This window comes from Gigantopelta aegis, unplaced genomic scaffold, assembly GCF_016097555.1.
Source record: "Gigantopelta aegis isolate Gae_Host unplaced genomic scaffold, Gae_host_genome ctg2280_pilon_pilon:::debris, whole genome shotgun sequence".
In the NCBI taxonomy this organism is placed as follows: Eukaryota; Metazoa; Mollusca; class Gastropoda; order Neomphalida; family Peltospiridae; genus Gigantopelta; species Gigantopelta aegis.
The window spans coordinates 981-73069 of record NW_024532891.1 but is presented as its reverse complement, the minus strand read 5'-3'; the positions used below and the strand labels follow the sequence as shown (position 1 = coordinate 73069).

The 72089-nt window shown below is 31.7% G+C and overlaps 2 protein-coding genes and 1 non-coding gene across 3 annotated transcripts; 2 read left to right on the top strand and 1 right to left on the bottom strand.

Annotated features, from left to right (window-relative positions):
- Nucleotides 1-58020: 58020 nt before the first annotated feature.
- Trnat-ugu lies at nucleotides 58021-58092 on the top strand. The gene has a single exon. It is a non-coding gene; the product is annotated as a tRNA-Thr (tRNA).
- A 319-nt stretch (nucleotides 58093-58411) lies between these two features.
- On the bottom strand, nucleotides 58412-60867 carry LOC121391392 (double-strand break repair protein MRE11-like). The gene is given in 11 exon segments (XM_041523045.1): nucleotides 58412-58520; nucleotides 58571-58637; nucleotides 58687-58756; nucleotides 58758-58806; nucleotides 59431-59473; nucleotides 59476-59574; nucleotides 59921-60032; nucleotides 60110-60212; nucleotides 60248-60405; nucleotides 60684-60784; nucleotides 60834-60867. Coding segments are annotated over 11 exon segments (945 nt in total).
- Nucleotides 60868-61088: 221 nt separating this feature from the next.
- LOC121391391 (E3 ubiquitin-protein ligase CBL-like) lies at nucleotides 61089-70066 on the top strand. The gene is given in 8 exon segments (XM_041523044.1): nucleotides 61089-61612; nucleotides 65950-66096; nucleotides 66308-66439; nucleotides 66488-66625; nucleotides 66719-66776; nucleotides 66778-66798; nucleotides 67911-68258; nucleotides 69926-70066. Coding segments are annotated over 8 exon segments (1509 nt in total).
- The last annotated feature ends 2023 nt before the right edge of the window (nucleotides 70067-72089 follow it).

Genomic DNA, 72089 nt, shown 5'->3' with positions numbered 1-72089 from the left:
AAAACAGCTTCCTGAATACTAGAAGCTTGTGATACTAGCGTTGTTGATTCAATTTTTTTTACAAAGAAAGGAGAGCTTATGGCTGATTTTAAAGCATAATGTTTTCTCAGTTCTGGAAAAAATCCTACTCTCTATTTTCCCATGACTCCTACATATAGAATGGCAATTTCCAGGAGGCATTTTGCAAACCCTGTTAATAATGTAATCTTTTAAGTCTAGCAGTGATATTCCTATGTATAGTTGACTACAACAATATAAACGTATTTAAATGCAATCTTTATGTGCATTAAATTTTCTTAGAAACATGGCTACAAGACTGACTAAGATGAACAAAATGGGACTGTATAGTAAGTGACTAATTGAAAATTTAATTTTGCATTTAAACTGTGAACATCACACTATTGTGGCTGTTTTAAAAGCCCATAATACATTGCATGAAAAATTGTAATATAACATATACCTGACCTATATGTAAACTATACATGTAGGTAATGTGTCCCTTTTTAAAACTATGTATAAATACATTGAAACTGAATTGCCATGCTTAATCCTTTTCATAGAATGTATAAATGTGTTACTATTACACTACTAACAACCTGGCAAAGTGAAATACCTATGTTGGCAACTAATATCATCCACCCTCCAGCATTCCTCAAATAATTGAATGGTAATGACATAAATTCAAGCAATAAATTGCTAATTAAAACGAGAAGGTCATTCACCATATTCCCTTAAGTAAAAGGTGCTTTAATGTAGTTTTTCTCCGTTGCTTTCATAATTGTTTGAAACTTACATTTAAACATTTGTATTATTTTCTCTATGAATAAACCCTCTTCTTGTTAGCATACCTAGAATTATTATAAGATCATTTCTGTTAGAACTACAGGACACAAGGAAGCTATATATCCTGGTTCACTACAAAAAACAGTATAGCATAATAACAAACCTACAGTGTGGTCATTAACTGTTTACGTTTCATTATGTCAACAGTACATTGCTGCTCTTATGATAGCACAGTTTAGTGGTAACTTTGTTTATAATGATGAATTTAAAAGACAAAATATCTATAAAACAAAAGTGGAAAAAGTTGACTAACTACTTGAACAAGCAAGCAGCCTTTGAGTTATCTGTTAGCAATGTAGTGAGTTGATTAATAAAAGTGCAGACATCTTTACATCTTTACCTACACTTAAATGGTGTGCATGGTTGATAGCACCCAGACAGTTCTATGACCAATTTTATATATATATTATTTATGGCACTAGTAATTGTTTATTATATATATTATTTTATGGCACTAGTAATTGTTTTTTACTATAGGATGACAGTCTAATTGAATGTACTAAGAAAGGTGACTTGTCAGGAGTACAATTTGCTCTCTCAAAAGGAGCTGATGTAAATTATATTGATTTGGTAAGTTAGTTTTATTATTATGACATTAACTTTACACAATTAATGGAAGCACTCCATCTAAACATATTAATTTTTTATTTAATACAATTTTGGACCAAAAAATAATTCAATTCTTTCAGTATTTGTTAACCCTATTTAATTTGTATCAACAAATTGATTGCTGTGACTTATGTTAAACTCAAGATATTTGATTAAGCTTATAGATCTCTTAACTGTCAAAAATAGTCATTTTTATTTAATTTCTTGTTTTGAAACTTTTAAAGGTATTCATGGTCCACATCAGGGTGGATTGGTTGGAATCTTCTCTACGAAATGCTTAAATGGTAGTTATGGTATTTTCTTGTGATGTTAGAGATAGTGAGCCAACTTGAAGCAATATAACTCCTTTGTATAGAAAAAAATTTGCAAAATAAGCTCCCATCAAGGTCTTTTGATATTTTTTGATTTGCAAGTACTTTCGTCATTAAAAAATCCTGACACAGATTGACAAACTTAACATTAAGTTTGTTGAAAGTGAATCTTGCTACTTGCACAAAAACATATTCCTGTGGTTTCAATAACTAATAAATATTAATAACCTTTATACTCTTGTGAGGTTAGAAAATTTGTCTTAGCATGTACTTGATATATAGTTAAATTCAATATCCTCTAACCTTAAAGCATTATTGTCACTTTGTCCTTTAGTTTTTAATATATAAAACCAAGTAACTGAAAGCAGTTTGGCTATCATACTTTACTAAACAAGAAAGAAAGATATATACTAGACAAGTTTGAGTTTATACATCCATGTTTTTGTACTCTTTCAAGTAACTGTATGAACTAAAATAGCATACATTTCATTTGATATATCACCAAAATTGAAGCATATTAATCATTGTTTTAATTTTGCATAGAGCACAGTATGATCATACTTTATTGATATGAGGCAAATAATATGCATTACAGAATTGTAATATTCATTATACTTTCTGGAAACCCAATGTGCATTGAAAGGATATAGAATCACCTACAATATGGTTGATGAATGTGATTTGATTCATAATCACTGGCGGATCTAGGGGGTGCCGGGGGTGCACAGGTGCCTCCTTTTTGTCTATAATAATATTCATAGTCAATCACCCTGTGGTTACATATTATTACTTTTAAGTATATTGATAGCAAATTGCAGCCACACCTTACAAGGTGTGCTATGAATAATAAATAGTTATGAATATTTATTAGGGTTAAAAATTTTGCCACACGCAATCAGTTCACCCCCCCTATTTTTACACTCTGCATCGCCCGTGATAATCATGTAAAATGTATGAAGTATGAAAGAAGCAATTTGAATTGGATTTGATTATATAAAGATGAAACAAAAACTATGTCAGAAGACTATATAATATAAGTACTGATTTAGTTCTAGAGACTTGACTCATGGATTATCATATTTCACTCTTCATTGTCTTCCATGCAGTAACTTATGAACCTAAGTATGTCTGTAGAATAAACAAAATAGAAATTGAAGTATTGATTGCCACTGTGAAATACATAATGTTTGTATATGGATTTATACAATAATGAAGGAACAGTAGCACAGAGTGACTTAAAGTGATTATATAACCTGTAAATTTAGTAAAAAGAACTGTGCCTTATAGGAAGAGGTTCCTACTTGGTTTTTTTCCAAGATTTTATAGATAGTTGCATCTTGTAAGTTTGTTAATATTAATTATTAATTTATTCTTTTGTCTCTTACATAAAAGTGGTACATTCTATTGTTTTAATTTTCTTAAGTTTTTTATTGTGATGGACTACAGTTATTGTTCAAACTTCATTTTTGTTTAAATCATTTCAATTCTATTAGAGCTGAGCCTTAACAAGATTATTTGTCTTGATATTAATATTAATTTTAATAATATTACAATATAATGAATTGGCTTTGGTCTTAGAAATTGTCATACTTTGAAAAAATGCTTAATAGTTTTCATGTTTGATTTAGAAGAAATCAAAGAATGTTATGTTATAATCTTATGGTCCAGCTGGAGTATTATTGAACAATGTACCAACTAAATATTCATCTGCTATTGATAGAGGCCATTTTGTATTAAAACTTTAATGAGGCAGTATTTAAAATTTATAATAAGTTGTACAAAATTGACTGATTTAAATGTTGGTATGACTATAGTGCTGGTATATTGGTCAGATCTACTTGGTATACTCAATGTTTGCTATTCCATACCTTAAAAGATTGGCTTTTAAATATCCAGATTGTTAATTACTTGTAAATAACAGATTGAGTGAGTCATATGGAAGTACAACCATGACAATAACTCAAGAGCTGCAAAACAAGTTGAAGTAGTAATGCCAATTTTCTTCCTTATTAGACCTTAATTGATAGATAATTAAAGATGACATGTTTTTATGACCTTTAAAACATCAGTCAGGTGAATATAGTGGTGAAGATCATGATGTGAAGAATGACTTGTTTAGCTTTGAAATGTCTTTTAAAATTCTTAATCATGGTCCCCTAAAAATAAACGTGTATTATACTTGTATGTACCTCCTATTGGGTATTAACTAATAATTGGATAGTATTTTAAGATTGTGGCAATGATCAGAACATGGTTACAGCCTTCTTCTTGACTGAAATTGGCTTCTCTGTGATGCTACAGATAGTGATAAGATATAGTTTTAAATTTAGATCTTGTTAATAAAGTTAGTGATTTTTACATATAACAAAAGTAAATTATAAGTAAAAATAAATTGAAGTTGATTTTCCTTAAGAAAGTTTTTAATGATGATGGTATTATAATTGAAGCGACAGTGTTGAGATTGAATTATAGTCTTCAAAAATATGTTAGCAGCAGAGAAGGGACACAAAGATGATGTTTTGATTTTAACACAGAAAAGATGCTAATTTAGATGTTGTTAACAGAGTAAGTGTTATATACATGCAACAAGCTCTATATAGGTAAAGATAAAAGGAATTTCTTTTTCCTTAAAAAAGTTGATAATTATGATAGTTTTGTAATTATTGTGATACTGTTAGACGAATTACAGTCAATAAAAATTAGCTAAATATGATAAATATTGGAAGGAGAAAGGATAGAAAGGACTCATCATAATATTAGGTAAAAAATGTAATTGTTTAACAATTTGTGCAGCAATTTATTTTCCTACTTATTTTAGCACAAGTTGATAGATAAAGATAAAAAATTCTCTTGAAATAAAGGTGTAATGCACTTGTATGTACCTCCTATTAAGATACTGACATGACAATAGTGATAACATGAGGAGCTATAAGTTATATTGTTGTTGGTTGCTTATTATTTGACTTAAAAAATTCAAAACATTATCATTAATGTGTGTAGTCATTTCCTACAATTATATTATGACAATTAAGTGGATAATTAAAAGACAAGATATTTGTATGAAATCTGCTGTTAGTGTAGTGTGTCAGTGGTCTAATTTGAGAGTTAACAGTTTGTTTGTTATTAAAATAGAGTGGATGGGCTGCCCTTCATTATGCAAGTCATGAAGGATATACAAACATTGTTGAAATCTTAGTCAACCATAATGCTGACATCAACTTTGTTACTAAGGTAATTCAACTCATTAGAGTGGGCATGTTTTACTGTAATCTTTAAGCTGCATGAATTAATTACAGTAACTTTAAAGAAGACATATACAGTATCATATACATTGCAGTGATATAAAATTAATACAGACAAAGAAACAAGAGTGAAGTAGTAAAGCCAGTATGGAGATTCCTACATAGTAGCCACACTAAAAATGCATTTGAACATATTACCATATATAAAGTGTACCATGCTGTAGTCTCCCAGACGATTTGATGATTTTTTCAAATGCAGATCCCCATAATTTTAATCCAATTCTTTATCTGCTGTCATAATAGTATATAATGATGTATTTTAAACAATTTTAGTAGAGAGTCAAAAAGCAGCTTTGTGTGTAAGCTAAAGGAGAAGTATGGTAATAGAAGTTCAATTTTTCTTCCTTGTTTTTCATTATGCTTACTATGACAAAGTGTCACAAGGAGTCCTAGACGTTAACAACAAAACATGTAACTTAACCAAGTGAAATACTATAAATGATAAAGATGTGATACATGAGACAAAAATAAGGATTAACTACATTGTGACATTTTCTTTCATTATTATTTTTTCTCTTTCCACATTTATGATACCATGATTACTTTTTATCTGAACGTGCCATTTACAATATAATAGGAGGTAAGTGTGATATAATGTAATATAAAGGATAAAATGTAATATAAATTCTAAGTGTATTCAAAGCAATGTTTTTATTTCATTAATTAATTGCTTTTTTCTTTCATATAAATAATGCTGTGATTACTTGTTATCTGAATGCATCATTTACAATAAAAAAGTCGGTAAGTGTGATATAATGTAATATAAATTCCAAATGTATTTTAAAGCTATGTTTTCATTTAATTTAATTTATTGTTTCCATAATAATAATGCTGTGATTACTTGTGATCTGAATGTGTTATTTACATTATAATAGTGGGTAAGTATGATATAATGTAATATAAATTCAAAGTGTATTTCAAAGCAATGTTTTCATTTGATTTTATTAAATGCTTTTTTTTCTTTTCATATTAATAATGCTGTGATTACTTGTGATCTGATTGTGTCATTTACAATACAATAGTGGGTAAGTGTGATATAATGTAATATAAATGATATAAATAATATAAATTCAAAGTGTATTTCAAAGCAATGTTTTCATTTCATTTAATTAGTTGCTTTTTTCTTTCTATTTTAATAATGCTCTGATTACCTGTAATCTAAATATGTCATTTACAATATAATAGTCGGTAACTGTGAGATAATGTAATATAAATTCAAAGTGTATTTTGAAGCAATGTTTTCATTTCATTTAATTAATTGCTTTTTTCTTTCCACTTTAATAATGCTGTTATTACCTGTAATCTGAATGTGTCATTTACAATATAATAGTCTGTAAGTGTGATATAATGTGATATAAATTCAAAGTGTATTTCAAAGCAATGTTTCATTAGATTTTATTAAATGCTTTATTTCTTTTCATATTAATAATGCTGTGATTACTTGTGATCTGAATGTGTCATTGACAATATAATAGTTGGTAAGTGTGTTATAATGTGATATAAATTCAAAGTGTATTTGAAGCAATGTTTTCATTTCATTTAATTAATTGCTTTTTTCTTTCCATTTTAATAATGCTGTGATTACTTGTTATCTGATTGTGTCATTTACAATACAATAGTGGTAAGTGTGATATAATGTAATATAAATGATATAAATAATATAAATTCAAAGTGTATTTCTATGCAATGTTTTCATTTCATTTAATTAGTTTTTTTTCTTTCTATTTTAATAATGCTCTGATTACCTGTAATCTAAATATGTCATTTACAATATAATAGTCGGTAACTGTGAGATAATGTAATATAAATTCAAAGTGTATTTCAAAGCAATGTTTTCATTAGATTTTATTAAATGCTTTTTTTTTTTTTATTAATAATGCTGTGATTACTTGTGATCTGAATGTGCCATTGACAATATAATAGTCGGTAAGTGTGATATAATGTAATATAAATTCAAAGTGTATTTTAAAGCAATATTTCATTTGATTTAATTAATTGCTTTTGTCTTTCTATATTAACAATGCTGTGATTACTTGTGATCTAAATGTGTCATTTACAATATAATAGTTGGTAAGTGTGATAAAATGTAATATAATTCAAAGTGTATTTCAAAACAATGTTTTCATTTCTTTAAATTATTTGCTTTTTTCATATTTATAATGCTGTGATTACTTGTGATCTGAATGTGTCATTGACAATATAATAGTCGGTAGTATGATATAATGTAATATAAATTCAAAGTGTATTTTAAAACAATATTTTCATTTGATTTAATTAATTGCTTTTTTTCTTTCTATATTAACAATGCTGTGATTACTTGTGATCTGAATGTGTCATTTACAATATATTAGAAGGTAAGTATGATATAATGTAATATAAATTCAAAGTGTATTTTAAAGCAATATTTTCATTTGATTTAATTAATTGCTTTTTTTCTTTCTATATTAACAATGCTGTGATTACTTGTGATCTGAATGTGTCATTTACAATATATTAGAAGGTAAGTGTGATATAATGTAATATAAATACAAAGTGTATTTTAAAGCAATGTATTCATTTCTTTAAATTATTTGCTTTTTTCTTTCCATATTAAAATGCTGTGGTTACCTGTATTGTAAATGTGTCATTTTCAATGTAATAGGATGTAAGTGTGGTATAATCTAATATAATTCTAAGTGTATTCCAATGAATGTTTTCATTTTATTTTCTAAATTGCTTTTGTCCTTCAATATTAATATGCTGTGATAATGTATGGTGATGTAATCCATATACAACAGTCTTAATATAGATTATATGCAACTGTTATAATGTGTTGTTTTGGTACACATTAATGATTATTACAATATATTTAGGAGGGATCTACTCCAGTCATATTAGCATCAAAGAAGAGACACAAAGATGTTGTTTTGATTTTAACACAGAAAGGAGCCAATTTAGATGTTGTTAACAGAGTAAGTGTTTATATACATGCAACAACACCAGTATAAGTAAAGATGAAATGAAATTTTTTTAAAAAGAAAGTTGATAATTATGATAGTATTTTGATAGTGTTGAATTGTTTGATTAATAATGTGCTGAATAAGATAATATTGGAAAGAGAAAAGGATAGAAAGCCCTCATCATAATATTATGGAAAAAGTGTAATTGCTTTACAATGTAAGCAGTGATCAATTTTCCTACTTGTTAGATGCTAATTGATAGATAAAGACAATATGTTTTTATGATTTTTAAATTATCAGTTCAGGTGTATACACAAGTATAATAGTGAGATCGTGAGTGAATTATGATTTGTATAGCTTTGAAATATATTTAAAAAATTCTGTATAAATAGAAGTGTAATGTATTTGCGTGTACCTTCTATCGATGTACTGACATGACAATAGTCGATAACATGAAGAGCTACAAGCTACATTATTGCCAGATGCTGTATTTATTGATTTCAAAAAAAATTCCAAAAATAGTTATCAGTAATGTATATAGTCATTTCTACATATTATAATTATCATGACAATTAAAGTGGATAATTAAAAGACATAATATATATTTTATGAAATCTGTGTTTTGTACAGTTAGTGTAGTTCGTTTGTAGTTTAATTTGAGAATTAATAGTTTCTTTGTTGACATAATAGAGTGGATGGGCTGCCCTTCATTATGCAAGTTATAAAGGATATACAAACATTGTTGAAATCTTAGTCAACATAATGCTGACATCAACTTTGTTACTAAGGTAATTCAACTCATTAGAGTGGGCATGTTTTACTGTAATCTTTAAGCTGCATGAATTAATTACAGTAACTTTTAAAGAAGACATATACAGTATCATATACATTGCAGTGATATAAAATTAATACAGACAAAAGAACAAGAGTGAAGTAGTAAAGCCAGTATGGAGATTCTACATAGTAGCCACACTAAAACATTTGAACATATTACCATATGTAAAGTGTACCAATGCTGTAGTCTCCCAGACGATTTGATGATTTTTTCAAATGCAGATCCCATAATTTTAATCCAATTCTTTATCTGCTGTCATAATAGTATATAATGATGTATTTTAAACAATTTTAGTAGAGAGTCAAAAGCAGCTTTGTGTGTAAGCTAAAGGAGAAGTTATGGGTAATAGAAGTTCAATTTTTCTTCCTTGCTTTTCATTATGTTTACTATGACAAAGTGTCACAAGGAGTCCTAGACGTTAACAACAAAATATGTAACTTAACCAAGTGAAATACTATAATGATAAAGAAGTGATACACGAGACAAAAATAAGGATTAACTACAGTGTGACATTTTCTTTCATTATTATTTTTTCTCTTTCCACATTTATGATACCATGATTACTTTTTATCTGAACATGTCATATACAATATAATAGGAGGTAAGTGTGATATAATGTAATATAAAGGATAAATGTAATATAAATTCTAAGTGTATTTCAAAGCAATGTTTTTATTTCATTTAATTAATTACTTTTTTCTTTTCATATTAATAATGCTGTGATTATTTGTGTCCATTTACAATATAATAGTCGGTAAGTGTGATATAATGTAATATAAATTCAAATTGTATTTCAAAGCAATGTTTTCTTTTCATTTAATTAATTGTTTTTTCTTTCCATTTTAATAATGCTGTGATTACCTGTAATCTGAATGTGTCATTTACGATATAATAGTGGGTAAGTATGATATAATGTAATATAAATACAAAGTGTATTTTAAAAGCAATGTTTTCATTTCTTTAAATTATTTGCTTTTTCTTTTCATATTTATAATGCTGTGATTACTTGTGATCTGAATGTGTCAACTACAATATATTAGAAGGTAAGTATGATATAATCTAATATAAATTCAAAGTGTATTTTAAAGCAATGTTTTTCATTTCTTTAAATTATTTGCCTTTTCTTTCCATATTAAAATGCCTGTATTGTAAATGTGTCATTTTCAATATAATAGGATGTAAATTCTAAGTGTATTCCGATGAATGTTTTCATTTAATTGCTTTTGCCCTTCAATATTAAATAATGCTGTGATAATGTATGGTGATGTAATCCATATACAACAGTCTTACTATAGATTATATGCAACTGTTATAATGTGTTGTTTTGGTACACATTAATTGATTATTACAATATATTTAGGAGGGATCTACTCCAGTCATATTAGCATCAAAGAAGGGACACAAAGATGTTGTTTTGATTTTAACACAGAAAGGAGCCAATTTAGATGTTGTTAACAGAGTAAGTGTTTATATACATGCAACAACACCAGTATAAGTAAAGATGAAATGAAATTTTTTTAAAAAGAAAGTTGATAATTATGATAGTATTTTGATAGTGTTGAATTGTTTGATTAATAATGTGCTGAATAAGATAATATTGGAAAGAGAAAAGGATAGAAAGCCCTCATCATAATATTATGGAAAAAGTGTAATTGCTTTACAATGTAAGCAGTGATCAATTTTCCTACTTGTTAGATGCTAATTGATAGATAAAGACAATATGTTTTTATGATTTTTTAAATTATCAGTTCAGGTGTATACACAAGTATAATAGTGAGATCGTGAGTGAATTATGATTTGTATAGCTTTGAAATATATTTTAAAAAATTCTGTATAAATAGAAGTGTAATGTATTTGCGTGTACCTTCTATCGAGTACTGACATGACAATAGTCGATAACATGAAGAGCTACAAGCTACATTATTGCCAGATGCTGTATTTATTGATTTCAAAAAAAATTCCAAAAAATAGTTATCAGTAATGTATATAGTCATTTCCTACATATTATAATTATCATGACAATTAAAGTGGATAATTAAAAGACATAATATATATTTTATGAAATCTGTGTTTTGTACAGTTAGTGTAGTTCGTTTGTAGTTTATTTGAGAATTAATAGTTTCTTTGTTGACATAATAGAGTGGATGGGCTGCCCTTCATTATGCAAGTTATAAAGGATATACAAACATTGTTGAAATCTTAGTCAACCATAATGCTGACATCAACTTTGTTACTAAGGTAATTCAACTCATTAGAGTGGGCATGTTTTACTGTAATCTTTAAGCTGCATGAATTAATTACAGTAACTTTTAAAGAAGACATATACAGTATCATATACATTGCAGTGATATAAAATTAATACAGACAAAGAAACAAGAGTGAAGTAGTAAAGCCAGTATGGAGATTCCTACATAGTAGCCACACTAAAACATTTGAACATATTACCATATGTAAAGTGTACCAATGCTGTAGTCTCCCAGACGATTTGATGATTTTTTCAAACGCAGATCCCTTAATTTTAGTCCAATTCTTTATCTGCTGTCATAATGGTATATAATGATGTCCATTTTAGTAGAGAGTCAAAAGCAGCTTTGTGTGTAAGCTAAAGGAGAAGTTATGGTTAATAGAAGTTCAATTTTTCTTCCTTGTTCATAATAAGGATTAACTACAGTGTGATATTTTCTTCATTATTATTTTTCTCTTTCCACGTTTATGATACCATGCTTACTTTTTATCTGAACGTGTCATTTACAATATAATAGGAGGTAAGTGTGATATAATGTATATAAAATTCAAAGTGTATTTCAAAGTAATGTTTTTATTTCATTTAATTTATTGATTTTTCTTTCCATAATTATAATGCTATGACTACTTGTGATCTGAATGTGTTATTTACATTATAATAGCGGGTAAGTGTGATATAATGTAATATAAATTCAAATTGTATTTCAAAGCAATGTTTTCATTTTCTTAATTAATTGCTTTCTTCTTTCCATTTTAAAAATGTTGTGATTATTTGTGATCTAAATGTGTCATTTACAATATAATAGTTGGTAAGTGTGATATAATGTAATATAAATTCAAAGTGTATTTCAAAGTAATGTTTTCATTTCTTTAAATTATTTGCTTTTTTCTTTCCATATTAAAATGCTGTGATTACCTGTATTGTAATGTGTCATTTTCAATATAATAGGAGGTAAGTATGATATAATGTAATATAAATTCAAAGTGTATTTCAAAGTAATGTTTTCATTTCATTTAATTTATTGCTTTTTCTTTCCATAATAATAATGCTGTGACTACTTGTGATCTGAATGTGTTATTTACATTATAATAGTTTGTAAGTGTGATATAACGTAATATAAATTCAAAGTGTATTTCAAAGTATGTTTTTCATTTTGTTTAATTAATTGCTTTTTTCTTTTCATATTAATAATGCTGTGATTACTTATGATCTGAATGTGTCGTTTACAATATAATAGTCGGTAAGTGTGATATAATGTAATATAATGATATAATGTAATATAAATTGCAAATGTATTTCAAAGCAATGTTTTCATTTCCTTAATCAATTGCTTTCTTCTTTCCATTTTAAAAATGCTGTGATTACCTGTAATCTGAATGTGTCATTTACAATTTAATAGGAGGTAAGTATGATATATTGTAATATAAATTTAAAGTGTATTTCAAAGCAATGTTTTCACTTTCTTAATTAATTGCTTTCTTCTTTCCATTTTAAAAATGCTGTGATTATTTGTGATCTAAATGTGTCATTTACAATATAATAGTTGGTAAGTGTGTGATATAATGTAATATAAATTCAAAGTGTATTTCAAAGCAATGTTTTTCATTTCTTTAATTAATTGCTTTCTTCTTTCCATTTAAAAATGCTGTGATTACCTGTAATCTGAATGTGTCATTTACAATTTAATAGGAGGTATGTATGATATAATGTAATATAAATTCAAAGTGTATTTCAAGTAATGTTTCATTCATTTAATTTATTGCTTTTTCTTTCCATAATAATAATGCTGTGATTACTTGTGATCTGAATGTGATATTTACATTATAATAGCAGGTAAGTGTGATATAATGTAATATATATTCAAAGTGTATTTCAAAGTAATGTTTTCATTTTGTTTAATTAATTGCTTTTTTCTTTTTATTAATAATGCTGTGATTACTTGTGATCTAATTGTGTCATTTACAATATAATAGTGGTAAGTGTGATATAATGTAATATAAATTCCAAATGTATTTTAAAGCTATGTTTTCATTTCATTTAATTTATTGCTTTTTTTCATAATAATAATGTTGTGACCACTTGTGATGTGAATGTGTTATTTACATTATAATAGCGGGTAAGTATGATATAATGTAATATAAATTCAAATGTATTTCAAAATAACGTTTTCATTTCATTTAATTTACTGCTTTTTCTTTTAATAATAATAATGCTGTGATTACTTGTGATCTGAATGTGTTATTTACATTATAATAGTTTGTAAGTGTGATATTATGTAATATAAATTTTAAGTGTATTTCAAAGTAATGTTTTCATTTAATTTATATAATTGATTTTTCCTTTCTACATTAACAATGCTGTGATTACTTGTGATCTAAATGTGTCATTTACAATATAATAGTTGGTAAGTGTGATATAAATTCAAAGTGTATTTCGAAGTAATTTTTCATTTCGTTTAATTAATTGCTTTTTTCTTTTCATATTAATAACACTGTGATTACTTGTAATCTGAATGTGTCATTTACAATATAATAGTCAGTAAGTGTGATATAATGTAATATAATGATATAATGTAATATAAATTCAAAGTGTATTTTAAAATAATGTTTTCATTTCCTTAATTAATTGCTTTCTTCTTTCCATTTTAAAAATGTTGTGATTACCTGTAATCTGAATATGTCATTACAATTTAATAGGAGGTAAGTATGATATAATGTAATATAAATTCAAAGTGTATTTCAAAGTAATGTTTTCAATTCATTTAATTTATTGCTTTTTCTTTCCATAATAATAATGCTGTGATTACTTGTGATCTGAATGTGTTATTTACATTATAATAGCGGGTAAGTGTGATATAACGTAATATAAATTCAAAGTGTATTTCAAAGTAATGTTTCATTTTGTTTAATTAATTGTTTTTTTTTCTTTTTATATAATAATGCTGTGATTACTTGTGATCTAATTGTGTCATTACAATATAATAGTTGGTAAGTGTGATGTAATGTGATATAAATTCCAAATGTATTTTAAAGCTATGTTTTCATTAATTTAATTTATTGCTTTTTCTTTCTGTAATAATAATGTTGTGACTACTTGTGATGTGAATGTGTTATTTACATTATAATAGCGGGTAAGTATGATATAATGTAATATAAATTCAAAAGTATTTCAAAATAACGTTTTCATTTCATTTAATTTACTGCTTTTTCTTTCAATAATAATAATGCTGTGATTACTTGTGATCTGAATGTGTTATTTACATTATAATAGTTTGTAAGTGTGATATAATGTAATATAATGATATAATGTAATACAAGTTCAAAGTGTATTTCAAAACAATGTTTTCATTTCTTTAATTAATGTCTTTCTTCTTTCCATTTTAAAAATGCTGTGATTACCTGTAATCTGAACGTGTCATTTACAATTTAATAGGAGGTAAGTATGATATAATGTAATATAAATTCAAAGTGTATTTCAAAGCAATGTTTTCATTTCCTTAATTAATTGCTTTCTTCTTTCCATTTTAAAAATGCTGTGATTACTTGTGATGTAAATGTGTCATTTACAATTTAATAGGAGGTAAGTATGAGATAATGTAATATAAATTCAAAGTGTATTTCACAGTAATGTTTTCATTTGATTTATTAATTGATTTTTTTCTTTCCATTTTAATAACTATGATTACCTGTAATCTGAATGTGTCATTGACAATATAATAGTCGGTAAGTGTGTTATAATGTGATATAAAATCAAAGTGTATTTCAAAGCAATGTTTTCATTTCTTTAAAATTAATTTTTTTCTTTTCATATGAATAATGCTGTGATTACTTGTGATCTGAATGTGTCATTTACAATACAATAGTGGGTAAGTGTGATATAATGTAATATAAATGATATAAATAATATAAATTCAAAGTGTATTTCAAAGCAATGTTTTCATTTCATTTTATTAATTGCTTTTTTTCTTTTCATTTTAATAATGCTGTGATTACTTGTGATCTGAATGTGTCATGGAATAGGAGGTAAGTGTGATATAATGTGATATAAATTCAAAGTGTATTTCAAAGCAATGTTTTCATTTCTTTAAAATTAATTGCTTTTTCTTTTCATATTTATAATACTGTGATTACTTGTGGTCTGAATGTGTCATGGAATAGGAGGTAAGTGTAATATAATGTAATATAAATTCAAAGTGTATTTTAAAGCAATGTTTTCATTTGATTTAATTAATTGCTTTTTTCTTTCTATATTAACAATGCTGTGATTACTTTTGATCTAAATGTGTCATTTACAATATAATAGTCGGTAAGTGTGATATAATGTAATATAGATTCTAAGTGTATTTCAAAGCAATGTTTTTTTTTCATTTAATTAATTGTTTTTTTTTCCATTTTAATAATGCTGTGATTACTTGTAATCTGAATGTGTCATTTACAATATAATAGTCGGTAAGTGTGATATAATGTAATATAATGATATAATGTAATATAAGTTCAAAGTGTATTTCAAAACAATGTTTCATTTCTTTAATTAATTGCTTTCTTCTTTCCATTTTAAAAATGCTGTGATTACCTGTAATCTGAACGTGTCATTTACAATTTAATAGGAGGTAAATATGATATAATGTAATATAAATTCAAAGTGTATTTCAAAGCAATGTTTTCATTTCCTTAATTAATTGCTTTCTTCTTTCCATTTTAAAAATGCTGTGATTACTTTTGATGTAAATGTGTCATTTACAATTTAATAGGAGGTAAGTATGATATAATGTAATAAAAATTCAAAGTGTATTTCACAGTAATGTTTTCATTTGATTTAATTAATTGATTTTTTTCTTTCATTTTAATAACTATGATTACCTGTAATCTGAATGTGTCATTGACAATATAATAGTCGGTAAGTGTGTTATAATGTGATATAAATTCAAAGTGTATTTCAAAGCAATGTTTTCATTTCTTTAAAATTAATTTTTTTTCTTTTCATATGAATAATGCTGTGATACTTGTGATCTGAATGTGTCATTTACATACAATAGTGGGTAAGTGTGATATAATGTAATATAAATGATATAAATTCAAAGTGTATTTCAAAGCAATGTTTTCATTTCATTTTATTAATTGCTTTTTTTCTTTTCATTTTAATAATGCTGTGATTACTTGTGATCTGAATGTGTCATGGAATAGGAGGTAAGTGTGATATAATGTGATATAAATTCAAAGTGTATTTCAAAGCAATGTTTTCATTTCTTTAAAATTAATTGCTTTTTTCTTTTCATATTTATAATACTGTGATTACTTGTGGTCTGAATGTGTCATGGAATAGGAGGTAAGTGTAATATAATGTAATATAAATTCAAAGTGTATTTTAAAGCAATGTTTTCATTTGATTTAATTAATGCTTTTTTCTTTCTATATTAACAATGCTGTGATTACCTGTAATCTGAATGTGTCATTTACAATATAATAGTCGGTAAGTGTAATATAAATTCAAAGTGTATTCAAAGCAATGTTTTCATTTCTTTAAATTATTTGCTTTTTTTCTTTTCATATTTATAATGCTGTGATTACTTGTGATCTGAATGTGTCATTTACAATATATTAGAAGGTAAGTATGATTTAATGTAATATAAAGTGTATTTTAAAGCAATAATTTCATTTCTTTAAAATTATTTGCTTTTTTCTTTCCATATTAAAATGCTGTGATTACCCGTATTGTAAATGTGTCATTTTCAATATAATAGGATGTAAGTGTGATATATCTAATATAAATTCTAAGTGTATTCCAATGAATGTTTTCATTTATTTCTAAATTGCTTTGCCCTTCAATATTAAATAATGCTGTGATAATGTATGGTGATGTAATCCATATACAACAGTCTTACTATAGATTATATGCAACTGTTATAATGTGTTGTTTTGGCACACATTAATGATTATTACAATATATTTAGGAGGGATCTACTCCAGTCATATTAGCATCAAAGAAGAGACACAAAGATATTGTTTTGATTTTAACGCAGAAAGGAGCCAATTTAGATTTTGTTAACAGAGTAAGTGTTATATACATTCAACAACACCAGTATAAGTAAAGATAAAATGAAATTTTTTTAAAAGAAAGTGATAATTATGGTAGTATTTTGATAGTGTTGAATTGTTTGATTAATAATGTGCTGAATAAGATAATATTGGAAAGAGAAAAGGATAGAAAGCCCTCATCATAATATTATGGAAAAGTGTAATTGCTTTACAATGTAAGCAGTGATCAATTTTCCTACTTGTTAGATGCTAATTGATAGATAAAGACAATATGTTTTTATGATTTTTAATGATCAGTCAGGTGTATACACAAGTATAGTAGTAAGATCGTGAGTGAATTATGATTTGTATAGCTTTGAAATATATTTTAAAAATTCTGTATAAATAGAAGTGTAATGTATTTGCGTGTACCTCCTATTGATTACTGACATGACAATAGTCGATAACATGAAGAGCTACAAGTTACATTATTGCCAGATGCTGAATTTATTAATTTCAAAAAAATTTCCAAAAAAATAGTTATCAGTAATGTATATAGTCATTTCCTACATATTATAATTATCATGACAATTAAAGTGGATAATTAAAAGACATAATATATATTTTATGAAATCTGTGTTTTGTACAGTTAGTGTAGTTCATTTGTAGTTTAATTTGAGAATTAATAGTTTCTTTGTTGATATAATAGAGTGGATGGGCTGCCCTTCATTATGCAAGTCATGAAGGATATACAAGCATTGTTGAAATCTTAGTCAACCATAATGCTGACATCAACTTTGTTACTAAGGTAATTCAACTCATTAGAGTGGGCATGTTTTACTGTAATCTTTAAGCTGCATGAATTAATTACAGTAACTTTTAAAGAAGACATATACAGTATCATATACATTGCAGTGATATAAAATTAATACAGACAAAGAAACAAGAGTGAAGTAGTAAAGCCAGTATGGAGATTTCTACATAGTAGCCACACTAAAACATTTGAACATATTACCATATGTAAAGTGTACCATGCTGTAGTCTCCCAGACGATTTGATGATTTTTCAAATGCAGACCCCCATAATTTTAATCCTATTCTGTATCTGCTGTCATAATGGTATATAATGATGTCCATTTTAGTAGAGAGTCAAAAGCAGCTTTGTGTGTAATCTAAAGGAGAAGTTATGGGTAATAGAAGTTCAATTTTTCTTACTTGTTTTTCATTATGTTTACTATGACAAAGTGTCACAAGGAGTCCTAGATGTTAACAACAAAATATGTAACTTAACCAAGTGAAATACTATAAATGATAAAGATGTGATACATGAGACAAAAATAAGGATTAACTACAATGTGAAATTTTCTTTCATTATTATTTTTTCTCTTTCCACATTTATGATACCATGATTACTTTTTATCTGAACGTGTCATTTACAATATAATAGGAGGTAAGTGTGATATAATGTAATATAAAGGATAAAATGTAATATAAATTCTAAGTGTATTTCAAAGCAATGTTTTCATTTCTTTAAATTATTTTCTTTTTTTCTTTTCATATTAATAATGCTGTGGTACCTGTATTGTATATGTGTCATTTTCAATGTAATAGGATGTAAGTGTGATATAATCTAATATAAATTCTAAGTGTAAATTCCAATGAATGTTTTCATTTTATTTTCTAAATTGCTTTTGTCCTTCAATATTAAATAATACTGTGATAATGTATGGTGATGTAATCCATATACAACTGTCTTAATTAAGATTATATGCAACTTATATGATAATGTATGATGATGTAATCCATATACAACAGGTATAATATAGATTATATGCAACTGTTATAATGTGTTGTTTTGGTACACATTAATGATTATTACAATATATTTAGGAGGGATCTACTCCAGTCATATTAGCATCAAAGAAGAGACACAAAGATATTGTTTTGATTTTAACGCAGAAAGGAGCCAATTTAGATTTGTTAACAGAGTAAGTGTTATATACATTCAACAACACCAGTATAAGTAAAGATAAAATGAAATTTTTTTAAAGAAAGTTGATAATTATGGTAGTATTTTGATAGTGTTGAATTGTTTGATTAATAATGTGCTGAATAAGATAATATTGGAAAGAGAAAAGGATAGAAAGCCCTCATCATAATATTATGGAAAAAGTGTAATTGCTTTACAATGTAAGCAGTGATCAATTTTCCTACTTGTTAGATGCTAATGATAGATAAAGACAATATGTTTTTATGATTTTTAAAATTATCAGTTCAGGTGTATACACAAGTATAATAGTGAGATCGTGAGTGAATTATGATTTGTATAGCTTTGAACTATATTTTAAAAAATTCTGTATAAATAGAAGTTAGTGTATTTGCGTGTACCTCCTATCGATGTACTGACATGACAATAGTCGATAACATGAAGAGCTACAAGCTACATTATTGCCAGATGCTGAATTTATTGATTACCAAAAAAAATTCCAAAAAATAGTTATCAGTAATGTATATAGTCATTTCCTACATATTATAATTATCATGACAATTAAAGTGGATAATTAAAAGACATAATATATATTTTATGAAATCTGTGTTTTGTACAGTTAGTGTAGTTCATTTGTAGTTTAATTTAAGAATTAATAGTTCTTTGTTGATATAATAGAGTGGATGGGCTGCCTTCATTATGCAAGTTATAAAGGATATACAAACATTGTTGAAATCTTAGTCAACCATAATGCTGACATCAACTTTGTTACTAAGGTAATTCAACTCATTAGAGTGGGCATGTTTTACTGTAATCTTTAAGCTGCATGAGTTAATTACAGTAACTTTTAAAGAAGACATATACAGTATCATATACATTGCAGTGATATAAAATTAATACAGACAAAGAAACAAGACTGAAGTAGTAAAGCCAGAAAATAGAAGTGTAGTGTATTTGCGTGTACCTCCTATCGATGTACTGACATGACAATAGTTGATAACATGAAGAGCTACAAGCTACATTATTGCAGATGCTGAATTTATTGATTTCCCAAAAAAAATTTCCAAAAAATAGTTATCAGTAATGTATATAGTCATTTCCTACATATTATAATTATCATGACAATTAAAGTGGATAATTAAAAGACATAATATATATTTTATGAAATCTGTGTTTGTACAGTTAGTGTAGTTCATTTGTAGTTTAATTTGAGAATTAAAAGTTTCTTTGTTGATATAATAGAGTGGATGGGCTGCCCTTCATTATGCAAGTTATAAAGGATATACAAACATTGTTGAAATCTTAGTCAACCATAATGCTGACATCAACTTTGTTACTAAGGTAATTCAACTCATTAGAGTGGGCATGTTTACTGTAATCTTTAAGCTGCATGAATTAATTACAGTAACTTTAAAGAAGACATATACAGTATCATTTACATTGCAGTGATATAAAATTAATACAGACAAAGAAACAAGAGTGAAGTAGTAAAGCCAGTATGGAGATTCCTACATAGTAGCCACACTAAAACATTTGAACATATTACCATATGTAAAGTGTATCATGCTGTAGTCTCCCAGACGATTTGATGATTTTTTCAAATGCAGATCCCATAATTTTAATCCAATTCTTTATCTGCTGTCATAATGGTATATAATGATGTCCATTTTAGTAGAGAGTCAAAAGCAGCTTTGTGTGTAAGCTAAAGGAGAAGTTATGGGTAATAGAAGTTCAATTTTTTCTTCCTTGTTTTTCATTATGTTTACTATGACAAAGTGTCATAAGAAGTCCTAGACGTTAACAACAAAATATGTAACTTAACCAAGTGAAATACTATAAATGATAAAGATGTGATACATGAGACAAAAATAAGGATTAACTACAATGTGACATTTTCTTTCATTATTATTTTTTCTCTTTCCACATTTATGATACCATGATTATTTTTTATCTGAACGTGTCATTTACAATATAATAGGAGGTAAGTGTGATATAATGTAATATGAAGGATAAAAATGTAATATAAATTCTAAGTGTATTTCAAAGCAATGTTTTCATTTCTTTAAATTTTTTCTTTTTTCTTTTCATATTATAATGCTGTGATTATTTGTGATCTGAATGTGTCATTTACAATATAATAGAAGGTAAGTATGATATAATGTAATATAAATTCAAAGTGTATTTTAAAGCAATGTTTTCATTTCTTTAAATTATTTGCTTTTTTCTTTCATATTAAAATGCTGTGGTTACCTGTATTGTAAATGTGTCATTTTCAATGTAATAGGATATAAGTGTGGTATAATCTAATATAAATTCTAAGTGTATTCCAATGAATGTTTTCATTTTATTTTCTAAATTGCTTTTGCCCTTCAATATAAATAATACTGTGATAATGTATGATGATGTAATCCATATATAACAGTCTTAATATAGATTATATACATTTGTTATGATGTGTTGTTTTGGTACACATTAATGATTATTACAATATATTTAGGAGGGATCTACTCAGTCATATTAGCATCAAAGAAGGGACACAAAGATGTTGTTTTTGATTTTAACACAGAAAGGAGCCAATTTAGATTTGTTAACAGAGTAAGTGTTTATATACATGGAACAACACCAGTATAAGTAAAGATAAAATGAAATTTTTTTAAAAGAAAGTTGATAATTATGATAGTATTTTGATAGTGTTGAATTGTTTGATTAATAATGTGCTGAATAAGATAATATTGGAAAGAGAAAAGGATAGAAAGCCCTCATCATAATATTATGGAAAAGTGTAATTGCTTTACAATGTAAGCAGTGATCAATTTTCCTACTTGTTAGATGCTAATTGATAGATAAAGACAATATGTTTTTATGATTTTTTAATGATCAGTTCAGGTGTATACACAAGTATAGTAGAGAGATCATGAGTGAATTATGATTTGTATAGCTTTGAAATATTTTTTTTTAAATTCTGTATAAATAGAAGTGTAATGTATTTGCGTGTACCTCCTATCGATGTACTGACATGACAATAGTCAATAACATGAAGAATACAAGTTACATTATTGCCAGATGCTGAATTTATTAATTTCAAAAAAATTCCAAAAAAATAGTTATCAGTAATGTATATAGTCATTTCCTACATATTATAATTATCATGACAATTAAAGTGGATAATTAAAAGACATAATATATATTTTATGAAATCTGTGTTTTGTACAGTTAGTGTAGTTCATTTGTAGTTTAATTTAGAATTAATAGTTTCTTTGTTGATATAATAGAGTGGATGGGCTGCCCTTCATTATGCAAGTCATGAAGGATATACAAACATTGTTGAAATCTTAGTCAACCATAATGCTGACAACAACTTTGTTACTAAGGTAATTCAACTCATTAGAGTGGGCATGTTTTACTGTAATCTTTAAGCTGCATGAATTAATTACAGTAACTTTTAAAGAAGACATATACAGTATCATATACATTGCAGTGATATAAAATTAATACAGACAAAGAAACAAGAGTGAAGTAGTAAAGCCAGTATGGAGATTCCTACATAGTAGCCACACTAAAACATTTGAACATATTACCATATGTAAAGTGTACCATGCTGTAGTCTCCCAGACGATTTGATGATTTTTTCAAGCGCAGATCCCCATAATTTTCATCCAATTCTTTATCTGCTGTCATAATGGTATATAATGATGTCCATTTTAGTAGAGAGTCAAAAGCAGCTTTGTGTGTAAGCTAAAGGAGAAGTTATGGGTAATAGAAGTTCAATTTTTCTTCCTTGTTTTTCATTATGTTTACTATTACAAAGTGTCATAAGAAGTCCTAGACGTTAACAACAAAATATATGTAACTTAACCAAGTGAAATACTATAAATGATAAAGAAGTGATACATGAGACAAAAATAAGGATTAACTACAATGTGACATTTTCTTTCATTTATTATTTTTCTCTTTCCACGTTTATGATACCATGATTACTTTTTATCTGAACATGTCATTTACAATATAATAGGAGGAAAGTGTGATATAATGTAATATAAAGGATAAAATGTAATATAAATTCTAAGTGTATTTCAAAGCAATGTTTTTATTTCATTTAATTAATTGCTTTTTCTTTTCATATTAATAATGCTGTGATTATTTGTGATCTGAATGTGTCATTTACAATATAATAGAAGGTAAGTATGATATAATGTAATATAAATACAAAGTGTATTTTAAAGCAATGTTTTCATTTCTTTAAATTATTTGCTTTTTTCTTTCCATATTAAAATGCTGTGGTTACCTGTATTGTAAATGTGTCATTTTCAATGTATAGGATGTAAGTGTGGTATAATCTAATATAAATTCTAAGTGTATTCCAATGAATGTTTTCATTTTATTTTCTAAATTGCTTTTGTCCTTCAATATTAAATAATGCTGTGATAATGTATGGTGATGTAATCCATATACAACAGTCTTACTATAGATTATATGCAACTGTTATAATGTGTTGTTTTGGTACACATTAATGATTATTACAATATATTTAGGAGGGATCTACTCCAGTCATATTAGCATCAAAGAAGGGACACAAAGATGTTGTTTGATTTTAACGCAGAAAGGAGCCAATTTAGATTTTGTTAACAGAGTAAGTGTTTATATACATGCAACAACACCAGTATAAGTGAAGATAAAATGAAATTTTTTAAAAAGAAAGTTGATAATTATGATAGTATTTTGATAGTGTTGAATTGTTTGATTAATAATGTGTTGAATAAGATAATATTGGAAAGAGAAAGGATAGAAAGCCTCATCATAATATTATGGAAAAGTGTAATTGCTTTACAATGTAAGCAGTGATCAATTTTCCTACTTGTTAGATGCTAATTGATAGATAAAGACAATATGTTTTTATGATTTTTTAAATGATCAGTTCAGGTGTATACACAAGTATAGTAGTAAGATCGTGAGTGAATTATGATTTGTATAGCTTTGAAATATATTTAAAAAAATTCTGTATGCGTGTACCTCCTATCGATGTACTGACATGACAATAGTCGATAACATGAAGAGCTACAAGTTACATTATTGCCAGATGCTGTATTTATTGATTTCAAAAAAAATTCCAAAAAATAGTTATCAATAATGTATATAGTCATTTCCTACATATTATAATTATCATGACAATTAAAGTGGATAATTAAAAGACATAATATATATTTTATGAAATCTGTGTTTTGTACAGTTAGTGTAGTTCATTTGTAGTTTAATTTGAGAATTAATAGTTTCTTTGTTGATATAATAGAGTGGATGGGCTGCCCTTCATTATGCAAGTCATGAAGGATATACAAACATTGTTGAAATCTTAGTCAACCATAATGCTGACATAAACATTGTTACTAAGGTAATTCAACTCATTAGAGTGGGCATGTTTTACTGTAATCTTTAAGCTGCATGAATTAATTACAGTAACTTTTAAAGAAGACATATACAGTATCATATACATTGCAGTGATATAAAATTAATACAGACAAAGAAACAAGAGTGAAGTAGTAAAGCAAGTATGGAGATTCCTACATAGTAGCCACACTAAAACATTTGAACATATTACCATATGTAAAGTGTACCAATGCTGTAGTCTCCCAGACAATTTGATGATTTTTTCAAATGCAGATCCCCATAATTTTCATCCAATTCTTTATCTGCTGTCATAATGGTATATAATGATGTCCATTTTAGTAGAGAGTCAAAAGCAGCTTTGTGTGTAAGCTAAAGGAGAAGTTATGGGTAATAGAAGTTCAATTTTTTTTCCTTGTTTTCATTATGTTTACTATGACAAAGTGTTGCAAGGAGTCCTAGACGTTAACAACAAAATATGTAACTTAACCAAGTGAAATACTATAAATGATAAAGAAGTGATACATGAGACAAAAATAAGGATTAACTACAATGTGACATTTTCTTTCATTATTATTTTTTCTCTTTCCACATTTATGATACCATGATTACTTTTTATCTGAACGTGTCATTACAATATAATAGGAGGTAAGTGTGATATAATGTAATATAAAGGATAAAATGTAATATAAATTCTAAGTGTATTTCAAAGCATGTTTTTATTTCATTTAATTAATTGCTTTTTTCTTTCATATTAATAATGTTGTGATTATTTGTGATCTGAATGTGTCATTTACAATAAAAAAGTCGGTAAGTGTGATATAATGTAATATAAATTCAAATTGTATTTCAAAGCAATGTTTTCTTTTCATTTAATTAATTGTTTTTTCTTTCCATTTTAATAATGCTGTGATTACTTGTAATCTGAATGTGTCATTTACAATATAATAGTCGGTAAGTGTGATATAATGTAATATAAATTCAAAGTGTATTTCAAAGCAATGATTTCATTTTTTAAATTAATTGCTTTTTTCTTTTCGTATTAATAATGCTGTGATTACTTGTTATCTGAATATTTCATTTACAATATAATAGGAGGTAAGTGTGATATAATGTAATGTAAATTCAAAGTGTATTTCAAAGCAATATTTTCATTTCTTTAAATTTATTGCTTTTTTTCTTTTCGTATTAATAATGCTGTGAATACTTGTGATCTGAATGTGTCGTTTACAATATAATAGTGGGTTAGTGTGATATAATCTAATATAAATTCTAAGTGTATTTCAAAGCAATGTTTTCATTTCATTTAATTAATTGCTTTTTTCTTTTCATATTAACACTGTGATTACTTGTGATCTAAATGTGTCATTTACAATATAATAGTTGGTAAGTGTGATATAATGTAATTTAAATTCTATGTTTATTTGAAAGGGATGTTTTCATTTTATTTAATTAATTGCTTTTTTCTATAATACCAATTCTTTGATTACTTGTGATCTGAATGTGTCGTTTACAATATAATAGTCGGTAAGTGTGATATAATGTAATATAAATTCAAAGCGTATTTCAAAGCAATGTTTTCATTTCTTTAAATTAATTGCTTTTTTCTTTTCATATTAATACTGTGATTACTTGTGATGTGAATGTGTCATTTACAATATAATAGTGGGTAAGTGTGATATAATGTAATATGTGTATTTGAAAGGGATGTTTTCATTTTTAAAATTAATTGCTTTTTTCTATATTAACAATGCTGTGATTACTTGTAATCTAAATGTGTCATTTACAATATAATAGTCGGTAAGTGTGATATAATGCAATATAAATTCTAAGTGTATTTCAATACAATGTTTTCATTTCATTTAATTAATTGCTTTTTCTTAATAATGCTGTGATTACCTGTAATCTGAATGTGTCATTTACAATATAATAGCGGGTAAGTGTGATATAATGTAATATAAATTCAATGTGTATTTCAATGCAATGTTTTCATTTCTTAAAATTAACTGCTTTTTCTTTTCATATTAATATTGCTGTGATTACTTGTTATCTGAATATGTCATTGCAATATGATAGTTGGTAAGTGTGATATAATGTAATATAAATTCTAAGTGTATTTCAATGCAATGTTTTCATTTCTTTAAATTAATTGCTTTTTTCTTTTTATATTAATAATGCTGTGATTACTTGTGATCTGAATGTGTCATTTACAATATAATAGTGGGTAAGTGTGATATAATGTAATATAAATTCTAAGTGTATTTCAATGCAATGTTTTCATTTCTTTAAATTAATTGCTTTTTTCTTTTTATATTAATAATGCTGTGATTACCTGTAATCTGAATGTGTCATTTACTATATAATAGCGGGTAAGTGTGATATAATGTAATATAAATTCAAAGTGTATTTCAAGCAATGTTTTCATTTCTTTAAATTAATTGCTTTTTCTTTTCATATTAATAATGCTGTGATTACTTGTTATCTGAATATGTCATTTGCAATATGACAGTTGGTAAGTGTGATATAATGTAATATAAATTCTAAGTGTATTTCAAAACAATGTTTTCATTTAATTTAATTAATTGCTTTTTTCTTTCTATATTAAACAATGCTGTGATTACTTGTGATCTAAATGTGTCATTTATAATATAATAGTCGGTAAGTGTGATATAATTAATATAGATTCTAAGTGTATTTCAAAGCAATGTTTTCATTTCTTTAAATTAATTGCTTTTTCTTTTCATATTAATAATGCTGTGATTACTTGTTATCTGAATGTGTTATTCACAATATAATAGTCAGTAAGTGTGATATAATGTAGTATAAATTCTAAGTGTATTTCAAAACAATGTTTTCATTTCATTTAATTAATGCTTTTTCTTTCTATATTGACAATGCTGTGATTACTTGTGATTTAATTGTGTTGTTTACAATATAATAGTTGGTAAGTGTGATATAATGTAATATAAATTCTAAGTTTATTTTAATGCAATGTTTTCATTTCATTTAATTAATTGGTTTTTTCTTTCCATTTTAATAATGCTGTGATTACCTGTGTTATAAATGTGTCATTACAATATGATTGTTTATGGTTACAAGGAAACATTACTTTTTTTTCAACACTTTTTAAGTTATTTATACTATGACCTTCATTTATTGTGTATTTGTACTTGTCCTTTTTCATATATAGATTGGTAAAACTGCTTTGTACATAGCATCTGAGATAGGCAATAATGAATGTGTTCAGCTTCTTCTCAAATTCAATGCTAACCCTGACATTGCTAATAAGGTAAGTTGTGACAATCATTTATTTTATTTTTTTACCAAACAAGATTGATGTATAACATACACTATCCCTACATGTTAAAAAGTTTACTCAAAAATTATCAGAGAAAGTAATCATTAAACACCAAGCAACATTCTGTTACATTAATGAAATGATTTAGAGTCTGCAAATTGTATCAGTGAATGTAAACTATTGAATGATGGCGTCAGTCTCATTCACTATATTGCTGAGTTTAATCTTTTCACACTGCCAAATGAAAATTATCATTATTTTTAATGGTTTGCAGCTTGTATTACTTCTAATAACTGTTACATTTTCTTTTATTCACAAGAGCCAAGCTATTTAATACATAAAGAAAAGTTCTTGTGTAAATTGTTTTAACATTACAGTATGGAAGATCTGTGTCATGTATCGACAAGTAATAAAAAATTTGAAAAAAATGAAAGATAATGTAGATGATAATGCTAAAAGGAAAAAAAGTAGGATTGAACACACATATCCATATTTAAATCCCTACATAGTACATAAGTAACCAGGAAAAATACACAGCTCAATTTTCAATATAAACACTATATACTCTTTCACTCCCGTATACAGAATACTGAATAATTAGATGAAAATCCATTATCTCATATTGACTGTCTACTAATGTAAGGATTTTAATACAGATTTTGTGTCCTCATCCTACCTTGTTTCTTTCCTTATTTTCCTACATATTTATTATAAACAAGCTCAACTCTACTTTTTTATGATTCTTGATAGCAGTCAACTAATGTTAGCTGTTTCATCTATTTTCTATGTTCAACCTTGTTGATGTTTACCTTAGTTTTGACTGCTATATAAATTGAGTTATTTTATTTACAATAATTAATAATTTATTTAGCATTTCATAGTGTATTGAACTAGACCCTCTAATGCAAAAAAAGGATTTTAGCAAATGTCACTTAAGAACTTCAATCAATTAGAATAAGCAAAAACAAAGAAGCCATAAGTACACTGCAACCTTACCATTTAAAGCATACTGTCTACCCTAAAAGACAAGGAATTTTAAAAAGCCATTTATATTGACTTGTAGTGCTGTGAAACAGTTTCACCTTTTATAGTAAGCATCAACAAACTTTGACCTTGTACAATCAAGATATCATTGAGCCTATACAACATAATACTAATGTTACCCAACATACTCAGAATATGGGTAATTAATTCTGATTGGCCAATTGAATTCAATCTATTGTGATATTTGTTAGACCCTTCTTGTGCATCAGCAAAATGAAGGGTTCAGATAGACTAATGTTATCAATGAAAGCTAAGTATCCTGTCACTGAGAGCTTATTACATGCAAAATGATTGATATGACAAATAATGCTGCTGAGAATAATTGAAGTAGTTTTGTATCTTCACAACATTTGGTAATGATTTGGCAATTTGAAATTATGTAGAAGCTCCGTCTCATATATATTAATGGTGTTAATTGTATAGAAAGCAACCCCTGCAAACAAGCATTGTAGATAAGCTTGTAAAACTTTTCAGAAAAACTAGATGTATTGCTATTAAGAATAATCTGTGGAATTATATCCACATTTAATAAAGGGTCTTTAAAAGCGGGGTAGGACATAAGAATGACTTCATATAATCTTAAAAAAAATCCTCGTTTCTTTTGAGATATTACATCAATGTATTTTAAATTTTCTTATTGTTTGTTTGGCACACAAATACACTAGCTAAAACACATACCAAAATACTATTGTTATATATGAAGTAAACATTAGCAAAAAAATGACATAGTTTATTCTAAACTGTATAGAATGTCACTTACTATATATTTTATTTTTTTTTTAGGTTGGTAACACACCCCTTCATGCTGCTTGTAGGGGTTGTCATGGTGATGTTGTGAAATCTCTTTTGTCATCAGGAAAGATAAATCCAATGGCTGAGAACAAGGATAATCAAATACCCCATGGAGCTTGTTTATCCTAATGCCAAAAAAACGATTCAAAATTTTAAAGATGTTTGAGCCATTGAGCAATGTCGAAAAGATTTCCCTGTGGAATCCTACAGCAAAGTCTTTTTCTGTGGGTAATACTGGTACAGGTAAAAGTTCACTTGCAGCAGTCATTATGGAACGAGCTAAGAAACCACCTAATTACAAGTTTGATACATCTGATCCTATTCAAGTAGAACTGCTAACTGCTGGGATTAATGCACATACAATTTCAAGTCATGAAGTGGGAAATATTATCCTTTATGATCTTGCAGGTCATAAGGAGTATTATAGCAGTCATGCAGCAATTCTAGAAATCTTATGCTAAGCACACCTGCTGTTTTGCCATACTTTGTAAGATGACTGACAATCAAGACATCATTAGAAGTGATTTGTACTACTGGTTCAATTTTATAAAGAATGTCAGTCTTCAATTATCAAGTTCGAGGCTCTCTCAAGTACTTGTCATTGGAAGTCGACTTGATGAGATGACTGATGATTATGAGAAAATTTCTACAGTAGTTGCTGAAGTTGCTGAAAAAGCTGATCATTCACAAGAATATGATGGGTTCCTTCCTATGGAATGTCATCGTCCTGGAGGAAAAGGTGTCGAAGAGTTTTGTTGCTAAGCTTTCTTATAGCTGCAAGCTGTACTTGATCGATCTGATAAGATTAGTTTCTATTGCCATGTTCAATTCTCTTTCTTGCAATTGCTTCAAAATGAAGAGAACTTTATAGCCATTAGCATGATGGAGCTATGTGCTGAGTTACAAAAGCGTGACGACCCTTCACTTCCTTCTGAAAGGTCAGTGTTATTGGAATTCCTAACCACTTTAAATGACAAGGGTCTCATCTTATTCCTTAAAAATGAGGATGATGCTCAAAGTTGGATAGTTATTGACAGAGCTACTCTTCTTCTGAAGTCAATGGTGTTCTTTTTGCTCCTAAGGAATTGAACGTGCCCATCAAAAGATTGCTAGTAATACTGGTATTGTGCCTAAGTCTACTCTTCAAAAATTATTTCCAAAACACAATACTGATATGCTAATTGGGTTCCTTAGAAGTCTTCAGTTCTGTCATGTTTTAGAATCAAATACACTGCAAAAGTTCAAAACCAATATTTCAGCTTCGACTCCTCTACTATCAGATGAGCTCTTATTTTTCCCATCCCTTATTTGTACTGAGCCACCAACAGATATTGTAATAGAAAATGGGTTTGGATGGTGTCTCTGGTGTCCTGATCCTAACCAATTTCTCTCCACACGATTCCTTCACCTTCTTCTTTTTGTCCTTTCTTACAATTTTTGTCTGCCAAGCCGCAAAAAATTTCGTCAAATTGCTGATGATAATCCACAAATCCAAATGTTAGTTCGTTGTTGCGAGGTATGGGACAAATGGCATTTATTGGGAAAATGATGATGTTGAAGTTATTGTTGAAGTAACTGAAAATTATCGTTGTGTTACAGTTGTTACATCAATGAATGACGTCATGAAAAGCCGCAAAGTTTTAATAATGTTATTAAGAGCATATTAGCTTTAAGTGAGATGCACTCATTTAAATGTGAAGAGTACCTCATTGCTCCTACCTTTGTAGCAAAAGCTGGTAGTCTCCATGACAATGAACACACACTTTTATAATATAAAAGATGTTGCTCGATCAGTGTTTACAAAAAGTAAAGTTAGAGATGATGATAAAACCAAGAAAGTGGACATTCAACAAATTGTAGGAGCTCATGATCCCTTTCTCCACATTGCTCCTTCAGTTACAAAAGCACTTTTCAGTGCTAAGCAACCACTTCAAGAGGAACATCGTCAAACATATAGTGGATAGGTGTTCTTATTTCACATCCTCGCTCTTATCATCAAGTCACATGTTAGTAAAAGAACGTTGCAGTCAAATTAGTGTGTTTGCTGGACGGAATCCTTTGGTAAGTATAAGTTAATTTTATATATACAAGAATTCTATTCGTCATATATTGTACTTGTATCACATTCCATTATAGGACCTTTCTTATCCTTTGTTATCTGAAGATGAAATAGAAACTATATCTGAGCAACGTTTTAAAGGTCGGTGTTACAATAAGACTTTAGGTTTGGGTGATAGCCCGACTGCAAGGGTTGTATTGCAGATAATGTGTGCATTGATGTAAAACAAATCCAAGGGTTTCTTTACATCAGAGCATATTGTATGTGTAATACATTATACTGCAGGTTGGGAAATAAAATATTGGTGGCTTGATACCATAAAGTTTTAAACAGGCTATGATGTCACTTTGAAATTCAAAACAATGTCATGGCCCACAATCTGCTCATGTCAATGCTATATTTGGATACAGTGCTATGATATCATTTTTATAAAATCTAAGCACCTTGTCAGCAATTTGAACATCTATGTTGTCATTTCAAAACTTGCTTATTAGATAATATCTTATGTACATGCATCTGAAATTTAAGATGACACACTTTGCCCTAAATGAGTAAAAAAAGTCAATAATCATTTTCACACAGCAATTTTCATTGACATAATTACTACACACGACTGTCTATCTTCTAATGTTTAAATTAGAAGTCAGTAGAAAAGGTCAACTTTATTTTCATGTAATTTGCAATAAAATGTTACTCTCTCATTTTTTGTTGGCACAATTTATGAAAATCAGGTTTATTGGGTTTTATTACTTTAGAAACAGGTATATTTACAATACAAGTCAGTTAAATTAGCTTTTTGGCTTGATTACTAATTTGTGTATAAATCATGTTTTCTTATGTTATTATGAATTACCCGTAGATCGGGAATTGTTTAAAAAAAGTTTGAAGATGTAATTACACTAAAATTATTACTGAAATATTTATGGTATATAGTGCACATGTTGCGTGGTGTTGCAAAGTTTAGGGTTAATAAATTTTTGTACACGCCTATTGTGTTCGAAAATTTTTTTAACATGTTAATTTTTTATATGAAACTTTTGTAACGCGAAAGTTTCCCGATATAACAATGCTCTGTATGTCTTAGGTATACTCATCCAATCTATAATTCTAAAGTTTAAGAGGACAAACATTTTGAAAATATTTTTAGCTAATTTATAATTCAAATAAAGATAAAAAAAAGTATCTAAATAAAAAAAAATCATTAAATATAAGGATGGTGATAAAGTTTCTTAAACAAGTTCAAAGTACAAATAGTAGTATGGACATCCATATATAGTAGCCATACAGAAGTATTTGACATGATATTTATATTTGGAAGCTAATATATATGTTATGTTGAGTGCTATATATTCTGAGCACATTCATTCCTGAAATAAGATACTAACATGTTCTATTTAACAGAATACCTTTTTACTTTTTGATTTCTTATGATAATGTTTACCTCAAACAAAAGCCTCGTTGCCCTTAAATTGTGGCTACTATTATGGATGTCCACACTATCATCTCTACTGTTGTCTTCCTTGAGATGTTTTACTGACATCACCTCTATAATAAATATTTTTGCAGTATTTTCTCCTACATTTATTGTTTAATAAGATTGAGTATGATGACTACCTTTTTATAGATACTCAATTGGTCAGAATTCATATATAATTGTATTAATACACTTTTCATACACAGATTTTGGCAGTTCTTCAGCTGATTGTGATGCAGCTGTAACAGCTCTAACTAAGTGTACTGCCATTATGTTCATTCAACTATTGACCCAATTGTTCTAGCAAGAGAACTGTATTCAGAGGTGGTCATTTCTGAAACGTGTTTATAAGAGAGTCAGGGACATGGCCTGTAGGGATACAAATGAGCAGCGTCTTGAAATTATCTTGATGATATAAGGGATCGTGTCAAGCATGATGCTAGTGTTTTAACTATATTTGTTAAAATTTTAAGAGAGAAATTTAACCGGAATGACTTAGCTGATCAAATCAAGTTTCAATTGAACTAAGGTATGATAATATGTTTTTATTTTATTTACTCTTTATTTACATTTAGATTTGCTGTAATCTCATCGGTAGTGGTTCAATAAAGACTTAATACTTAACATAACAACAATTGTCATTAATCTTTACTTATCCACATTATCTTTATCTCATATAACCACTAGTAGTAGTTAGCTCTCATGGAAGAGGACAAGCTAGATATTACTGTACAGAGTCTGTAGTGTATTAACTACTCTAGATCCTTAGTTTCAAATCCTGATTCATTTAAATAAATCCTTCACTGTTTGATTCTGTATTTGATTAGTTTTGATTGATGCTACAATTAATTACATAATTTAATAATAATTATTGTCTATACATCAAAGGTGTAATTATTATATCTCACGGATCTGAAAAGCGTGCTCATGACTATATGAATATATATTTATTACTGTATATGGTGGTTCTCTTTAGTTACTTTTAGATACATCCATATCAGCTAATACTACTTTGTTACTAAGTGTTTCTTTATATCCTATCATGGTAGAGGAAGTAGTATCCAGTTCATTGTCAACACCTCTCAAGAAACTAGAGGAACAACTCATTTGTGCTGTATGTCTTGACCTCTTATACCAACCCTAAGACCTTACCATGTCCTCCACTCTTTTTGTCAATAATTTCTGAAGTGTCTACCACTAGATCTTCAAGGAGACGCAATACTCATCTTGGTCCCCAAGTTGTCATCATCATACCCAGTTACCTCAACCAACAGGAGCAGCGACTTTCCTGCAGCCTTCCATATTAACACCTCAAAGAGATCACTAATCTAATACAAAAGTGTCAGAACATCAACAGTAACCTGTGATAACCTGTACTACAGATAATGCCACTGTTACTGTAAAAATGTGAAACGTTTCTCTGTCAAGATCTATTGATGTTCACATCATGGCTTCCAAGTTTGATCATAGGATAAAAATCTGATGAAATAGCAACCTCTGCATCTAAATTGATCCCTGAGAACCAGAGCATCATGCTCCACTCATAATAAGCCTTTGGAAATCTTTGTAGAATTGTGAAGGGCTCATATGTCATGACTGTATGTACGTATTCATAGAGATCATGATGCTCGACTTAGTCCTCCGGATTGCTATCCCCAAACATTGTCATAAATTGGGAATAATCTGCAGTCACTAGTGACAGTACTGCTTTTACTGATGTCGTAACTGCTCTCAGAGATAGAGAAATGAGATCAGAGAGCAACTTGTCAAAAGAGGGGGCAATACATGTTTATGTGGCAGAAGTTGACTGTGCTGGGACTAGAAAGGTGGACACAAATCACTGGTAGTAAACTACAGGTGTTATCAGGCAGAAGAAATTATCTGAAATGATATCAATCATAAGGATTGCAAGGAATTTGTGGACAGTGTCTTGAGATAGGCAGTGTCAGAAGTGGTGATATCTACGTAATAAATGCTGAAGTATATAGGTCAGTGACCTAACAGGTTAACATTGAAAGAGTTTAGTCCTAGAGAGAACCCAATTAAGAAAAAACAACAACATTGTTGATACATACATCATAGGAAGATATTGTGTCTTCGTTACTATGTTTCTACAACATGTAAAGTCAAGAAGATTATCATCAAGATGTTACAACTTAAAGAAACAAAGTTTTATTTTATGCCCGCATCTATCCAATTTCTGATTCTAGTCTTCTTACTGTTCCTCTATCATCACTCAGTTGTAGTGTAGTACCAGTTGGTACAACTACACTCATCAAGCTAGAGTCACTAACTACCCCCCATCCTGGAGTGTATACAATACATTGTAGTTCTTGTAACTCATGGTCATCTGGAAGTTAATTTGCAGTTAATGATGTCAAGTTGATAGCACTTCACTAGTTTCCCTTTAATGCATATTGATAGCATCACTCCAGTACGTATTATTACCTGAAACATACAGACCATGCGGGCTTGTTGCGGGGGGGATGAATGGACATATTATAATGTGATAATTACTTCATCACAGTGTCATAGTAACTGGATAAAATGGAAAGAAAGTGAAGTCAGGTGAAGTGAAAATGTGAAGTTTTATTATCCTGGTGGTGTAGCTATCATTTCTGACAACTTCATTTTTAGTTGCTGATATTCAAAGATCAGAAAAAAAAAAGTATTACATCTGTTGGTAAACGTATCGGGGCCATGGAGTTTAATTTGCATTCATCGTATCACCATTTCTCAATACTGTTATTGCAAGTTATGTAACCATCGTATACAAGTCGTAAATCCTGATCTAACTTTCTCCACATGTTTGGTACCAAAGATCAGCCAAGGAAAGTTTAATACTCCATTAGACATTGCTATTGTACAGACAAGGGTTGTATATGTGACCATTGTTTGAATCATCGTATCCAGGCCTTCAGTAGTGGTAGTGTAGTACCAGTTGATACAACTACCCCATCACAACTACAGTCACTACCACCACTCATCCTGGAGTGTATACATTACATGTAGTCTGTACTTGTGGTTGTCATCAAGTTAATGTTCAAGTTAATGATGAACAACTTATTGGCACCTCACTAGTGATCCCTTTTAATCCTTACCTTAATAACATCACTCCAGTTACGTACTATACTTTACTTAACAAACCTTTGGGAGTGCTGTGACTGATGATGGACATATATAGTAAGTGAGCGAGATGGTAACTGTTTCACAGTACTTGATAGAGATGGAAAGAAAGTGTGAAGTCTTTAAGTCCTGTAGGTGGAAAAGAGGCAGTTAGAGTTATTGAATTCTCATGGTGTAGCTATTACTCCAGACAGGTTCATTCTTGTTGGCTGACAACACAAGATCCATAAGATATCTATGGATGGAAAATGTATTACATCAGTTGGTAAACAAGGTAGTGGACCACTGGAATTTAATGTTCCTTGTGGCATTACCATTGTCTCCTATAACTGGACATATTTATATTGTAGATTATTTTAACCATCGTATACAAGTCTTAAATTCTGATCTAACTTTCTCTCACCAATTTGGCAATTTTGGATCAGCCAAAGAGAGAGTGAATCAACCCAGTAGATGTTGCTATCAATAGAGAAGGATTAGTATAGGTGTGACTGATTTGGAATCATCATATCCAGAAATTCACTCCTGAGTCCTGGGGGAAAGAATATGTCTCAGTTTGGTACTGAAGGATCTGGTCCTGGACAATTTTTCCTTTCCAACAGGGATTGTAATAGATGATAACAATTTAATGTACATTGAGATCATGGTAATCATCGTATTCTATCTTCATAATGTTGGTCCAGTTTGTATGTTCTTTTGGAGAACGTGGTTGTGGTGTAGTCAGTTTTTTAATCCATATGGAATAACATTTGACAAGAAGGATATTTGTATGTTTGTGATTTTCGTAATAACAGACTAGTAGTGTATTGATATACTGACACAGTTTGTTTACTACTGTGAATGCATTGACAAATCAAAATATTTTAATGGATATAAAGTTTTATTTTAGCAGTTGTTAGTTCTTAGTAGGTGGTAATGTTATTTGTAAAACAATATCAAACAGACTCCTCCCCCAATAAATAAGGATACACATGATGTAAGTAGTACCCCATAAATTGTTGAATATATTAAAACCAAATCCTTCATTCAATGGACATCAGTTGTTTCCATGGGAAAGGGATACATTAGCTCCACCAATACTAACTATCCCAAGAAGATATCACAGGTCACCGTATTTAACCATTTATCACTGGAGTGGACATCTTAGTACCATTAGTAAGACATCTAATACAGACATATTCTCCATGTTTACTAACAGAGAGAGTCTTAGCATAAACTAAATTTGTATTAAAAACCAAATCCTTCATGATTGCCATTATATATTACTTTTAAATGAAGTCAAATCGTGTACTCAAATTTAGTGGTCCTAGGACTAGATTTATACTGTGAAAAACTGACTTTATATAATGGACAATTTAGTATATTGGAAAGAGTCTTTTAGTATAGAGGTACCACAATATAGAATTTGTAAAATATTAGAACAAAAATATCCATACTTAATATAAAGAATGCTCTTTCATGCAAATTGAAAAAGATTGTCATAAATCTTCTGTGACATACAGGATACATTTGCATTCTTACTAACTTACTACACATATTATTTGCCATATTTGCTATGCTCACAGATTTTTTTTACTAAATGACCACAAAAATCACTAGTCATATGATCTGTGTGAACTCTACTCTATTTCCTTATATGGACTTTAAAAAGGGGTGGATTTCTTTGGCTCTTTAGCTTGAAAGACCTCTACAAAGTACTTCTGTATTTTTATCTCTACATCCTATTATGGCAGAGAAAACAGTACCTAGTACCTCCTCTACAGCTCTCAAGAAAAATAGAGGAACAGCTCACCTGTGCTATATGTCTGACCTCTATACCAACCCTAAGACCTTACCATGTCTCCATTCTTTCTGTCAACATGTCTAGAGGTCTACCATGATCCTCAAGGAGATAACTATTTCATCTCTGTCCCACTTGTCGTCATCATGCCCAGTTACCTCAACCAACAGGAGCACCTGGACTTTCCTACAGCTTTCAAATTACAACCTCAAGGAGGTCTACAATCTAATGACAAAAGTATCAGGACATCAAACAGGTAACCTGTGATACACTGTACTACAACTATGCCACAGGTTATTGTAAAGAATGTACCAAGTTTCTATGTCAAGAATGTATTGATGTTCACAAGAAGTGGGCTCCCATTGCTGATCATAAGATAAAAAGTCTTGATGAGGTAGTAACATCTGCATCTAAATTGCTTCCCATGAAGAAGGAGATGAAGTGTTCCACTCATAATAACGATTGAAGATCTTTTGTGGAAACATGTGAAGAACTCATTTGTCAAGATTGTACTGTACGTATTCATAGAGATCATGATTATGACTTAGTCTCTGACTGCTATCCCCAACATTGTCAAAAATTGGAAGTAAATCTGAAGTCAGTTAGTGACAAGGGTCACTGCTGTTACTGATGTCCTAACTGCTCTCACAGAAGAGAGAATGAGAATCAGAGGACAAGTAGAACTTTGTCAAAGAAGAGATACATGTTATGGTGGAAGAAATGATTGATATCCTTCGTCAATCTGAGAGACAACTGACTAGAGAGGTGGACACAGTCACTGGTAGTACAACTACAGGTGTTATCAGAGCAGAAAAAATCAGCTGAAATGGTATTGAGTCAACTGAAAATTTGCAAGGAATTTGTGGTACAGGTCTTGAGATAGGCAGTCAGCAAGAAGTGGTGAGATCTACAAAACAAATGATGGAGCGTATAGATCATGTGACTGAACAGGTTAACATCAAAGATTTTTAATCCTAGAGAGAAAGCTAACGTCCACTTAAGCAGAAAAACAACATTGTTGATACATTACATCATATTGGAGATATTGTGTTCTTCTCACCTACTGTTCTACAACAGTGTAAAGTCAACAATATTAATTGTCAACATGTTACAACTATAAAGAAGACAGTATCATTCCCACTATCTATCCATTCTCTGATTCCAGTCTTCTCACTGTTCCTCTATCATCACTCAGTTGTAGTGTAATACCAGTTGGTACAGCTACACCCATCACAGCTACAGTCACTACCACCACACATCCTGGAGTGTAACAATACATTGTAGTCCTGTAACTCGTGTCATCATCAAGTTATGTTCAAGTTAATGATGTCCAACTTAATGGTACCTCATTTGTGATCCCTTTTAATCCTTACTTTGATAACATCACTCCAGTACATACTATACCTGGATTTAACAGACCCTGGGGAATTGCTGGTGACTGATATGGAACATATTATAGTAAGTGATAATTATCATCACTGTGTCACAGTACTGGATAAAGACAGAAGAAAGTGAAGTCTTTTGGTCAAGGTAGTGAAAACGTGAAATTTTCTTTTCCTTGTGGTGTAGCTATCACTTCTGACAACTTCATTCTTGTTGCTGATATTCAAAAGATCCAGAAGATATCTATGGATGGGAAAAGTATTACATCTGTTGGTAAACAAGTGGTCGTGAGCCATTGGGAGTTTAATTGCCCTCATGGTATCACCATTTCTCCAATAACTGGAAATATTTATATTGCAGATCATGATAACTATCGTATACAAGTCTAAATCCTGATCTAACTTTTCTCTCACATGTTTGGTACCAAAGGATCAGCTGAGGGACATTCTAATAACCAGTAGATGTTGCTTTTGACAGACAGGGATTATTGTATGTGAACGATTGTTTGAATCTCGTATCCAGGCCTTCACTCATGAGGGACAGTTTTTTGTTTCAGTTTGGTATTGAAGGATCTGTCCTGGACAAGTTGCCTATCCAACAGGGATTGTAAGTAGATGATAACATCTAATGTACATTGCAGATCGTGACAATCATCGTATCTCTACATTCACCACTGATGGTCAGTTTATATGTACTTTTGGAGAACAGGATGGCAATATGAGTCTAATGCTCTACGTGGAATAACACTTGACAGAGAAGGATATTTGTATGTTGTGAGTGTAGTAATAAAGACTAGTAGTTTATTGATATAATGACACAGTTTGTTTAGTATTATGAAATTGCTTTAACAAATCAAAAAATATTTAAATGGCATAATGTTATTTTTAGCAGCTGTTCATAAATCCACTAGTTCTCAGTGGGTGGTAATGTTATTGTAAACGATATCGACCCAGTTGTGCCTCCTCCCCCAATAATAAGGATACCACATGATGTAATTATAACCCCATAAATTTTAAATTGTGAATATATTAAAACCAACATCCTTCATCAACATCAGGTGGTTTCATGGGAACAGGGAATACATTAGCTCCACCAATACTGACTACATTAGTATCCAAGAAGATATCATCAGAGGTACAGGGTCACCATATTTAACCCCTTTATCACTAGAGTGGACATGCTTACTACCATTAGTAATGACATCTAATACATTAACATATTCTCCAAGTTTACTACAGAGAGAGTCTTAGCATCAACTAAATTAGTATTTGGGTTGAACAGAACTGATAGAGACTCAGGTATACGAGTAAATCTTTTTTACGAAATACACTGTTAGTATGTGTATGGATACTTGGTCTGAAGATTGCTGTAGTAGTGGGTACCTCTATATCCATTATCACTGACTGAGAAGCACCATACTCCTCACACCTCACTTGTTGTAAATGATCCTTTTTATAAACGAAACAAAGATTGAGGTATCTCGTTCTGTTTAGTCCAGCATGATATAGATTACAGTGTCAGTAATATGTTTTAGTATCTGATAGTCCAGTTTACCCAAGTTCTGATAAGCATATTTGAGAGTAGGATCTAACAAATATGTGACTGAGGAATACTCATAATCCTTATAATTATATGGTTGTATAGGAGATAACACCAAGTGATTTGTAGGACCCATAGTACTCTCTGGGTTCTCCCAGATCCTCTACAATCTTGTATAGATATGATACTCATTACATCATTATTAAATACTTATATATATCTCCGAAATCAAAAGACTTACAAGAGGTGTTCTTGAATTCAATCCATTGAGACAGTACCATTAAAATATAAACTCACTGATAGCATCATTAATTTGAAGACTTCATGGATGATCTCCCAGAGCCTCTATAGCATATTTGATTGGCCAATCTCTCTGTTCAATCCAAGAATTGACAACATCTTTGTATTTGAAGTATTGTCTTTAATAGCACGATTTCTCATTAGACCAGTTAGTGCTATCATGAAGGTTATTCTTGATACTTTTACCCCAAGTATGTTCCACCAAAGGCACAATGCAGTTAGTATACAAATCCACAATGACCATACTATCCAATTCCTACACCATATGCCAAGTCTGTAAACATGGGGATACAAACATAATTTATACTGAAACTTATTTAACCTAATTCTGACTGTGGTCCTACTATTATTACCTGTTCTTCTGACATAGGGGGCATGCAAGGACACAATAAAAATTGGGGATGTGGTGTGGGGTGCAAACCTCAGTTTTGCATGACCACTCTTCACTCTGCATCTAATAGGCAGTGGCTTGGACACAGGTTGCAATATTTCATTTTATATGATCATGAATATATGTGTCTTATATACTAAAAAAACTCATTAAATTACATTTCATTAAACAAGGAATGCACATCAGCAGTTTTATTGTCATTAAGATTATTGTGTCAGTACTAACTTTGCCCTGTATCTAAAGCGCCCACTGGCCCTCCCACCCCCACTTTCCTACCCTTAGCTTACTTTTATCATATCACTTATATACAATATAGACTGTGTTCTCACATTATTATATTTATGTATAGTGATCAACATTATATACTAAGAACAATAAATTAAGACGTTCAAATCTTGTATCCAAATTTAGAGGTCCTCTAGGACCCAGATTTATATAATGGACTTTTAAAAACATTGGAAAGAGTGTCTTAGTCATAGAGGTACCCCTCGATAAAATATTGTATAACCACAATAAAGTATTAGAACAAAAAATGTTTAAATAGAATATCCTTAATTATAAAACTGAAAAAAGAATAACATAAATCTTCTGTGACACACAGAATATATTGTACTGTATTCTTACTAACTTTACTACACATTCTTATATATTACCTATGGCTACAGATTGTTTTTTTGTAGTACAAGAGTCCCATGATCTGAGTGTCCCTCCTTCCTATATGGTCACAAAAGGAGTTGGTCTCTCTAGATCTTTAGCCCTTTTTGGTCAAAGAACTCTCTATAAAGTGCTTTGTATTTTATATCTACATCATTATGGCAGAGAAAGCAGCATCTAGTACCTCCACCTCAGCTCTCAAGAAACTAGAGGAACAGCTTACCTGTGCCATATGTCTGACATCTATGCCAACCCTAAGACCTTGCCATGTCTCCATTCTTTTGTGTCAACAATGTCTAGAGGGTCTACTATTGGATCCTCAAGGAGATACTACATCATTGCTTGTCCTACTGTCGTCATCGTACCCAGTTACCTAAACAAAGAGGAGCAGCTGAATTTCCTACAGCTTTCCACATTAACAACTCAAGGAGGTCTACAATCTAATGACAAAAGTGTCAGGGCAACAACAGGTAACCTGTGATAACTGTACTACAACTATGCCACAGGTTACTGTAAAGAATGTCCCAGTTTCTCTGTGAAGAATGTATTGACGTTCACAAGAAGTGGCTCCCATTGCTGATCATAAGATAACAAATCTTGATGAGGTAGCAACATCTGCATCTAAATTGCTTCCCATGAAGAAGGAGAAAAAGTGTTCCACTCATAATAAGCGATTGAAGATCTTTTGTAGAACATGTGAAGAGCTCATTTGTCAAGATTGTACTGTACTTATTCATAAAGATCATGATTATGACTTAGTCTCTGACTGCTATCCTAAGCATTTCAAAAAATTAGAAAAAGTCCTGAAGTCAGTTAGTGATAAGGTCACTGCCATTACTGATGTCCTAACTGCTCTCACAGAAAGAGAGAATGAGATCAAAGAGCAAGGAAAGTTGTGAAAGAGGAGATACACATTATGGTGGAAGATATGATTGATATCATTTATCAATCTTGAGAGACAGCTGATTAGAGAGGTGGACACAGCCACTGGTAGTAACTACAGGTGTTATCAGATCAGAAGAAATCAGCCAAAACGAGATTAAGTCAACTGAAGAGTGCCTGGAATTTGTAGAACAGAGTCTTGTGAGATAGGCAGTCCTCAAGAAGTAGTGACATCTACAAAACAAATGATGGAGCATATGAGTCATGTGACTCAACAGGTTAACATTGAAGAGTTTAATCCTAGAGAGAAAGCTAATATCCACTTTAAGAAAGACAGCAAACATTATTGATACACTACTCATATTGGCGATATTAGTGTTCTTCTCTCACCTACTGTTCTACAAAAGTGGTAAAGTCAAGAGATTGATCATCAACACATTACAACTGTAAAGAGACAGTATCATTTCCATTATCTATCCATTTTTCTGATTCCAGTCTTCTACTGTTCCTCTATCATCACTCAGTTTGTAGTGTAGTACCAGTTGGTACAGCTACACCCATCACAGCTACAGTAGCTACCACCCACACCCATCCTGGAGTGTATACAAGACATTGTAGTCCTGTAACTCGTGGTCATCATCAATTTAATGTCCAAGTTAATGATGTCCAACTTGATAGTACCTCTTTAACGATCCCTTTTAATCCCTATCTTGATAATATCACTCCAGTACGTACTATAACGGAATTTAAAGGACCATGGGGAGTTGCTATAAATGATGATGGACATATTATAGTAAGTGAGTGCAGTCATCACTGTGTCACGATACTTGATAGATATGGAAAGAAATTGAAGTCTTTTGGTCAGAAGAGTGGAGGAAGTGAAAATGTCAAATTCACTTATCCTCATGGGTGTAGCCCATTACTCCAGACAATTTCATTCTTGTTTGACAGTCACAAAGATCCAGAGATATCTATGGATGGAAAATGTGTTAAATCAGTTGGTAAACAAGGTAGTGGACCCCTTGAATTTAACAAACCTATTGTATCACCATTTCTCCTATAACTGGACATATTTTATATTGCAGATTATAATACCCATCGTATACAAGTCTTAAATCCTGTCTGACTTTCTCCCACACATTTGGCACCAAGGATCAGCTGAGGGAGAATTTATTTTCCAGTAGATGTTGCTATTGACGGACAAGGGTTAGTAATGTAACTGATACTCACAACCATCGTATCCAGATCTTTACTCCTGCGGAACAGTTTTTGTCTCAGTTTGTGTGTCAAAGGATCTGATCCTGGACAAGTTGCCTTTCCACCAGGATTGTAATAGATGACAACAATTTAATTGTACATTGTAGATCATAACACTCATCGTATCTCTATCTTCACTACTGACGGGTCAGTTTGTATGCTTTTTTGGAGGACGTAGTAGTAGTGCGGGTCAGTTTTTTTATAATCCAATGGAATAAATTTGATAAAGAAGGATATTTATATGTTTGCGATTTTGGTAATAATAGACGTATAGTATATTGATATACATGACATGGTTTGTTTTACTAAAATGAATGCATTAACAAATCAAAAATATTGAAATGTACATGGAGACTATTTTAGCAGCTGTTCATAATCCACGTGGTGGTAGTGTTATTGTAAAAGATATCAACCAGACTCCTCCCCAATAAATAAGGATACCCATAGTATAAGACCACAAGAGTCACATGAGCTCTACTCTATCCTTAATGGTCACAAAAGGAGTTGGTCTCTCTAGAGATCTTTAGCCCTTTTTGGTCAAAGAACTCTATATAAAGTGCTTTGTATTTATATCTACATCATTATGGCAGAGAAAGCAGCACCTAGTACCTTCCACCTCAGCTCTCAGGAACTAGAAAAAACAGCTTACCTGTGCCATATGTCTTGACATCATATGCCAACCCTAAGAGCTTACCATGTCTCCATTCTTTATGTCAACAATGTCTAGAGGGTTTACCATTGGATCCTCAGGAGATAACTACATCTCTTGTCCCACTTATCGTCACCGTACCCAGTTACCTAAACAAAGAGGGACAGCAGACTTTCCTACAGCTTTCCATATTAACACTTCAAGGAGGTCTACAATCTAATGACAAAAGTGTCAGGGCAACAACATGTAACCTGTGATAACTGTACTAGTCTACAACAATGCCACTGATTGTTACTGTAAAGAATGTACAAGTTTCTCTGTCAAGAATGTATTATGTTCACAAAGAGGTGGGCTCCCATTGCTGATCATAAGATAACAATCTCGATGAGGTACAACATCTGCATCTAAATTCTTCCCATGAAGAAGGATGAAGTGTTCCACTCATAATAAGCATTGAAGATCTTTTGTAGAACATGTGAAGAGCTCATGATTATGACTTATCCTCTGACTGCTATCCTAAGCATTTCAAAAAATTAGAAACAAGTCTGAAGTCAGTTAGTGATAAGGTCACTGCTATTGACTGATGTCCTAACTGTTCTCACAGAAGAAAGAATGAGATCAAAGAGCAAGGAGAAGTTGTGAAAGAGGAGATACACATTATGGTGGAAGATGTGATTGATATCATTCATCAACTCTGAAAGACAGCTGATTAGAGAGGTGGACACAGCCACTGGTAGTAAACTACAGGTGTTATCAGATCAGAAGAAATCTGTCCAAACGAGATTAAGTCAACTGAAGGAGTGCCTGGAATTTGTAGAACAGAGTCCTTGAGATAGGGCAGTCCTCAAGAAGCAGTGACATCTAGACAATTTTGCTGATACTCACAAGATCCAGAAGATATCTATGGATGGAAAATGTATTAAATCAGTTGATAAAGAAGGTAGTGGACCACTTGAATTTAACCAACCTAATGGTATCACCATTCTCTCCTATAGCTGGACATATTTATATTGCAGATTATAGTAACCATCGTATACAAGTTGAATACATTAACAAAATAAAAAATATTTTAATTTACATAAAGTTAAAAGTTTATTTTAGCAGTTGTTGATATTCCACACTAACTCTCAGTGGTGGTAATGTTATGTAAAAACGATATTGGCCAACTCCTCTCCCAATAAATAAGGATATCACATGATTAAGTACACACGAATTATGAATATATTAAAACTAAACCTTCATTAACATCAGGCATTCCTGGGAATAGGAACACATTAGCTCCACAATACTGAATACATTAATGTCCACAAGAAGATATTGTCAAAGGTACAGGGTTCCCATATTTAGTCCCCTTTATCACTGGAGTGAACATGCTTGCTATACTTAGTAATGACATATGTATATCTCCAAAGTCAACAGAACTCACAAGAGGTGGGTCTTGAATACATTCATTGAGACAGTACCATTAAAATGTAATTCATTATACATCATTATAGCTTAATAAAATGATCTCCCAGAGCCTCTATAGCGTATTTGATGGCCAATCTCTCTGTTCAATCCAAGAATTGGTAATTGAAAGCATTGTCTTTAATAGCATGGAATTTCTCATTAGACCATTAGTGCTATCATGAAGGAACATCTTGATATCTTTACCCCAAGTATGTTCACCATATTTTAACAGAAAAGATGAAAAGTTATAAAAACTTGGTCATCAAGACTACATTTTCCACTATCCAAGCAGGTGTTCCTTTGACGTAGCATTCACGATATTGTGTTGTCCTCCATGGATCACTAGCTACTCCATGTATCCAAGTGTCTCCTATTTCTTGTTTGTAGACAGGTAACAAGTCTTGATGTGCAATGAGTTCTTCTACAAAATTGTTGTAACTTGATGCAATTATTTCAGCATTAGGAAACAATGCATTTAAAGTTTGAAAGTTTGTTATTACTTTCAAATCCTTGAGGGAGGTCCCTGAATTATCCCCACGTATAGCAAAGGCCATGCAGTTGGCAATACCAGGTACAATGACCATACTATCCAATCCTACACCATGGTGTACCTCTGTAACCATGGGATGCCATATAACAATTATATGGACTTATTTAAACCTAATTCTGCTAATCTAGTTTTGTATCACCAAGTCTTCAATCTTCAGTAATGGAGAGTGGTTGGATATAGTTTCCAGTATTATTATATGTCTTATATAGCTAAAAAACCTCACTAATTATATACTTCATTAAACAAGGATGCACATCAGCATTTTATTGTCATTAAGGTTATTGTGACAGGAATACTTAGCAAGTTCCCTGGAGCTAAAGCTCCCACCCTCCCACTTTCCTACCCCTGGCTTACTTTCTTTTATACAATATAGACTGTGTTCTCACATTTATTATATTATGTATAGTTATATACTACTTAAATTAAAGGAAGTCCAAATCTTGTATCCAATTTAGAGTTCGTATGACTAGATTTATATAATGGACAATTTAGTCAATTGGAAAGTGTCCTTTATATAGAGGTACCCTCAATATAGAAGTTTGAATAACACAATTAAACAAAAATATCTTATAATATAAAGATAATTAATGCTCTTTATTATCAAAAATCTTCTATGACACATAGAATACATTTATATTTGTATTACTACACACATGTTCCCTATGCTACAGATTGTTTTTATAGTATAAGACCACAAGATCACTAGAGTCATGATGCCAGATGTTGCTACCTCATCAAGAGAGAAGAGTCATCTGGCTGAACTCTACTCTATTTCCTTATATGGTCACAAAAAAGGGGTGGATCTCTTTGGCTCTTTTTTGTTGAAAGATCTCTACAAAGTTACTTTTGTTTTTTATATCTACATCCTATTATGGCAGTGAAAGTAGTACCCAGCACCTCCTTCTACAGCTCTTAAGAAACTAGGGAACAGCTCACCTGTGCTATATGTCTCGACCACTATACCAACCCTAAGACCTTACCATGTCTCCATTCTTCTGTCAACAATGTCTAGAGGGTCTAACCACTAGATCATCAGGGAGATAACTATTTCAATCTCTTGTTCTACTTGTCGTCATCATACCAGTTACCTAAACAAAGAGGAGCAGCTGACTTTCCTACAGCCTTCCACATTAACAACTTCAAGGAGGTCTACAATGTAATGTGGGGGACAAAAGTTTCAGGACATCAACAGTAACCTGTGATGCTACTGTACTACAACTAATGCCACAGTTACTGTAAAGATTGTACCAAGTTTCTCTGTCAAGAATGTATTGACGTTCACAAGAGGTGGGCTCCCAGTTGCTGATCATAAGATAACAAATCTTGATGAGTCGCAACATCTGCATCTAAAATTGCTTCCCATGAAGAAGGAGATGAAGTGTTCCACTCATAATAAGTGACTGAAGATCTTTTGTAGAACATGTTGAAGAACTCATTTGTCAAGATTGTACTGTACGTATTCATAGAGATCATGATTATGAACTTAGTCTCTGACTGCTATCCCAAACATTGTCAGTAATTGGAAGTAAATCTAAGTCAGTTAGTAACAAAGTCACTGCTGTTACTGATGTCCTAACTGCTCTCACAGAAAGAGAGAACGAGATCAGAGAAAAGGAGAAGTTTTCAAAGAGAAGATACATGTTATGGTGGACGAAATGATTGATATCCTTCGTCAATCTGAGAGACAACTGACTAGAGAGGTGGATACAGTCACTGGTAATAAACTATAGGTGTTATCAGAGCAAAGAAATCAGCTGAAATGATATCGAGTCAACTGAGGATGCAAGGAATTTGTGGTACAGAGTCTTGAGATAGGCAGTCCACAAAAAGTGGTGAGATCTACAAAACAAATGATGGAGTGTATAGGTCATGTAAATGAACAGATTAACATCAAAGGTTTTTAATCCTAGAGAGAAGGTAATGTCCACTTAAGAAAAACAACAACATTGTTGATACACTACATCATATTGGAGATATTGTGTTCTTTCTCACCTACTGTTCTACTACAACAGTAGGTGAGAATATTATTGTCAGTATGTTACAACTATAAAAACGACAGTTTCATTACCACTATCTATTCAATTTCTGGATTCCAGTCTTCTTACTGTTCCTCTTACTGTTCTACAACAGTGTAAAGTCAGAAGATTGATCGTCAACACATTGCAACTTTAAAGAAGACAGTATCCATTTCCATTATCTATCCAATTTTCTGATTCCAGTCTTCTTACTGTTCCTCTATCATCACTCAGTTGTAGTGTAGTACCAGTTGATACAGCTACACCCATCACAGCTACAGTCACTACTACCACTCATCCTGGAGTGTATACAATACATTGTAACGTAGTCCTGTAACTTGTGGTCATCATCAAGTTAATGTTCAAGTTAATGATGTCCAACTTAATGTATCTCATTTGTGATCCCTTTTAATCCTTACTTTGATAACATTACTCCATACATACTATACCTGGATTTAACAGACCCTGGAGAATTGCTGTGATTGATAATGGACACATTATAGTAAGTGATTAATTATCATCACTGTGTCACAGTACTGGATAAAGATCAGGGTTGTTCTGATTACAGGATAAAAATAATGATTATAATTACTGATTACTTTCACTGGATAGTAAAAGTAATGATTAAATTACTGATTTTTGAAGTAATGATTACAATTACAAATTACATTTTGACTTTTTAGTTAATCATAATATTTCTAAGAATTTATTCCAGTCAAAATTCTTCAAAATTGTATGCATTGTTTACTTTCAAAAATTCCCCTAGTGTTGTCAGTCATGTGACTGCTTAGTGCACAATGCACAATTACACATTGCCACAATAACCATGTAAAGAATGTTTAACTCACATTTACACACTTTCTTTGATTTTATTGTCCAGCAAAAAGTGCTGACATAGTTAAACACATTAAACTATAAGGCACTGAATTACTATTGATTACAATACTTAGTGTAATTACAATTATATTATAATTACTTCCCCTCTAGAAAATGCTGATTACAATTACATTACAATTACTTGAGATACTGTAATCATTAATAATCATTACAATTACAATTACGATTACAACAACCTGATAAAGACAGAAAGAAAGTGAAGTCTTTTGGTCAAGGTAGTGAAAATGTGAAATTTTTCTTTTCCTTTGTGGTGTAGCTATCACTTCTGACAACTTCATTCTTGTTGCTGATATTCAAAAGATCCAAAAGATATCTATGGATGGGAAAAGTATTACCTCTTTGGTAAACGTGGTCGTGAGAGATTGGAGTTTAATTGCCCTCAATGGTATTACCATTTCTTCAATAACTGGAAATATTTATATTGCAGATCCATGATACACCATCATATACATTATCTTTAAATCCTGATCTAACATTTCTCTCACATGTTTGGTACCAAAGGATCAGCTGAGGGACAGTTTAATAAGCCCGTAGATGTTGCTTTTGACAGACAAGGGTTATTGTATGTGACCATTGTTTTGAAATCATCGTATCCAGGCCTTCACTCAGAGGGACAGTTTTTGGTTTCAGTTTGGTATTGAAGGATCTGATCCTGGACAGTTGCCTATCCAACAGGATTGTAATAGATGATAACAATCTAATGTACATTGCAGATCGTGACAATCATCGTATCTCTACATTCACCACTGATGGTCAGTTTTATATGTACTTTTGGAGAAGAACACTGGGAATATGAGTGAGTCTAATGCTCTACGTGGAATAAACACTTGACAGAGAAGGATATTGTATGTTTGTGAGTGTAGTAATAACAGACTAGTAGTTTATTGATATAGTGACACAGTTTTGTTTAGTATTATGAATTGCTTTAACAAATCAAAAAATATTTAAATGAACATAATGTTTATTTTAGCAGCTGTTCATAATCCACTAGTTCTAGTGGGTGGTAATGTCATTGTAAAACGATATCGACCAGACTCCTCCCCCAATAAATAAGGATACCACATGATGTAATTAGTACCCATAAATTGTTGATATATTAAAACCAAAATCTTCATCAACATCAGGTGTTTCCATGGGAACAGGGAATACATTAGCTCCACCAATACTGACTACATTAGTATCCAAGAAGATATCATCAGAGGTACAGGGTCACCATATTTAACCCCTTTATCACTAGAGTGGACATGCTTACTACCATAGTAATGGACATCTAATACATTAACGTATTTCTTCAAGTTTACTAACAGAGAGAGTCTTAGCATCAACTAAATTAGTATTTGGTTGAACAGAACTGATAGAGACTCAGGTATTACGCGTAGAAGTCTTTTTAACAATATACATTGTTAGTTGTATAGGTATTGGTCTGAAGGTGCTGTAGACGTAGGTACCTCTATATCCATTATCACTGACTGAGAAGCACCATACTCCTCAACACTCTCACTTGTTGTAAATGATCCTTTTATAACGAAATATTGAGATATCTTGTTCTGTTTTAGTCCAGCATGATATAGGAGTACAGTATCAGTAATATGTTTAGTATCTGATAGTCCAGGTTTACCCCCAGTCTTGATAAGCATATTTGAGAGTAGGATCTAACAAATACTGACTGAGGAAGTACTCATAATCCTATAAGTATAGGTTGTATAGGAGATAATACCAAGTGGATTTGTAGGACCAGAGTACTCCTCTGGGTTCTCCAGATCCTCTATGATCTTGTAGAGATATGATACTCATTACATCATTATTAAAATGACATATGTATATCTCCAAAATCAAAAGACTCACAAGAGGTGGTCTTGAATCCATCCATTGAGACAGTACCATTAAAATATAACTCACTGATAGCATCATTAATTGAAAACTTAATGGATGATCTCCCAGAGCCTCTATAGCATATTTTGATTGGCCAATCTCTCTGGTTCAATCAAGAATTGACAACATCTGATAATTTGAAGTATTGTCTTAACAGCATGGAATTTCTCATTAGACCAGTTAGTGCTATCATGAAGGAACGTCTTGATATCTTTACCCAAGTATGTTCACCATATTTTAACAGAAAAGATGAAAAAGTTATAAAAAGGTTGGTCATCAAGACTACATTTCTCCACTATCCAAGCAAGTGTTCCTTTGACGCAGCATTTCACGATATTGTGTTTGTCCTCCATGGATCACTAGCTCTCCATGTATCCAAGTGTCTCCTATTTTGTTTGTAAACAGGTAACAAATCTTGATGTGCAATGAGTTCTTCTACAAAATTGTTGTAACTTGATGCAATTATTTCAGCATTAGGAAACAACGCATTTAAAGTTTGAAATTTTGTTATTACTTCAAATCCTGAGGGAGTCCTGAATGTCCCCCACGTATAGCAAAGGCCAATGCAGTTGGCATACCAGTACAATGGACCATACTATCCAATCCTACACCATGTGTACCTCCGTAACCATGGGGATGCCACATACCAATGACCTTGTGTATTAGTTTCTTCATTTAACCATTTAAAAGCGTAGGTACAGCAGGTGGCATACAGGTCAGTATTTACCCGCCAACAGTTATAGCATCAATTTATATTTTTTTGCATAAAGGTATTGTTGATCGTGTTAGACCAGGAACATCACGTTGACTCAAGCTACTGGGACAAAACCTAATTCCTCAGAAATGTTCGCAGTGAATTGAAAACCAAACTCAAAAATTGATTATCATAAACCTCAGGTTTTGCATTAAAAGGGGAATGCATGCCAGACTATGTTCTCCTTTGCTAACAGCTGTTCTAAAAGCATCTAAATCTGTTTGGCTAGGACAGTGTAGACCACTACCCAGGGGACAGTTAAAGTAAAGCCATACCAAATAGAATGAGTGGTAAAGACAAGGGCTTCCTTGTGATTATATTGACGTAACTCTTCAGCAATCTCAATAGCCTTGGGGAAGTAGTTATCAAAGTACCTATTTACAATATTAACAAGTGTGTCAGCAAAACCCCAAATCAAGATGCAATGAGGAGACAATATAGATCCTTTCAATGGAGTCTAAGATCTCTTGATTGAGTTCAATTTGAGGAGGCCAGAGTGGAACTAGCATTGACCCAGCGGGGGAAGATAAAAGAATGGTAAGAACTGGAAATAAATTCTCAACATCATGAAGGGAAGGTGACTTAAAAACATATGGTCATAAGTATATTCATGAGGTATGAAACTGACCTCTGATATTACAAAATAGCCTACGTTAAAATATTGGACAAAAATAATCAAAATATATAAAAAGAATGCTCTTTATTATATACTCTAATAAAGTTGAATGTATGAATCTTTTACTGTGGTTCTGTTACACATAGAATATGTTTATATTCTTATAGACTTTATAATTTTTACAGATTTGTTTTTATGGCAAGGTATTTCAAACATGTGATCATTAGAATCACATGACCTAAAGGTCTTCTTAATATTCTGATTTGATGAAGTGAATTGCTCTGATTTTGAATAAGCTTCTCTAAGTTTGCTACAAGGAAATTTTGAATCTATATTTACTTCATATTATGGCAGAAAAAACAGTACTCAGTACCTCATCAGCTCTCAAGAACTAACGAGGAACAGCTCACCTGTGCTATATGTCTAACCTCTATACCAACCCTAAGACCTTACCATGTCTTCATTCTTTCTGTCAACATGTTTTTGGAGGGTCTACCACTAGATCCTCAAGGAGATAAAATACTTTATTTCTGGTCCTACTTGTCGTCATCGTACCCCAGTTACCTCATCAAACAGGAGCAGCTGACTTTCCTGCAGCTTTCCAAATTAACAAACCTCAAGGAGGTCTACAATCTAATGACAAAAGTATCAGGGACATCAACAGGTAGCCTGTGATAACTGTACTACAACTAATGCCACAGGTTACTGTAAAGAATGTGCCAAGTTTCTCTGTCAAGAATGTATTGATGTTCACAAAAAGTGGGCTTCTTTTGATGATCATAAGATAACAAGTCTTGATGAGGTAGTAACCATCTGCATCTAAATTGCTTCCCATGAAGAAGGAGATTAAAGTGTTCCACTCATAAATAAGCGATTGAAGATCTTTTGTGGAACTGAAGAACTGATTGTCAAGATTGTACTGTACGTATTCATAGAGATCATGATTATGACTTAGTCTCCTGACTGCTATCCCAAACATTGTATAAAATTGGAAACAAGTCTGAAGTCAGTTAGTGACAAGGTCATTGCTGTACTGATGTCCTCACTGCTCTCACAGATAGAGAAAATGAGATCAGAAAACAAGGAGAACTTGTCAAAGAGAAGATACATGTCATGGTGGAAGAAATGATTGATATCCTTCATCAATCTGAGAGACAGCTGACTAGAGAGGTAGACACAGTCACTAGTAGTAAACTACAGGTGTTATCAGAGCAGAAAAAATCAGCTGAAATGAGAATGAGTCAACTGAAAGGATTGCCAGAAATTGTGGAACAGAGTCTTGAGATAGGCAGTCCTCAAGAAGTTGTGACATCTACAAAACAAATGATGGATCGTATGAGTCATGTGACTGAACAGGTTATCATTGAAGAGTTTAATCCTATTGAGAAAGCCGATTCTATTTTGAAAAAGACAGCAAAATTGTTGATACATTATATCGTATTGGAGATATTGTGTTCTTCTCACCTACTGTTCTACAAAAGTGTAAAGTCAAGAAGATTGATCGTCAACAACATCACAACTATAAAGAAGACAGTATCATTTCCATTATCTATCCAATTTTCTGATTCCAGTCTTCTTACTGTTCCTCTATCATCACTCAGTTTGTAGTGTAGTACCAGTTGGTACAACTACATCCACCACAGCTATAGTCACTACCACCAACCATCCTGGAGTGTTATAAAATACATGTAGTCCTGTAAACGCATGGTCATCATCAAGTTAATGTCCAAGTTAATGATGTCCAACTTGATAGTACCTCACTAACAATCCCTTTTAATCCTTACCTTGATACACTCACTCCAGTAATGTGCTATAACTGACTCTAAAGGACCCTGGGGAATTGCTGTGACTATGATGGATATATTATAGTAAGTGAGTGGGAGGGTAAACTGTGTTAAAATACTGGATAGAGATGGAAAGAAAGTAAAATCTTTTGGTCAGAAAAACTAAAGAAAGTGGATATGCAAATTTCTCTTGTCCTCTTGGTGTAGCCATTACTTTACTCCGACAACTTCATTCTTGTTACTGATAAACACAAGATCCAGAAGATATCTATGGATGGGAAATATATTAAATCAGTTGGTAAACAAGGTAGTGGACCACTGGAATTTTATTACCCTCATGGTATCACCATTTCTCCACTAACTGGACATATTTATATCGCAGATTGATGTGAAAACAATCGCATACAAGTCTTAAATTCTGACCTAACTTTTTTCCCACACATTTGGTACTCAAGGATCAGCTGAGGGACAGTTGAATCGCCCAAGAAATCTTGCTATTGATAGACAAGGGTTAGTGTATGTGACTGATCATGATAATGGTTGTATCCAAGTGTATCACTCTGAAGGACAGTTTCTGTCTCAGTTTTGGTACTAAAGGATCAAGTCCTGGACAACTTAGTCAACCAGTAGGGATTTCTATAAATAACAAATTACTTTACATTACTGAGGAAGGTAATCCATCGTATCTCTATCTTTACTACTGATGGTCAGTTTGTACGTTCTTTGGGAGGACGTGGTAGCAGTGTGGGTCAGTTTTAATGCTCCAATGGAATAGCATTTGATAATAAAGGATATTTGTATGTTTGTGACAGGACAAATGGTACATTAGTAGTATATGATTGTTTATACAGTAATAACATTAATTAATATGACTTAATTTTGGTATGTGACTAAAGGTGGTTTACATGTGTTTTTTGTAGCTCTTCGGTTTTGTTTTAAATATTCCTTGGGACAGGAATACTGTTGCTAAGCAACTCCACAATAGTGATAACATAATGTGTACAACTGTACAGAATATGATATGGTATTATGGTATCTTAATTTAAAGAAAGTCAGGGTATTTATTTTCCGTCTCTTGGAGGACTGGGGAAGTGGAAAATTCAAATGGGTTGTCATCATCTTCATTGCTGTCATCATCTTGTGTTAACTGGTATATTGACAGAGACAACGAGAGAGAGAGAGGAGAGAGAGAGAGAGAGAGAAAGAGAGAGAGAGAGAGAGAGAGAGAGAGAAGAGAGAGAGAGAGAGAGAGAGACGAGAGAGAGAGAGTTGGACATGTTAGTAAAGGGAGAGAGAAAAACTTACATCAACAGTGTTACTACTGCTGCCAGTGAATCTAAAAGTAAAGAAATACAATAAAAACATAAAATGAGTTACTATGAACAACACTACATAGGAATGTGTCAGCTGATATTATTATTATAGTTACATAAATATGATATGATGATTATAACAAGAGTAGCAGGAGTCTGAGTAAGTGTAGTATATGTACATGTAGCAATGGTAATGTACATGTACATGTAGTGATGGTAAGTACATGTACATTTAGTGATGGTACATGTACATGTACATGTATGGTAAGTACATGTACACATAAGTACTGTATAATGCAGTGAGGATAAGTGGTGTGTAGTATATATAAATGTTGATACTATAATATCTTTACCTTCCTCTCTTTCTTGATATAAGTGATGACAGATCATCTGAGTCATTATCATCCTAAAATGTAATGTACATGTATATAATAAACCAGTCAAACCGGTTTTAACTAGTTACAGTGTACCTGATATACAATGGGTGACTTGGTTGTGGTTCTTTTAGGTGCCTAGAGAGTTCAATCTATATATTCATAATACATGAATAGCAACTAACTGTTTTTTTTGGTAACAGCTGGTCTTAATGTGTCTGTTTTTGATAGTGATGTAGTAGCTATAAAAATAATAACATGTGACTATCACATGACTATTGCATGCTTATGAGCATCTACCTGTCTGTGACTTTGAATAGTTGTACCTCTCCCACCTCGACTTCCTCTTCACCTTGGCTTCCTCTTCCACCTCTTGTGGTTTTTCCTGTTCCAACCTTGACTACGTCCTCTCCCCGTCCTCTTGTACCCTTTCTGCAGTAGATGTGGATTCATCATCACTTCCTCCATTTTCTTTATCACTTTCATCAGTAAATCTTTCGTTCCCTGGACGAGAAAGCTCTAACAGTAGTTACAAGCTAGTTAGGACATGCCAGTAAATTTTTGGAAATTATTGGGATACTAACTTCAGTTGTAGCCTGCTCTTGTCTTCTCATGATTTCATCTCTTTTTGATCAATCTATAAATAGTAACACAAGTGATGTCATCCTGTTTAGCTACTTACTTTCTCATCTAATTCTGCCTCAGGGAAAGTGTCTGATTTTAAATAGTCTTGAGTTTGTTGAAGAGAATATTTAACAAAACTAACAAAAAATAATGTCCATCTATCCTTTGTCAACCATCATCATTAATGATTTGTTTATCCATCTCTCTGTCTATCCATCCATTCATCCATCTGTCTGTCCGTTCTTACTCAGCTATTGCTTCTTTCTCATTTTGTCTACAAAGTCCTGAACAGCCTCAACTAAGTTCTTTTCAGATAACAATGCCAGTCTGTTTTGATGTAAAGTCTCTTTTAATAATGAGGCAATACTTTGATGTTCTCCTTGTTCATCATTAATTCCTTCTAAGTCATCCAATTCTTGTCTCCCATTTGGATTCTTGTCGAGCTAATGAGAAAATATAAAGTGTATTTTTTATTTTTTCCCACTAACCTAATGATGATGGCTGCTTACGTTTAAACCATTGTAAGATAGTTTTAGGGTTAGCTACCTTGTCCAAGAATTGTTGTGAAAATCTTGCCTGAGATTGAATGCTGTAACCATTTGAATAATCCACCTGCAGTAAGATACATTTGTGTAATCTAACTGATTTCTCAACTATGTCAAGTTTGCTCTGCAACGTTCGGCCTCCATAGCTCAGCGGTTAGAGCACGGTCTTGTAAACCAGGGGTCGAGAGTTCGAATCTCTCTGGGGGCTTCTTTTTTTTTTTTTGCTTACAAGCACGCACACTATTCACATTATCACCTTTTACACTTTCCACAAGTAATAATATTTATTTTATACTTACGTACTTTCAGTCGAATGATTGGAGTTTTATCAGACTCAGGAAACTCTGCAGCAGCCTTTGTAATCAGCATATTGACCTAAAAATAGAAGGTACTTAACAACAAATGAATGGACTAGTGATTCAATGGGTGGATAAATGTACAGGGTGTGTTAGTAAAATGGCGTTTATTTGTTACATACCTTCTCTGAGAGATATGACAGTATGGCTTCAGTTTCCTCAGGATGAATATCAGTTTTTTGACAAGGACACAGTATCCATAACAAATGGCCGCACAGTTTGAAGAGGAATGGGCTCGATACGAAAATCTGTTTCGTTGATATAAAGAAGTCCAACATGTCTATGGAAATAAAAGAACCTCAGATAGACTACCAGTGAACTATGACTTACTTTTTTGCCACTTCTCCTTCACATAAACTAGTAGCCACAGAGGAACCAGGTTGATAGATGTAGAATCCTTCGTCATCTAAGTCATCATCCTCTCCCTCCTAGAAGGTTTTTAATACTCGTCAAAGCCTGGTAGTCAGGTTTTGTGTGAGCCTCATGTTCATGACCCCATATAACAAGATCAAGAAAAAGATGGGAAAAATGTAGCTGGTATGTAATTGTTAGCAGAATGTTGTGCTCTAAGAAGAAAAAGGAGAAACAAACAGTTTAAGTTATGTAAGTATTATACTACAAAAATAGTTAACTTAGAGATGTAGCATTCATAATAATACCAGTAAATGTGAACAATATTTCATTATAACTGAATGCAGTTGCTAAAGTCTTCTTATATTAACATCTTAACAAACATAGATAAGGTAGGAACATTGTTGAAGTTGAGGGGGTTAATATGGTTTCATGTGGTCATCTCCTCCCTTGTAGAAAGGAGGATGGTTTGGATACATTTTGCCATAAATCCTTTGATTGTCTTAACATCAACACCTTACTGTCATAGTCAAACTACTTACAGATTCATTGTTGATGGTTGTGTTACATATACCAGACAAACATGGAAGGAGTTAGCTCCCTATTCATGTAAGTTGGAGTGGCTGAAGCCCCCAACATTTTCTTAGCCATTGTGATAACAGGTGTAATATTTGATGGATTTCCAAATTGATAAAACGCTGATGTTATTTCAGTGATCAGAGAATATTTTGAAAAGATATCTTAAAATAATATTTATTATTAATAGTGTACATATTTTACATATCTTAGTTACCCTGTACTATACAACAATGGTATTTTATTTTATTTTATTTTATTACCTGTTCTGATGTACTACAAATAAATTGAACCAGCTTTTCTCTTCTTCTTGGGTCGTAGGAATTTCACATTGCCATGACGAAATGTTCTATTCAATCTCTCATCACGTATACTTCCAAGTCCATATAAGGCCAGTCTAGTATTACCTATGATAACCAATAAAAGAAGGTGTTAACGTGCTGTGTGAACACAATATCTGTTATAAGTACATCTGTTTGAACAAAAAGAATGTTTAGTGACAAGATGGCAGAGGAAATGCTAGTATAGTGTTTAGGTGAGTAAGGATGAAATAGAGACAAGATGCCAAGGATGTGTGGGGTGTAGCCATACAACGATAGAGGAAATTAGAATTGAAAGCAAGTCAGGATGCTAAAGAATTGAATTAATTATATACACAGGAGACTCGTGTATATGAAGAAATAATTCTTCAATTCAATTCTCTCTGTTCATTTATACCTTCCTTCCTACATACATCTATCCAACCATCCATACCTTTTTGTAGTAACAAAGGAGACAGAGTAATTTTCTCAACGTCGGACACTTTACCAAAATAGTTTACTACATTCGCCATACTTAACAAGTCCATTGTGCTCAACCCATGATCCTATAGTAATGGTAGACATAATAGATACTATATTAAACGAATTACTTACTACAGGGAACAATAGTCATATTACTTACCCCAGTAGGGTCGTCATGGTTACCATGAATTGAAAACACTGGTATGCTGACATTAAAATTAGGATCTTCGTAATTCACTGTTGAAAACTAAAAGGGATGCATCCTTCATAATTAAGTAATTAATTACATAATGAGTACCTGGATATAAAATTGATGGAGGGATCACTGCGAAATTCAATAGGACAGGGGCGTGACCCCATACAGAATTGACGCAATAATTCCATAGTTCTATAAATGACATATCTTGATGGTTTATTCTCATGGAAAAGATCACCACCTAGAAGAATAAAATCTACCTAGTTTGAGAGAGAGAGAAAGTGAGGAGAGAGAGAGAGAGAGAGAGGAGAGAGAGAGAGAGGGAGAGGGAGAGAGGGGAGGGAGAGATCATTTGTAACAACCTCTTGGTAAATAGAAATAATGCCCACTTATTTCCATAAACAATACATAACATTATTAGGTTGCCATACCAACCACAAATATCATCCCACTATAATTAACACACACATATATCATAGCCTCAACAAGCCCTCAACATAATATATGTAATGGCATGCTATACTAACTATACACATACATTTTGATCTTTGGCAATTGTCAAAATCTCCTTGAAAGTTTCTAATGAGTCATTTCCCCTTATGGGATCTCTCTCCATGTAACCAAGGTGATTATCAGTTGCTATAACGTACAAACAACTTATGACAAGATTTATAGATGTTAATATTACCTATAAGTATTTTCATAACGTCTTTGTCCTCCATTTTTGTTCTACAAAATTGTAAAATGTTTTAAAAGTTATCAAAGAATGCCATGTGGATGTTTCTCTAATTAGTGCCTCATCCATAGTATACGGAAGTGATCGGAAATTAGTCAAATAGAAAGGAAGCTTGGAGGGATACAAAGATACACTGCGAGAACAAGACGGAGAATCTCGCTTGCTACATTGTTTGAGGAGCAGCTGGAGCTACATTAAAGTGTAGAGATGGCGAGAGCAGTCAATTCTCAAGGAAAGAAAGGATTTCTATCCTTTTTTCAACAGTTCCAATCCGCTCAACCTAAACCGGCTATCGACAAGAAAACAGTTGAGAAAGCATGGAAGTTGATGGACAAAGTAGTCAATTTGTGTGCCAATCGACGAATGAACCTCAAAAACTCACCTCCTTTCATACTTGATATCCTACCAGAAACCTATCAGCATTTACGCAAGATTTTCAAGAATTATGAAAGCAATTTGGAATTTTTGAATGAAAATGAATACTTTAAAATCTTTATGGAGAACCTCATGAACAAATGCAAACAAACAGTGCAGCTGTTTAAAGAAGCCAAGGAGAGAATTTATGATGAGACCTCAACACATCGTCGAGCCCTTACGAAACTAAGTCTCATTTTCAGTCATATGTTAGCTGAATTAAAGGGTGTGTTTCCTGAAGGGATCTATGGTGGAACAACCTATCGTGTGACCAAATCAGATGCTGCTGAATTTTGGATAACTTCATTTGGAACGAGGTAAGACCTGAGATTGCTTGTCTATGGGGGAGTGGGTTTGATAAGAACTGATTGAGATAGTGATAGTCCTAAGATAACAGACACACCCTCATTGCCTGGAAGTAAATTAAAATAACTAAGAGTAATACTGTTTAAGGTATTTTGTGTGAACAGTTGATTTCTAGAGTTTTTTATAATTCTTTTATATATGTCTGTATCTAGTATGTGGTGTTTTCATTTGTATTGACTGGAATTAATATTACAATTAACATAGGAATAAAGTACAGACTGTTAGGAGTACAATAGATTAATGTGTTCCCTTAGAAGTAGTGTATGTCAGATACATTACTTACTAGCTTTGTGTTATTATCTCGTTGACATTACATTAGTCGGGAGGTAGTGAGTGGACATCAATATTTACAACAGGATCTAGAATAGCTCTCATAGACCAATGAACTTACTACAGTAACCTAGGATAGCTACCATTAGTAAGCTATAGATTAGTGAACATCAGTACTTACTACAGTGACCTAGGATAGCTACCATTAGTAAGCTCTAGACTAGGTTAGGTACTATTGGATTGTACTGAACATCAATTCTTATTGCTTGATGTCATACATTTACTTCAGTAAACAGTAATTTGTCCACAAATTATTAGCAACTAATTGTACAAAATGAGTTAGTGTTTATCTTATAGTTTCTAAACTCTCCCTTCCTATTCACTGTACATGTCTATAGAAGAAGCTAGCACTGATAACAGTAATATAAACTCTCTCCTGTTTATAGTATTAATACTAACTTATACTGAAGTTATCAAAAAGAAATAACTGTTAATTTTAAAAAAACTATACAATTATTGGATCTAATAAATACAAAAATAACGAACTATATTTTAATACTATTGTCATTTGAATTATGTCTCTAGTGTTTGTCTTTATTCTGGACTGATAGATGAATGGCTAAATAGACAGATGAATAGATAGATCTATTGTTCTCTATGTCTGTCTGTCTGTCTGTCTATTGTTCTCTATGTCTGTCCATCTGTCTGTCTATTGTTCTCTATGTCTGTCTGTTCACCCATCTCTCTCTCTTATCAACTCAGCAATTATTACTACTATCAGTTAATTATTATAACTACAAATAATGTTGCAATATATCTACTAGAGTAACCAACCAGTTACTCCACTATGGATTACTATGCAGACTATATTTACATTAGTTATCATAAGATTATCATACCAGAGAGTAATACAGTGACAAAATAGTTTGTTCATTTAGTGATGGGCATCATTTCAAGATATACAGACTCCAATATACTTCTAGTATATTGTACAATATTGAGAGTAATTGCTAAACTGTTCATTGTATTGATGCACTCGACTGAAATATTGTAAACTTTCAATATCACTTGTCAGTTGTGACTGTTTTGTCTTGTCAGTAAAAAAAAACATTTATTGAAATATATATGAAATACTAGTGTATTATTTATAACAATTGTGACAGCTGTTTAATGGATTAAATGTTTGCTAATAATTGCTACTATGCTAACAATGCTTTGTTAGTAAGGCTTCAAGTTTATATCTTCTATAACAATGATTTGGTAAATGGTGAAAGGATTGATTGATGGATGGATGGATGGACAAATTGACCAAGAAGGTGGATAGATGAATGGATGGATGCCTCAACTACCATATAAGGTGTGCTTCTTGAAGTCATTATTATAATGAGTTATTTCTTCTAGTTTATCTTTGTCTGAAATAAACACTGAGCCATTAAGTGATACAATACATAGTACAGGTTTTGTGCTAGCTGTATTAAGTCTATATTGATGTTTACTAGTCTAGAGCTTAGTAATGATAGCTATTCTAGGTCACTGTGGTAAGTATTGATGTTTACTAGTCTAGAGCTTACTAATTGTAGCTATTCTAGGTCACTGTGGTAAGTACTGATGTGTTACTAGTCTAGAGCTTACTAATGGTAGCTATCCTAGGTCACTGTGGTAAGTATTGATGTTTACTAGTATAGAGCTTACTAATGGTAGCTATCCTAGGTCTGTGGTAAGTACTGATGTGTTAGTCTTATAATGGTAGCTATCCTAGGTCACTGTGGTAAGTATTGATGTGTTACTAGTCTAGAGCTTACTAATGGTAGCTATCCTAGGTCACTGTGTAAGTATATGTGTTACTAGTCTAGGCTCTCTAATGGTGGTATTCTAGTCCACTAGGAGCTTATAATGATAGCTATTCTAGGTCACTGTGGTAAGTATTGATGTTTACTAGTCTAGAGCTTACTAATGGTAGCTATCCTAGGTCACTGTGGTAAGTATTGATGTTTACTAGTATAGAGCTTACTAATGGTAGCTATCCTAGTCACTGTGGTAAGTACTGATGTGTTACTAGTCTAGAGCTTACTAATGGTAGCTATCCTAGGTCACTGTGGTAAGTATTGATGTTTACTAGTATAGAGCTAGGTAGCTATCTAGGTCACTGTGGTAAGTACTGATGTGTTACTAGTCTAGAGCTTACTAATGGTAGCTATCCTAGGTCACTGTGGTAAGTATTGATGTGTTACTAGTCTAGAGCTTACTAATGGTAGCTATCCTAGGTCACTGTGGTAAGTATTGATGTGTTACAGTCTAGAGCTCTCTAATGGTAGGTATTCTAGGTCACTAGTCTAGAGCTTACTATTGGTAGCTATTCTAGGTCACTGTGGTAAGTACTGATGTCACTAGTGTAGAACTTATTATGACAGTTATGTCACTACCTCAATTAAGGGAATTTTCTAAATAATAGTAACTGTATAGTGGATGAGTGTTTTGTGATATTTAAAACATTGCCTAATGATTCATTATTGTGATTGTACTATAAAGTTACTCCGTTGTACAACCACTTCCAGTTATGGCAGTTAAGTACAATATTATATATATATATATATATATATAATATTGTATACCCACTGGATGAGTGTTTTGTGGTATTTAAAACATTGCCTAATGATTTATTAATTTGATTGTACTATAAACTTAGACCGTTGTATGGTCACTTTCTATTAAGTACTATGTCATATAATATTATATACCCACTGGAAACAAACTAGTCAGAATGGCTGAACTTTTGATAAGTGAATAGCTAGATCATGTATCTTACTAAGGTGATGTCATAATTCACTATATTATTTCTTATATATTGTCTACTGGGTATAGCATTACATCTTGACATGGTGTGATGTATCAGTTTGTATGTATATGAATGAGTCAATGGAATGCTAAACAACTTAGTGGAGGAGTGTTGAGGGAGATTGTTTCCTTGAATTGATAGCTGAATTCTTTATTTGTTATATCAAAACACTTACATTTCTAAAGACGGTTGTATTGTTCTTGTAGTAATGCAGTTTAGATTGTTTATGATTCTTTACATAATTTCCTCTTCTCAGCTAAATCTTGAAGTGTTTAAAAAGGAAGCCGAGTTAAAGTGCATTCCTATGTTTTCTGTTAGTTCAACTGAGCATAGCTCACAATAGTTGTCAACTTCAGTCTTGTATCTTGTTTTCACATCTGTTTTTTGTTACTGTATTAGTTTTGTCACTTTGATGGGATGGTAGGTCTGTCTCTCTTTATTGCTCTGAGGTGTGTAGAGGACAGTAGGGTTAGGTTATATGACATAACCTGGTACAACGAGCTAACAGTTGACAAGTTAAAGGGTTTGTGTTTATTGTTTAATTGTTGTTTATTGTGCTTTTTTCTCAGCATTTTTGGGATTTTGAAATACAATGAACGGACAAACGGATAGATGAGCTTTTTGTTAAATGGATGGATAGATGAATAGTATAGATAAACAATAGGATGGATGATGGAGTAATGGATTGATAGTGAACATGGGTTGTTGTGTAAATATAACATCCACACATGTTGTTAGTGTTGATTGTTAGTCACTTTATAATGATATATCCTCTTTTCATAATGCATTATGTTGATAGTTGAACTGCTTCTGTTTATATTGAAGCAAATGTATATTATGTACATGTACATGTATATTATGTACATATATATAGCAAACTAAACAGTTGTTATATCCTAACTAAACACATTGGTTATCTTTGATGTTTTTATTACAATATCCTTCCTCTTAAATTGCTTTAAACATTCTTTCTCTCCCCATCTATCAATTATCTCCCTTCCCCCCTCTTTCTCTCTCCCCATCTATCTAATTATCTCCCCTTCCCTCTCTCTCTCTCTCTCTCTCTCTCTCTCTCTCTCTCTCTCTCTCTATCTAATATCTCCCCTTCCCTCTCTCTCTCCCCATCTATCTATTTATCTCCCCTTCCCTCTCTCTCTCTCCCCCCTCTTTCTCTTCACATAGAGCTATTGTCCCATGGAGATTATTTCGTGCTACATTACATCAAGTTCATCCGATACACTCTCCATTGGAGGCTGTTGCTTTAAAGTCCACAATTGATCTTACTGTAAATGATCATATATCAGTCTTTGAGTTTGATATCTTCTCAAGGTAATATAACTGAGTATATCTGTAATTTGATAATGACTAAAGGAATACTATCTCAATAAATAGAATTGTTAGGAAACTAATCAGTATACTGCAGTAAATTTGTCAGTATACTCTCAGTAAAGTCGTCATCATACAACTACACTAGTCCGTATACTTTTAGTATATTTTCCATCATATTTAATATTGTATTTTACTGACTCTCTTTTGTCAGACTTTTTCAACCATGGACGTCTCTCCTTAAGAACTGGAATGCACTAGCAGTCACTCACCCCGGCTACCAGGCTTTTCTCACATACGATGAAGTCAAGGCTAAATTAGAACCTTTTCTAGACAAATCTGGAAGGTAATAACCTTACCACACAAATAAAGAATAAATGTCTGATCTTTGTAGTTATATATTTCGTTTAAGTTGTACTCGACTGGGACAGTGGGCTATTGGCTATGTAACGACAGAGAGAAATATTTTACAGACAATTCCACAAAATAAATCACTTTGTCAAGCTTTGGTAGATGGAGCTAGAGAGCGATTGTAAGTATAAATAAATGGACAAATAATAGATAAATGGATGGATGGATAGACTTTTTGATGGATGTGATAATATGACTTACTTAATATTTGCAGTTACCTGTATCCTAATGGTGAGGATTACAATCCTGACTTACATGAAATCCTTTCACCAAACACCTGATAAACATATACAGGTTAGTTGTTCCACACTGTGACATATACCCATTATAATGAGTGCACTCTGTGGCATATACCCATTATAATGAGTGCACTCTGTGACATATACCCATTATAATGAATGCACTTTGTGACATATACCCATTATAATGAGTTCCACTTTGTGACATATGACATACCCATTATAATGAGTGCACTCTGTGACATATACCCCATTATAATGAGTGCACTCTGTGACATATACCCATTATAATGAGTTCCACTTTGTGGCATATATCCATTATAATGAGTGCACTCCATATACTTTGACATATATCCATTATAATGAGTGTTCTAGCCATATCATGAGTGCAGACAATATATTATAATGAATGCTTGTGCCATATACGCCCACTCATTTAATTTGTGACATACCAAATAATGTGTTTTACCCATTAATTCAATTTATATGATCTTGTGCCACCACTCATTTAATTAATCAGATTGATTGAAACTTCAGCTATTAATCAGATTGTCATCTGTCACAAATAATATCAATAAACCATAGAAAATAAAGATGCATCATCATCAATAAAAGCATAATTTTTTAAAAGGTAGTCCTTGAAGTTATTATAAGCATAGGATAATAACTACTTCTAGTACTATCTGAAGCAAATCACTTTGTCCTGAAGTCTGCCATCTTGCTTATGAGTGATTTGTCATGATGTTATAATGCCAAGAAATTGGACTAAAGTCACCAGACACACTTTCTTGCATTAATTGAGTGGGCGTCTGGGGATGTAAATCATGTGACATGTGCATACATTGCATATCTATTATAATGGTTGGGGCCATTCTCTATCTGTTAATTTAATTGAGTGGGCGTCTGGGGATATAAGTCATGTGACATGTGCATACATTGCATATCTATTATAATGGTTGTGGCCATTCTCTATCTGTTAATCCATCCATTCATTCCTGTATAAAAATTAACCCATTATCTACCAATGACGCATATATGTGTTAAGAATGACCATGCTGAAATTGATGTAATTAACCCTTTATCTACCAATGACGCATATATGTGTTAAGAATGACCATGCTGAAATTGATGTGGTCATTAAAGGGTTAAATTTTTTTTCTCATACAGGTTAGTCAGGAGCAATATGAAATATATTGTGAAATGGGTTCAACATTTCAAATGTGCAAAATATGTGCCGAAAATGACAAAGATGTCAAACTAGAACCTTGTGGTCATCTCATATGTCACGCTTGTCTTCAAAGTTGGTTAGAATCTGGACGATCTGATTGTCCATTCTGTCGGGAAGACATCAAAGACTCTGAGGCTGTAGTAGTTGATCCTTTTAGTTCAAATCGTCATAGTAAACCTGATGTCCATATACCTAAAGAAGAACCTTCTTACTCTATGGCTACAGGTATTATTAATGGATTGACAACTGATCAGGCTCCGCCTAAAACAGAAGAAGAAGAGTTTGAAGTGAGTGTGTACATGCTTTTAATAGCTGTAGTGCATGTCATTTAATAACTAGTAATTAAATAACTACATGTCATTTAATAACTAGTAGTTTAATAACTACATGTCATTTAATAACTAGTAGTTTAATAACTACATGTCATTTAATAACTAGTAGTTTAATAACTACATGTCATTTAATAACTAGTAGTTTAATAACTACATGTACTACAATAGATATAATTATTTTTAGTTTGAAACATAAAAAAATACTTTAAGAGTTACTGATTATGTCAGCAATTTATGAAGTAAAATTTTTTTAGTTCAATTATTAGTGGGGGAAATTTTTATTTCCTAATTTATACTATTAATTTACTAAATATGAAAGGAGCTACATTGAAAACCACTCATGAATGTGGACACATTGGGACCTTACTGTTAATATTGATTTGTCCTCTATCTATGTAATAGTTAATAATACCAGTATTAACCAGAATGCGAGGCTTTAAAAAGTGTGTCTTTAATGGTTCAGAGTATTTTAACGTATGTTCCATTCTAGGATCGTGAGGGTTGGACTTCTAATAGTCCCACTGCCTTAAGAAACCCCCTCAACAAATACAGGCGGAAGTAATAGTTCACCAGAGACAAGTACATCCCTCCTCCCCCTGTTCCTCCTGCTCGTAGAGGAATATCTCAGAACTCACATAACCAGTATGGTCAGTTTGGTCCTCCAACAACTTTAGGGCTCCCTCAAACAATAGAAGAGAGTGGAGACAGTCAGTCTCACTCTGCTCCTTCGTCTCAACACATGGACCAGAACCACCCCCTCGGATTATACATAGACCTGACGGTAGCAGAAACAGTCCTAGACCTCGATCGATAGCATTCCCTCCAAGTAGTAATGCTGAACTACTGTACCAGATGACAAATATGCTGACCTTCGTTTTCATGACAACAGTCCAAAACCAGTACCCAGACCAAGGAAATTTGTTGTTAATTATTCTGATGTTGTTTTACCTGGTAATAACACTCAGGCAAATAGCCACGCCTCCTCAAGAGAACCTACAACTGAAACTGTACCTACACTACCTGACAATGTTAATACATCAAAAACTCCACCCCCTCCCCCGTCCCTGCTCGTAACAATGATACAGTCACACGGATGCCACCAACATCAAGTACAGCTTCTCCATTGGACCTCCCGCAACTTCCCCCCAAGTAACCCTTTTGCACACTCTCCCCCTTTGCCGAATCCTTTTAATCTTGAACCATCAGCTGACACTTTTATTGACCCTACCCTGGATTTTTCTATGGATGAATTTCCTTCTTTTGATGATGACATCCCCTTATGGGAAGATGCCTCATTGACTGCCATGGTCTACGATATCCCACCCCTCCCCCCTAAATCCATGTCTACACAAGAACCCGATAGGTATATACAATATGGACCCACAGTCTTCTCTTGAGAAAAGTGAAGATGTACTGGTGGTTCTGCCTATGAGGACGCTACAGATATTATCAGAGCTGCTATTGAACGGAACAAGTTAGGAATAGCTCATGAACCTAGCTCAGTGGTTTTCAAGAGACAAGCGATCTCCGGAATTTGATTTGCCTCTAGATAATGATAAACAAAACAAATGAAGAGTGTCCCACACTGACAGATGTTGAAGCAATGCCTTGTTTCTCACCAGGTGATAGTCCCCTACGATTTTCCTACAGCTCTACAAAATCATCCTAAACCTGGTCATAGAAGGCAACCATCAGACACTCCTAAAGAAGACACTACAGAACGTCTAACTAACATGTCGATGAGCCTCCTATGGAACTATTGACATTTTGCTTCTAGAAAACCTCGAGAACATTCCCCAAGTTTTGTGAACGAAGGAATGTACCAGCTTCTCAAATTTATCTTCAGACCAACCACCATTGCCTGAAAGAAGTCCTGTAAATCGTTCGCAATCTCTGGAACCCGCCTCGTTCTCGTATTGATACCTCTCCTCCTAATTTTGGTACTAGCCGTGGTTATGAAACCCCCTCTCCCTCCTAGAAACCCTCCTCGGGTAGTAAATGGACAACCTCAGGAACCTCCTTTACCTCCACGGAACCCCACAAATCGAATGTCGTCCATTCCTGGGCCACCAGCACCTGCGGCCTTATCTCAGCTGGAATCTCGACACAATCGTGAACAAACTGTTTTGGAATTGGTACAGTTAGGTTACTCTCGTAGTGATGTGGTCAAAGCTCTAGCGATCTCTCAGAACAATCTTGATCTGGGCACGTCAAATATTAGAGGGGTTCAGCTCTCGAGATTAACTGGATACATTGTAAGTGAATTTTTATATTTAATCATTTCTGCCAATCATTGTTAATGAAACAATTGCAAGTCTTAACTTGAAGTGATTCTCTTTATATATCTTATCTTTTCTCTCTCTCTCTTATTTTTTTTCTAAGTACATGTATTTCATTTTGTCACTTAGCACTTGAGTTATATAGCTTATAGTTATTGAGTATGTTATCCTTGCTTTCACATATACTCAGTTAATTTTTTGTCTATTTGTGTATGTATGTGAGAGAAGTTTCTCTGATTATAAAGCAGTTTATATTAAAAGTCGTAGCTCTCTTTTAGTGATGTAGGAAAGGAGTTACACATTTGTTGTCTTGTATGTTATTGTTTATCTTCTTTTCATAATTGTTCTTTGTTCTGCAGCTGTTTATTTGTTTTATTGTTGTACCATTTTAACTCATTTAATATTAAACATTGATCTTGCTGTTTGGGATAGAAAAATGTTTTTCTAATAAATTAATTTAATAATAAGTTAGTTGGTGTATGGAAGAGAAATTGGTCTGCTACTGCAACTCAATGCCTATTGAGAAATATATGCACCATTCCCTCCAGCACATTACAATAATTGATTAAAAGGTTATAACAAAATCTTATAACAAAATCTTATGATTAAATACACACTGTGTTCTTAAATCATATCTACAGCACACACTTACTGGGAGGGGTGATACCATGATATACAATATTAACAAATCTTATAATTAAATAATGCATGTAAATCATCTACCAGCACACTTACAGTGATATATAGTACATATTAATAGAACACATGTAAACATCAGGTATACAGTATATATAGTAACAAATATATACAGCTCTAAGGCGTATTAATAAGCTCGCATTATTCTACAAGTAAACAGTAGCAAGTGCCTTGCACAATACTGTCATATACAAAAAAGAAAAGGCAATCAACAAAAGTTTTAAGTATACTTGTTCATTAATCGCTCACTAAGTTCTCTATGAATAGATTTCACAGCATTGATAAGCCATCGTCTGTTGGCTTTTTTTCTTCATAATCATAATTCCCACCTCAACCACTCAGTGACAACGTCACTCAAAGCATCCCAGGAGGAGAATTTTGGCGATGACATTCAATATTTCTTTGTGTGGCAATTGGTACTTAAAAGCACTAGCTAGCTTTTTATAATCAGCAGCTATTTCTCCAATGTCCTCCATCACATCTGAAGTGATCTCCTTAAGTAGAAGAACAAGACTAATAAACCCATTATTTAATATGAGGCCTATCTTAAAGCACTGTACAATTATACTAATAATATCTATAGTATATTTCTACTTATCCTCACTTTCAGTTAAAATGTTACTCTTCAGAATATCTTTGAGTATTATTGGCTTCTGCTATAATCAATAATTCCATTATTTTATTCAGGAGACTTTAGTTGAGATACTTCAGATTGTAGGTTGAGCTATCTCTTGCTCATTATTATTACATTTTTGTGTCAGTTCCTCAATTTTTTCATCTTTTTGTTTCAACCAATAGAGAGATTGACATT